This window comes from Helianthus annuus, chromosome 17 (genome assembly GCF_002127325.2).
Source record: "Helianthus annuus cultivar XRQ/B chromosome 17, HanXRQr2.0-SUNRISE, whole genome shotgun sequence".
Lineage (NCBI taxonomy): Eukaryota > Viridiplantae > Streptophyta > Magnoliopsida > Asterales > Asteraceae > Helianthus > Helianthus annuus.
Window position 1 is genome coordinate 194,194,526 of NC_035449.2, and position 72,089 is coordinate 194,266,614.

Sequence of the window (72,089 nt, forward strand, 5' to 3'; positions counted from 1 at the left end):
TGAGACAAATTAAAAAAAGTACCCAAATGAAACAAATGAACAAAATAGTTGATAATAATGTAAACGCACAGCCGGGTGACGGAAGCGTATTACATTAGGATAATGAGCCCGAGAGAAGGGACAAGGATTAATGTAAATGATGATATAAATGAATGATCAAAAGAAAATTCACGAAAATAAGTCATCTTGGACGAAAGGGCCATGGTGAACAAAATGGGCAAGTAAAACCAAAGTATAGATGATCCGCCGGGTCATAAAAACAAAGGTGTTGCCCACACGAAAAAGATAATCAAGGTTGTTAACTTTAGTCATAGTAAAGAAAGGATAACTATGATAAACATCACTCATAATTAATAAGGCCGCCAATGGTGGTCACGTAAAGAATAAAAGATATGGTCGAATAAAAGCGACGGATTTCGCTACGATGACCAAGTAAATCGAAATGAAGTCTTAATGCATACCGGAAGGGGTGCAATGATAACAATTTCGGTAAAACACCCGGTTGATGGGTAAGGAATTAAACGCATGCGTAGACTGAGAAACAGGAACGCGTATGGAAAGTAAAAAAGACTCGGGTTTTGAGTCATGACTAAAGGACGATAAGATACTGCAAATAGAAATTTTGATAAATTACGTTCAACTATTTCAAAGCTGAACGGGTCGAACAAAGACTGAAGTTTGACATTCATAAGTGATGGATTTTCACACGAACAAGTCAAACAAATTTAATAAAGGATGACACTTGCTTAAGTAAGTAAGCGCGAATCGAATAAATAAAAGTGTGAAATATTAATAAACCTATATAAAAGATTTATAGGCGTTAAAAACATTAAAATAAAAGAACCCGGGTAATGGGACGTAAACAAGTATAGGTAAGAACCGGGTAACGGTAAGTGTAGGGCAAACTGACGCGTAAGCAATGTCAGAAGACATAAGTCGGAAGGTTAGTTCGGAAGTAAATGAATGAAGCCTTAGACTACGGTCAAGGCCAACTAAAGTTCAAAAAGCGAAAACAAATGATTCCAAACATAACAAGGGATGCCTTGAAGCTATATGAGCATATATACATTTGAATATAAATACGAATAAAAGATGATCTACGGGATCATCATAACCTACGGGATTAAACGTAGTGTTAAGGTCTACGGGACCAAGAAGACTCTTGGGTCATAAGTAGAAAGAAACGAACCGCTAACATCTCACCTTAAAGAGGTGAAAAATCCAAAGAAATAGCCTACGAGGCTAAGTAAAAGAACCTACGGGTCAGTTGAGTTAAGTGTGGGAACTAATTTTAATTCCACGAATTAAATAATATCGGAAAGGAATAAATCCTCGGATTTAAAATTCCTAAAAGTAATAAAAGGATATAAGACAAGGTGAAGAGAAAACGTTAAACTAAAATTTAGTTTTAGTAAGAAATAATGTTTTTACAAATATAAATTCTGATAGGAATTTAAATAGTAAACATGAAGGATACAAGTCTTGACGCTAATAGGCGCAAGACGATATATTCGAAAAAGTGATGTTTTCAAAAATGAAAGGTTGATATGAATTAAACATGATGTGACACGATCACGGTCAAGAACTGTAATGTGAGGTAGAATAACATTATAACCAAGCGAGCGGTAAGAGTAACTGGACTAATAAGCCTAGTTAGTGAGACCGATTAAGGTCAGCAATTCGAATCAAGAAATTTAGTTTGCTTGTAAGCGGTAGATTCGGTATAACTGAACCGAATAAATAAATTTGAAAACAAAAGAATTTGTTGCTAAAAGTGAAAGATTTCACTAAAGTCATTTAAACGGGTCAAAGTAACGGATTCATAGGGAATTCGATAATATATGAAAGCGATGGATATCGCTAAGTTAACTAAACCAGTGAAAATAACGAGATTACATTATTCCAAGTTGCACTATATCGTATGAAATACGTAGACAATAAGTGACCAAAAAGATGTTACCATACTTATCTGGTAATACTAACAATTGGTTAAAAGTATAAGTAATGTTTAAAAGATTTCTCAGATCAAATGCATTGAGATTAAACTCAATGAATTATGTAAGAAAAGGTTTCGAGGACGAAACCTCTTTAAGGGGGTAGACTTGTAACATCCCAAAAACGAGTTTGGTAATCAAACCACGTTAATAGTAAAGACGGGTAAAATACCGTTAGTAGTAAAAATTAACCCAGTAAATATTAGCATTTAAATAAATAAATCTAATATTAATTACAAGAAGGATAAATACTTTGAGAAAAACAAAGTATATAAAAGGCCCGAGTTAACGGGACTTAAAGTAGAAACAGGATGTGATTTCCCCGAACCCGCCAAGTAACTAGAAATATCAACCTAGTTAATTAAATGTTGTTAAAATGCCAATAGAACTTGGTTAATAATACTCTATATAAAAAGTTGAACAAGTGAGGGGACTCAACTTGACAAAATTGAAAATAGTTTTATTTAATTAAAACAAAACACCAAAACACACACTTCAGTGTGTGTTTGGTCGACATTTCCCAGGAGCCAAAAGGGGTTCTACCAAGTGAACCCTAAATCCACAAAATTGATCAAAATCAAGGAGAAATCAAGCCAAGAATTTGGGGCTTTTCAAAAAATCGTGATCACCAAGCTTAAGGGATCACAAGGTATGTTGAATTTTGATGTTTAGTAATATTTCGAATTTATGATGAACATGCATGAACGAAATTCTTGCATGAATGTTCAATGATTATAGTGATATTAGTGTGAGTACAAGTCTAGCAACAAACCCTAGATGCAAACTTGTAGAATTGTGCCATAAACTAGTGATTAATCAAATAACCAAGTATGAGTTAAGTGGGTTTTGTTGATTTGATGAAATTGATGTTGTATTGATGCGTATAAACATCATATTAATTCATATGAATGAACTACTTGAACAAGTTAGAGATTTTTGTTAAGAGTTCATAAGTGATTTGAAGTGGGTTTTGACACAAGAGTTAAACCCATGATTATGATGGTCAAAGTGTATATGTGCATACGATGACTAAAATTACATGTTGATTTATGGTTACTTGAGGTATGAATTAGATAACATGTCAGTAGATGTAGCATATCAAAAGATGACGCTCACTAAGTGGTTGATAATGTGCCTAAATCGAGTCATGTGAACTTGTTAGTGCATCCATATTTGTAAATTGGTGGTTTAACTTTTAAAAATCAAACCGACCTATGATAAGGTTCATTAAAAATAGTGGTAAAAGATTCATAAATGTAACACCTCGAATTTTTGTGTCCAATGATGTGTTAACACGTGTCATTTGTTTACACGTGGCATCTATAATAAATAAAGGACAAATTTTGACAAACCTTGAAAGTATATAAATTCGAGGGTTATAAATGTCAACAAGGGTAAATATATTGTATAGTAACCCTAAATAAATGCTTAAACCTTCAAACGAATAAATCATAAATCGTACCGGAGCGAAACGCGGAAGAAAGTGAGAGATTACGAACTACAGGGGTTAACTGTGTCAACATGTTTAATTATACCTCTGAGTGATCCTTTAATGTTCCCAAGACTTCGTAACAGTATTATACGCTCACTAGAATATACTGTATAAATTCCGCGAAGTTCCGTTTTAAAACGAAAGAGTTATACTCAAATTCGTATGAGAAGGGTTAAAAGCGTCAATAAAGAAAGTTAAGGCTTTCCAAATAATTTATAAATAAACCGGGGACTTTATAACGCGGGTGAATAACAAGAGGCCCCTATCGGTAAATAACCGAGGGCCAAACCGCAAAGTTACCCCTTCAAACCCAAAAGGTCAGGTAAATCATTACGAAAGATTTCGTTATTAATTACCAGATTCTGTAATCATGACAAAAGATTTAAAATTTCTGAAATCTTAACCTCACGCGACCCGCATTGCATTATGGTTAAGTTGAGGCGGGCCGCGAGCCTCCCCTTTTACGCGTCTGATATTTAGATCCCAGGCGGCCCGCATTATAAACACATGGAACTTCCATGAGGGCCGCATTAGACGCCCAGATGCAGAAAGTTGATGTTTTCTTGACTTTTGAGCATAGTGAACGATCAATCTCCAATAAATGAGGCATGGGTGCCCCCTACTCGACCCATACACCTCTGGGACACCTACCCATCATCCCTGGACTGTTGTGGGTGGTTGTAATGATTATTGGTGCTTGGCATTGGCTATAAATAGCCACATTCTTGCACATAACATTCACACAACTTAAACATACACCTCTGGTCATTCTAAGGAGCTCCCAAGCACTTTTCTCTGCTCCATAAGCAAGAACACAACTTCTGTAAGTGATCTAACCCTTTGTGGTTTCACATTTCCTTAGTAAATGGCTAAGAACCAAACCGTCGTAACTACGGTTTGACTTTACAATAAATCAGTAATGGTTCAGTCTTATGACGAATCAAAAGTGGTTATGAGTTGGTATTTATGTGGGTAATAAACCTCTAAAATGGTTCCCCCTGATCGCCACTCTAACTATGTCAAATATCGAGTCAAACGTGCGGTTAAAAAGTCAACAGAAAGCTATTTTAGCGATTTATGCATAATCTGTACTATATATGTTATGGAACCTGTTTTGACAATCATAAAACATGATAATAAGTATATAAACTTGTTTGCGCTCGTTTGAATCGATCATTTGCTATATTGAACCGGTTCGGAGCCGAATGTCGCAAAAGTTTGACTTTTGCTTTGACTTCAGTTCTGACCCGTTTTAGTGAGGTATAAATATACCTTAGGACTCTCTTAGGACCAGGTCACATGTTGGTATAAACCTCTGTGGTCGGTTCATGAGTTATCCGAGTCTTTTACGTATTTCCGTCATTAGCCTAAAAGTTGACCGTAACGGCCTTTTAAAATTAAAACAAGTATTTCGGACACGTGAACGGACCAAAACCTTGCTTATTAAATTATAAGCATGTCCTTAAAGTTTCGCGTCAATCCGAGGTCTAGAATGAGAGTTATGCTAAAAAGCGCAACTAAAGTAAACTTTAGTAATTAACGGCGCAATTAGCATAACACCTATCTAAACCAAGATTTCGTCACCAAAACTTTTACCCACTGTATTAAAATAATATTTTGGGAATTTTAAAGATTTTTAATAATTTTTACCTTGCTCATAACCTGCGGTTATGGCTACGGTTCGGTTAATACCGAATATGCCCTTTTCGGCCAAAACATGAGTTCTACAAGGTCTTTTGACCCGATTCCAGTTGCTACTGGTTTTAAAATAATAAATAAAGTATTTTAAGCTTTATAAGCTGTTCGGGAAACTTAGATTTCCTGTAGAACTCGAAAAGCTCTTTAAAAGTCTTTAAAATGACCGAAAAGCCCCTACGGGGCATAATATTAACTTAAACTCGTTACGGGCATCACGGAAGGTATCCTACTGATACCACGACTCATTTAAGGCATATTGACTTAGGAAATAAGCGTACGACTCTCATGGTTAACCGTTTCGCCTATTGCGCGCACGGTTCGTCTTATGAAACTAGTTTTCATAAATTAGCCGATACGGGTCAAATTATATTATTTGAACCCCAAAATCCAGAGTGTGAACCATTAACCCATGTAAAACAAGTCTCTGAACTTGTTGGGTCAGAATCACACTCCATTCTCGGTTTTCGCCTTTTCGCGCGATTAAACCATATCTATATATATCAGAACCAACCGGTCTAGGCTACGGCCATTATAACGACCCGTTAGGATTCTAAGAGGTTAATTAAAACCTTCGTTCCAGATTAGGAGCCCCAGTAAAAGCTATCGGTGATTTAATCCAAAATAAGGAAATATACTTGCAAAGGTAAATACTTTAACTTATTTCCCCTATATGGGCTTGGGTTACGGTATATTAATACCGCTTGATTGAGCATTATATAATTCCATCGCTTAGGTGGTTAATTGATTGAATATGATCGGCTCATTTAAACAGTTTTGTTGCTTATAAGCCTTTGGGGGGTTTAATGACCGTTGTCCCGGATATCCTTGGCATCATTTTACGAAATGGCCACGACCATCGACATCCCGGTGTAGGCGTACACCCGGTATAAAGTGTCGACATTAAAATTAAAAGACGTAGCCGTTGGTTTTTATACTACGGTTTTACGCAACGTGGTGTGTCTATAAATCTTTAACCCGGCACGACCCGGGCTACTGAACGCATAAAAGAACATGTAAAACGTTCACAAGATTTTATTATAATTTTCCCAAGTTATAAAAGAGTTTGTGCCTTGTGCATTCAAATCAATTTTAATAAACATTTTCAAATGTGTCAGTTGAATGTATTTACCAGTGTAAACTGACGTATTTTCCCCAAAAAGATTAAGTGCAGGTACCTAAACGTAAATTGGCTGGTATTAGCTCCCTAGCGTCGGGATAAGTCTCGCAAGCTTGATTGCAGTATCTGATGGAACAATACTTTATGTTTATTTACGATCCATTATGGATATATTCAACCCCTGTAATACATTTTGATATTAAAATCAGAGGTTGAAGTTTATATATTTATCTTATGCTTCCGCTGTGCATTATATAATTGTGTGGTTTGACTATATTGTTGCCAACATCGTCACGGTAATCCCCCACCGGGCCCACCGGTGAGACACGTGGAAATCGGGGTGTGACAGGTTGGTATCAGAGCCAACATTGAGTGAATTAAACACCATCCTATTGTGTTTAATCTCAATGACACAATTGCACATACTTGAGTCTAGACAAGAACTTAGGACAAATTCGGATTAATACTCCTTTTTGTCTTTAATTTTCGATTCGATTTTTAATAAGTTTTAAGCAGGAAAATGCCACCTGTTATATTCCGAGGAAGAGGAAGGGGACGAAGAGGCAGAGGAGAAATCGTGACACGTCACGATAACGAAGCTGGACCATCTGCTACCAGACATCCTTCGATGACAAGGAGCGAAGAACCACAACGACGAAGAGATCTTTACGAACCAGCGAGGCATTCCACTTCGCACAGCTCGACGCCATCCTACCGGCACTCCTTTGGGCCAGACTCAGAAAATGATCCCAACAACCCACAACCTTCCTTCATACCTCTACAACGTTCGGTATCGCACCGAAATTACGACGACCCTACTCCATACTACATAGGTCAGTTTAATCCGGCTGACTACATACAGGAACCTTCAGGATTTGTTCCGCTTGGTCCACAAGACCACTTTTCTGAAGATCCCATGGAGGAAGATGAGGATCCTACTGAACCAGCTCGTGGTACGCCCACGCATCCGATAGAAGTTTCTGATGGGTCATCCTTCCATGGAACGCCCTATCAAGGACCAGACAGTTTCCAAGCGTTGTTTGACCGACATGAGTGGTACTACACACCACCTCAACAGACATCTCAACAACCGAGACATCCACAGGATCCCTCTGAGGATTCACGCTTTGTGGCAGTTACGCCACCACCTCCGCCACCGGCACAACCAGTAATACCTGATCCGCCAAGGCGTAGGAGGACAAATGCTCGTATGTCTACACGAGGAGGAGGGGGTATCCACTTCAGCACTCCTCGACATTCTAGTAGTAGCCACTATCCGCCGCTACAAGAAGAAGGACCTTCAAGTCCTATACAGGAGGCGAACTCCGCACCAGCTGCACGAAATTCGCCACCATTCGGGTATGACCAACCCATACCTGCTTATACGGGTCCAACGGCTTACAATCCGTTCGAACCGTCACAAGCACAATACAACTACGGCTATGAGCGCGACCCCTATGTGGTGTCGGCAAGATATAATGCGCGCTACCCTGACGGAGCACATGGAAACATGGGACCACCGGACTACTCAGCTCATGGGTATCCAATACCGCCCAGACCTCCAGTTCCGCATCAAGCGCCACAACCACGTTTCTCTCCTCCTGAACAGGAAGAAATACTCCATCGACTAGATCGTGTGGAGAGAGAGTTCGAGGAAGAGAAGAAAAGCCACCGAGGATTTCTCAAAGGCTTGGCGAACCTACTAAAGGGCAAAAAGAAGAAACGTGACCACTAGCCCTTAATAGTTGTACGAATGTAATTTCTGCTTTAAAATAAGTCCCTGTGTGGACAACTTATCGTATTTCAGTCCCTACGTGGACTTATCTTTAGTCCTTGCATGGACATCTATCTTGTATTAGTCCCTGCGTGGACTTGTCACTTATTTTTAAACCTCTATGGAGGTATGTACTATTTGAAAAGACCCGTTTAGGGCAATATGTAATTGTATTTGAGATTTTGGAATGTATGTTATAAGTTTTGTTTTAATATGTATAAAATAAATCAAAACCATTCCTTTTATATTGATCTGCCTAAATAAAGAATCTTAAAAGGTGAAACCTAGCTTGGTGTCTTTTAAGATCCAGCCAAGATGGTACGACCTAATTGAAAAGATTCTGATTCCCTGTTAACCTCTGTACGCATGTTAACATTCATGGCAGATGTGATTCGTTAAAATCACGCACGTCATCCTTATACAATAATCCTTTAAGGATTTCAAACCCCACTAAATGATTTATAAATCGTGGGTTAAATCACCAATGAAGGTGATCAATATTATTAAAACATCCGTTAGCGATGTAGTGCCTACGGGCCAATATTATAAAGACATCCATTAGTGATGCAGTGCCTACGGGCCAGTATTATTAAAATATCCATTAGTGATGTAGTGCCTACGGGCCAGTATTATAAAGACATCCATTAGTGATGCAGTGCCTACGGGCCAGTATTATTAAAACATCCATTAGTGATGTAGTGCCTACGGGCCAATATTATTAAAACATCCGTTAGTGATGCAGTGCCTACGGGCCAACCTTATTAAACACATCCATTTGAGATGTAGTGCCTACGGGCCAATATTATTAAAACATCCATTAGAGATGTAGTGCCTACGGGCCAACCATATAGAAACATCCATTAGAGATGTAGTGCCTATGGGCCATAATAATTGTCTTATAAAGACAAAAGGCAGTGGTAGTCTATGACTCTCTGTCAAAAAGAGATAAAAGAACCACGGTTCAAATCTCTATGCCTTTGATTCTCTGAAATCTCGGCTGATATTATAAAACATCATCATGATTAGGCTTTATGCCGCCAATACTATTTATATAGTTGAAATAGGATATATTCAAATCCTAATATTTAATGAAATAATAAGTTAACCAAATATGGTCTCTGTACCATGGTTGACAAATTGTCATAAAAAGACAATTATATAATAATCTCCTGAATAAAATTTTGTTATCTTCTGTAACAGATTCAAGTTACAATGGCGGATCCCAATGGAGAGAACAGCCACACAAATGAAGATGACTATGACAATGCGTCAGTGCATTTGACAGGCGCACAGCTAAAGGCTCTAATTGACACTGCTGTTCAGGCAGCTATTGATCGTCAAAATACTGAGTCCCAAGGCAGAACTGTGTCAAAACCACCCTCTAAACCAAAGACACACTCCAAACCACCCTCTGAACCCAAGAAAGATGACGACAAACACTCGTCCACTGAGCACAGCGTTCATCGCGATAGAGAATATACTGATGCATCCAGTGCTAAGGGTTGCACCTACAAATACTTTGTATCATGTAAGCCCCGGGAATTTACAGGGGAGAAAGGTGCTGTTGACTGTATCACCTGGCTAGATGAGATGGACACTATTGTGGACATCAACGGGTGTGCAGCGAGGGATGTGGTGAAGTATGTGTCCCAGTCTTTTAAGGGCGAGGCCCTGGCATGGTGGAGGGCATTGGTGCAGGCATCTGGTAAGTCTGCTTTGTACAAGATGACATGGGAGGAATTCATTGCCCTCATAAAAGAAAACTACTGCCCTCAGCACGAGGTTGAGAAGATTGAGGCGGATTTTGTCTCACTAGTGATGACAAACCTGGATTGTCAAGCATATCTGACAAACTTTAACACCATGTCACGCCTGGTGCCATATCTTGTGACACCAGAACCTAGAAGGATTGCCCGCTTCATTGGGGGCTTAGAGCCGGCGATCAAGGCCAGTGTGAAGGCCTCTAGGCCGACGACCTTCAGGTCAGTTACTGACCTCTCCTTGTCTCTTACACTTGATGCTGTCCGTCTGAGGGCACAAAGGAGCAAGGAGGCTGAAAAGCGAAAACGTGAGGATGATACCTCACGAAAGTCTGGGAAAAAGCACCGTGGAAACGGTGAGAGCAAGAAAGGGTCGGAAGCAAAGAAGGAGGGGCAAGCTGATGGAAGACCTCACTGCAAGGTCTGCAAGAAACCTCACTCCGGGAAGTGTAGGTTTGCGTCTGGTTCACAGTCGCAACAAAAGACTCCATCCTGTGGGCTATGCAAGTCCAAGGATCACAAGACCGTGGAGTGCAAAAAGATAAAGGATGCAACCTGCTATGGTTGTAACGAAAAGGGGCACATAAAGAGTAATTGCCCGAAGTATGCCAAGAAGGCGGAAGAGACTAAGAAGTCAAATGCGAGAGTTTTTCGCATGGATGCAAAGGAAGCGGTTAAGGACGACAATGTGCTTACAGGTACTTTTCTCGTAAATAATATATTTGCAAGAGTACTATTCGATTCTGGCGCTGATAAATCCTTTGTAGACCAGAAATTTTGCCAACTACTAAATATGCCAATCAAAACCCTTGACGTGAAATACGAAGTAGAGTTAGCAGACGGCACGATCGAAACCGTCTCTACTGTTCTAGAAGGATGTGAAATGTCCATTAGGAACCATTCTTTTCCTTTATCTCTACTTCCTTTCAAATTAGCGGGTTTTGACATTGTGCTAGGCATGGACTGGTTATCCCGTAATCAGGCCCAAATCATTTGCGGCAAAAGGCAGATAGTCTTAAAGACTCCGAGTGGTGAATCTCTTACCATTCGAGGGGATACGCACTACGGATTGCCCGAAGACGTATCTATGCTGAAAGCTTCAAGGTGTTTGAACAGAGGCTGTGTAATTTACATGGCTCAAGTGATAATAGAAGAACCAAAGCCGAAGATCGAGGATCTTCCCGTCATTTCTGAATACCCCGAGGTTTTTCCTGAAGAACTACCTGGTTTGCCACCAGATAGACAAGTGGAGTTCAGAATTGACATCATTCCTGGAGCAGCTCCGATAGCAAGAGCACCTTACATATTAGCTCCGACGGAAATGAAAGAACTGAGGACCCAGTTGGATGAACTGCTGACGAAAGGTTTTATCAGACCTAGTTCATCTCCCTGGGGAGCACCAGTCCTGTTTGTAAAGAAGAAGGACGGATCGATGCGGTTGTGCATCGACTATAGAGAACTAAATAAAGTTACCATAAAGAATAGATATCCTTTACCAAGGATCGATGATCTGTTCGATCAGCTGCAAGGAGCGAGCTACTTCTCAAAGATCGACTTAAGGTCGGGTTATCATCAACTAAAGGTCAGAGATGAAGATGTACACAAGACTGCATTTAGGACTCGCTACGGTCATTACGAGTTCCTAGTGACGCCTTTTGGGCTCACAAATGCACCGGCTGCGTTCATGGATCTCATGAACCGCGTTTGCAAGCCGTACTTGGACAAATTCGTCATAGTCTTCATCGACGATATCCTTATCTATTCCAAGAATCAAGCTGACCACGAGAAGCACCTCCGTTGCATTCTCGAATTACTACAGCGTGAGAAACTCTACGCCAAATTCTCGAAATGTGAATTCTGGCTACGAGAAGTTCAGTTTTTAGGACACGTTGTGAGTGAGCGTGGTATCCAAGTGGATCCCGCTAAGGTAGAGGCAGTCATGAACTGGCAAGAGCCAAAGACGCCTACCGAAATTCGTAGTTTCCTGGGATTGGCAGGATACTACCGAAGGTTTATTGAGAATTTTTCGAGGATTGCTGCGCCCTTGACTTCCTTGACCAAGAAGAAAGAAAAGTACATTTGGGGTCCAAAGCAGCAAGAGTCCTTTGAAATACTGAAGCAGAAGCTAAGCAACGCACCTGTGTTGACCTTACCTGAGGGTACAGATGAATTCGTAGTTTACTGCGATGCATCACACACGGGCATGGGGTGTGTGCTTATGCAGAAGGGCAAGGTGATTGCCTATGCTTCAAGGCAATTAAAGGTGCATGAAAAGAATTACACCACCCATGATTTGGAGTTGGGTGCCGTTGTATTTGCACTGAAGTTGTGGAGGCATTACCTTTATGGTATTAAATTTGTGATTTATTCTGATCACAAAAGCCTCCAGCACCTGTTCAACCAGAAGGAGTTGAACATGAGGCAACGCCGTTGGATGGAAACCCTGAATGATTATGACTGTGAAATCAGGTACCATCCCGGCAAGGCGAATGTGGTCGCCGATGCCTTGAGCAGGAAGGAAAGGGTAAAACCCATTCGAATCAATGCCAAGAGCATTGAGGTTAAGAATAATTTGATGGAAAGGATATTAGCTGCGCAGCGTGAGGCTGTGTTGGAAGCTAATTATCCTAACGAAAAGCTGGGAGTAACTGAGGAGCAGTTGACTCTTAGCAAGGATGGAATTCTTAGACTGAACGGACGTATATGGGTTCCGATTTATGGAGGACTACGAGATGTTGTTCTCCAGGAAGCCCATAGTTCCAAATACTCAGTCCATCCTGGTGCTGACAAAATGTACCAAGACTTAAAGGCAAATTATTGGTGGATAGGCTTGAAAAAGTCTGTAGCCGCCCATGTAGCAAAGGGCTTGACTTGTGCTCAAGTCAAAGCCGAGCACCAAAAGCCATCTGGCTTGCTACAACAGCCTGAACTTCCCGAGTGGAAGTGGGAATGCGTAACTATGGACTTCATAACCAAGTTACCCAAAACCAGGAAAGGAAACGATACAATATGGGTCATAGTCGATAGGCTGACTAAATCAGCTCATTTTCTACCCATCAAGGAGACATATAGCTCCGATATGTTAGCCCAACTTTATGTTGATAAGATTGTAGCCTTACACGGCATACCTGTGTCTATTATCTCCGACAGGGATACTAGATACACATCTCATTTCTGGAAAAGTTTCCAGCAATCTTTGGGCACGCGTTTAAACTTTAGTACGGCTTACCATCCACAGACGGACGGTCAAAGTGAGCGTACTATCCAAACGCTAGAAGACATGCTTCGTGCATGTGCGATCGATTTAGGTGGTAACTGGGATAAAAACCTACCCCTGATCGAATTCTCCTACAATAATAGCTACCACACCAGCATAAAGGCTGCGCCTTTTGAGGCATTATATGGTAGGAAATGCAGATCGCCTGTTTGTTGGGCGGAAGTAGGGGAGGTCCAACTGTCAGGACCAGAGATTGTTTTCCAGACAACGGATAAGATTGTCCAGATCCGGGAACGTCTCAAGGCTGCCCGCGATAGGCAGAAGAGCTACGCTGATCCAAAGCGTAAGGATTTTCACTTCGAAGTGGGTGAAAAGGTATTACTTAAGGTATCACCCTGGAAGGGGGTGATGCGTTTCGGCAAGAAGGGCAAGCTGAGTCCGAGATACATAGGGCCTTTTGAGGTCATTGAACGAGTCGGATCAGTTGCCTATAAACTGAACTTGCCTGAAGAGCTCAATGGAATTCACAATGTGTTCCACATCTGCAATCTCAAAAAGTGCTTCGCCGACGAATCATTGGTGATTCCACACACAGATGTGCATATAGATGAGAGCTTAAAGTTTATAGAAAAACCTTTGTCGATTGAGGATCGACAGGTGAAGAAGCTTCGCAGAAAGCACGTACCGATTGTAAAAGTCAAATGGGATGCTCGTAGAGGTCCTGAATATACGTGGGAAGTCGAAGCTACAATGAAAGAAAAGTACCCCTATTTGTTTGAGTAAATCTCGGGTCGAGATTTATTTTAAGGGGGTGAGGATGTAACACCTCGAATTTTTGTGTCCAATGATGTGTTAACACGTGTCATTTGTTTACACGTGGCATCTATAATAAATAAAGGACAAATTTTGACAAACCTTGAAAGTATATAAATTCGAGGGTTATAAATGTCAACAAGGGTAAATATACTGTATAGTAACCCTAAATAAATGCTTAAACCTTCAAACGAATAAATCATAAATCGTACGGGAGCGAAACGCGGAAGAAAGTGAGAGATTACGAACTACAGGGGTTAACTGTGTCAACATGTTTAATTATACCTCTGAGTGATCCTTTAACGTTCCCAAGACTTCGTAACAGTATTATACGCTCACTAGAATATACTGTATAAATTCCGCGAAGTTCCGTTTTAAAACGAAAGAGTTATACTCAAATTCGTATGAGAAGGGTTAAAAGCGTCAATAAAGAAAGTTAAGGCTTTCCAAATAATTTATAAATAAACCGGGGACTTTATAACGCGGGTGAATAACAAGAGGCCCCTATCGGTAAATAACCGAGGGCCAAACCGCAAAGTTACCCCTTCAAACCCGAAAGGTCAGGTAAATCATTACGAAAGATTTCGTTATTAATTACCAGATTCTGTAATCATGACAAAAGATTTAAAATTTCTGAAATCTTAACCTCACGCGACCCGCATTGCATTATGGTTAAGTTGAGGCGGGCCGCGAGCCTCCCCTTTTACGCGTCTGATATTTAGATCCCAGGCGGCCCGCATTATAAACACATGGAACTTCCATGCGGGCCGCATTAGACGCCCAGATGCAGAAAGTTGATGTTTTCTTGACTTTTGAGCATAGTGAACGATCAATCTCCAATAAATGAGGCATGGGTGCCCCCTACTCGACCCATACACCTCTGGGACACCTACCCATCATCCCTGGACTGTTGTGGGTGGTTGTAATGATTATTGGTGCTTGGCATTGGCTATAAATAGCCACATTCTTGCACATAACATTCACACAACTTAAACATACACCTCTGGTCATTCTAAGGAGCTCCCAAGCACTTTTCTCTGCTCCATAAGCAAGAACACAACTTCTGTAAGTGATCTAACCCTTTGTGGTTTCACATTTCCTTAGTAAATGGCTAAGAACCAAACCGTCGTAACTACGGTTTGACTTTACAATAAATCAGTAATGGTTCAGTCTTATGACGAATCAAAAGTGGTTATGAGTTGGTATTTATGTGGGTAATAAACCTCTAAAATGGTTCCCCCTGATCGCCACTCTAACTATGTCAAATATCGAGTCAAACGTGCGGTTAAAAAGTCAACAGAAAGCTATTTTAGCGATTTATGCATAATCTGTACTATATATGTTATGGAACCTGTTTTGACAATCATAAAACATGATAATAAGTATATAAACTTGTTTGCGCTCGTTTGAATCGATCATTTGCTATATTGAACCGGTTCGGAGCCGAATGTCGCAAAAGTTTGACTTTTGCTTTGACTTCAGTTCTGACCCGTTTTAGTGAGGTATAAATATACCTTAGGACTCTCTTAGGACCAGGTCACATGTTGGTATAAACCTCTGTGGTCGGTTCATGAGTTATCCGAGTCTTTTACGTATTTCCGTCATTAGCCTAAAAGTTGACCGTAACGGCCTTTTAAAATTAAAACAAGTATTTCGGACACGTGAACGGACCAAAACCTTGCTTATTAAATTATAAGCATGTCCTTAAAGTTTCGCGTCAATCCGAGGTCTAGAATGAGAGTTATGCTAAAAAGCGCAACTAAAGTAAACTTTAGTAATTAACGGCGCAATTAGCATAACACCTATCTAAACCAAGATTTCGTCACCAAAACTTTTACCCACTGTATTAAAATAATATTTTGGGAATTTTAAAGATTTTTAATAATTTTTACCTTGCTCATAACCTGCGGTTATGGCTACGGTTCGGTTAATACCGAATATGCCCTTTTCGGCCAAAACATGAGTTCTACAAGGTCTTTTGACCCGATTCCAGTTGCTACTGGTTTTAAAATAATAAATAAAGTATTTTAAGCTTTATAAGCTGTTCGGGAAACTTAGATTTCCTGTAGAACTCGAAAAGCTCTTTAAAAGTCTTTAAAATGACCGAAAAGCCCCTACGGGGCATAATATTAACTTAAACTCGTTACGGGCATCACGGAAGGTATCCTACTGATACCACGACTCATTTAAGGCATATTGACTTAGGAAATAAGCGTACGACTCTCATGGTTAACCGTTTCGCCTATTGCGCGCACGGTTCGGCTTATGAAACTAGTTTTCATAAATTAGCCGATACGGGTCAAATTATATTATTTGAACCCCAAAATCCAGAGTGTGAACCATTAACCCATGTAAAACAAGTCTCTGAACTTGTTGGGTCAGAATCACACTCCATTCTTGGTTTTCGCCTTTTCGCGCGATTAAACCATATCTATATATATCAGAACCAACCGGTCTAGGCTACGGCCATTATAACGACCCGTTAGGATTCTAAGAGGTTAATTAAAACCTTCGTTCCAGATTAGGAGCCCCAGTAAAAGCTATCGGTGATTTAATCCAAAATAAGGAAATATACTTGCAAAGGTAAATACTTTAACTTATTTCCCCTATATGGGCTTGGGTTACGGTATATTAATACCGCTTGATTGAGCATTATATAATTCCATCGCTTAGGTGGTTAATTGATTGAATATGATCGGCTCATTTAAACAGTTTTGTTGCTTATAAGCCTTTGGGGGGTTTAATGACCGTTGTCCCGGATATCCTTGGCATCATTTTACGAAATGGCCACGACCATCGACATCCCGGTGTAGGCGTACACCCGGTATAAAGTGTCGACATTAAAATTAAAAGACGTAGCCGTTGGTTTTTATACTACGGTTTTACGCAACGTGGTGTGTCTATAAATCTTTAACCCGGCACGACCCGGGCTACTGAACGCATAAAAGAACATGTAAAACGTTCACAAGATTTTATTATAATTTTCCCAAGTTATAAAAGAGTTTGTGCCTTGTGCATTCAAATCAATTTTAATAAACATTTTCAAATGTGTCAGTTGAATGTATTTACCAGTGTAAACTGACGTATTTTCCCCAAAAAGATTAAGTGCAGGTACCTAAACGTAAATTGGCTGGTATTAGCTCCCTAGCGTCGGGATAAGTCTCGCAAGCTTGATTGCAGTATCTGATGGAACAATACTTTATGTTTATTTACGATCCACTGTGGATATATTCAACCCCTGTAATACATTTTGATATTAAAATCAGAGGTTGAAGTTTATATATTTATCTTATGCTTCCGCTGTGCATTATATAATTGTGTGGTTTGACTATATTGTTGCCAACATCGTCACGGTAATCCCCCACCGGGCCCACCGGTGAGACACGTGGAAATCGGGGTGTGACAATAAAGTGTGAAGGTCATTATCTTGAATGACTAAACTAACCACCTTGAAAACGATGATGATAGTTTGACGCGTAACAAGCTAGGTGGAAGCTTGATGAGGGAGCGGGTCAAACGGAGCAAGCACGGAAAGAAAAGCGTGGCGTGGATGCGAGGTAAGTGCAATTTACACACTTATGTAGAATACTCGTTTATTCGATACGTTGTAAACGGTATAATGATAATATCGGAAATATGGGTTTTCGTTAAGATTACCTTGTAGCGTAATCTAATAATGAGGGAAAAAGGGCAAAAAAGGAAATTGGTCAAGTGTCGACTAATGTAAATCAAGGTTAAAAAGGAAACCCATAGCGTGAGCCGAAATGGGTTGAATTTGTAAGAAAAGAGTTTAAAAGAAAAAGGGTATGGTAATAAAATCCGGGATGGGATGGATGTATGAATTGGAAATCAAAAACGATTTTTTTGATTAAATAGATAACGCTGGACATATATTCCAAACGGGTCGAATGGTGGTGAGAACACCATTTGACAATATCGACTAATGTGGTTGTCAAGTCTTACATTAACAGGACCGATTAGCAAATCGGATAATTGCGTCAACATTGATAGTGTGATAATGAAAACGAGGTATAAATCGGGTCTATTTGTTGATCCGGGCCAGGTACGCATAATTATGTTGTAGTTAAAAGTGCTATTTTGGTCGAATAATTGGGGAGAGAGTCCTTCGTCGTAAAAGGACCAAAATTGACCAATACGCCCTTGTAGGCTAAATTGAACAAACAACCCTTAGAGGTTGTTTGGAAACGAGTTTCATGATTAAATAAATACTTAGAATAAGATGCTAGAAATGAATGAAAGCGATCTCAAGCTTTAAAGTGCTTAAAATACCCTTAACGGGTTAAAACAAGCATTTAAGCGTAAACGGGATTTTACTATGTAAAGAAACCCGTGATCTGAGATTAATACGATAGGAGATATTGAAGTAATGAATTTCATGAGTTTAAGGGTCAATTAAACATGTCGGGTGATAAAATCATGAACGGGTCAATATTTTGGTTAAAAGGGTAGTAAGCCGAAGATTTAAAAGTCTGAAATTATGTTAATCCGAATGTCGGAATTTGACTCCATAAGATGGAGAATTAAATTACGGACGCGTAGGAAAAAGAATTGCGTAAAACGGAGCAATAACGACGAAGTTATGGCCATTTCCGTAAAATCTAGTGTTGCTGAAAATGCAGGACCCAGCTCTGAACTTGCTGGAAAACGGCATCCCTCGCACCACGCGAAGGGTCACCTGTTTGTTGTCGCGCCACGCGACGGGATGTCGCGGCCCGCGACAGTTGTTGAGTAAGTTCTCGCGGCCCGCGAGGACTGTTAATCCTGGAAATTTTGTTTTATTTCGCTGTATGATGCTAGGAACTTGTTTAAACCAGTATTTAAGTTATCAAGACTAACTTTTAAGTTGGTTTTGATCACAGGTTAATATCAAGAGTTCCCGGATGAAGATCAAGCTCAAAGAAAAACCGAACACGAACAAGAAACAAGCTTCCGCACTTTATTACGTCGTCATTTATACTTTGAATGTCGTACTCATTTACATTATGCTGTAAAGTTTTAATAAACTCGCATTTTTTTATAAGTTTGAGTAGTCATAATTACATATTTATTTATTGAGATTTTTACGGAAATCTTTAAATATAGTAAGGGTGTTACAGTTGGAAACAGTTGTAGCACGTTCTGGAAGGATTAGGACACCTATAGTATGGATGTCCCTCTTGACCACAATTGTAACAGCCCTTCTTCCCTTTCAAGCACTCCCCCGTATGTAACTTTCCACAAGTTTTGCACTTTGGAATGCTACCCTTCGCTTTAACCTTCTTGCCCTGATCTTGAAATTTCTGTTTCTTTGACGGACTCGTGCTGGAAGCATTCTCAGACACTCTTTTCTCACCTCTCTCCGCCTGTTTTCTTAGCTCAATCTCCCTATCTCGGGCCAAGTTGATGAGTTCATTCAAGGTTTCACATTTAGCGGGAATTATGAACTCCCGATACTCCGCCTTCAACATACCATGATAGCGGTTTATCTTCATTCTTTCTGTTCCCGCTATCTCCTTACAGAATTTCAGCCTGTCGAGAAAAATGTTGGTGATTTCATCAATGGTTTCGTCTTTCTGTCGGAGATGTAGGAAATCTTCTTGGATTCTGTCAATGGCAGATTGCGGACAGTGGTATTTTAGAAAAGGTTCCTTAAACTCTTGCCACGTCAAGACTTGAACTTTGTCTTCCCCAGTCTCTTTACTATAAGCATCCCACCAGTCTTTAGCTTGGAATTGTAACAACCCAGTGGCAAACATCACTTGATCCTCTTTTTCACAATGACTCCTTACAAACATCGCCTCAGTACTTGCAATCGACCTTTGACATGCTATAGGATCAATTTCTCTTTTGAAAGGTAATGGGTTGCACGCCATAAATTCTTTGTAAGTGCATTTGCGAGTTCCTTTCTTTCCTTGCATTTCTCCGATCATTCCCTTCAACTCGTCCATCTTACTCGCCATCATCTTCCACCACTTCCAACACATGACCTTCCACTTCTTAGGCTAAATGGGGAATACTTGCCTGCATTGCCTTTCCAATTTCTTCAGAAATCATAGTTTTTCAGTTGTTCTTGTTGTGTTGCTTCATTCTCATTCGTATCCGCCATCTACACATAAACATCATTCTTTATTTCGAGTATTCATTCATCCTTTCCATCATTTAATCATGCTAATAATACATAACTTTCTTTGGAAACACAACATCCATACATATTATCATTCTTTAGAGTCTTGTTATAATGTTTTCAATGCTTCCCGTATGATAGAAAACATCAAACAGAACATTACAATTGAAATAGGCTGAAAATGGTCTCCACCGTAAGTTACGGTGGCTACTTTTCTTTACGGTCCAAACCTACTGTCTTACGGTGGTCAAGTATCCCAGGGGCTACCGTAAGCTACGGTAGCCACCGTAGCTTATGGTGACGCCCAGCATGCTATGGTCGATTTTTATATTTTTGCAACCATTTTTTTCGTCCCGTTTTAACCCAAACTGATCTGTTTCATCCCACACCTTTCTACATCATCCCGAAACAATTTCATATCATTCCATAATTAAATTATTCGTAATGCAAAAAATTTAATTTTTAAAGATACTTACTTGGTTCGCGCCGCGGAACGAACACACACTTCGTACGAGCTTTCGGTTTGAGTTCAAACATTTGATGCTTGAATCCCTCAAACCTAGGCTCTGATACCAACTTGTAACGCCCAGAATTTTTCTTTTAATTTACTCAATTAACTACATATTTTTTCTAACGAAATTTGGGCATGACCCATTCGTAATAGGAGTGGTCCCCTGTTTTTCACGTTCAAAATATATGTTTAACACGACACTTTTAAAAGGACATATTATGTACCATCAAACATCTTGACACGCATACGAAATTCGATAAGTTCAAAATACATAACAAGTACTAAGTTTTAACTACTAGACTTAGACATGTGACCAAAATATTAAGCGTTGTCTTCTTTACAAAAGTAGCGGAACATAGGACGGGTCTTGAAGTGTGTTCGAACCGGGCGAAGCTTGAAAGCTAAACTTGAGATTTACCTACATGGCCACAACAATGAAAACTCACTAGAACTAAATTTCTTTCTTTAAACTCAAGAATCCAACTCACGGACTTGTAACCATTATGATATCCGCAAATTATACTTTACTACATACTTTCATTCTTGCACGGTAGTATGTTCCAAATGGAACTCCATGCCATCCCTTCTAATCTTACAATTTCATCATTCGACCCGTTCATAAAAGGGTCCATACATAAACCTTTTTCATACTAGATTCAATTTGACACATTTAATGTTAAACACATCATTATAATAAAAACCATGAATTGTACAAGTAGCGTACCTCGATCTTGATTCCCTTGTTGCTTTGCTTGACTTGAACTTTCTTCCTTTATACCTAAACAATACCATTCATACTTAGAATTTATATCTCATACTCGTCTATACACCCTAGTTGGCAAGACATCATGAAATCTACATCTATATCATAAACACATTCAAAACACATAGCGTTTATGACTAACATGGCTGAAATTTTTATTAAGGCATTTCATCATACACTTGGTGTGCACAACATCAACAAAGCATAAGGTACAAGTATTCATAGCATAATTCTACTTGTTCACCTTCTACCCTAACAAGAATCAACCAAGTTCATAGTTTTCTTTCATCCTACATCATCTTAACAAATTTCTCTATCTCAATTCAAGATCATGTAGTAAATTTTCATCTACTAGCTTTTCATTAAATCATCATGTTCATCATACTTTCATAACAATTGGGTATAAAGCTTAAATCATTCAAACAATCAAAAATCAAGCCACATTTTCGAACCATTATGAAACCCTAACTCTCAACTACAAAAGATTTCCACATAATTTCATGATTAGGTTAAAACCCACTTTCTCCAAATCACTAAAATCAGAAATTTCTACTTACCAGTCGATGAGCAAGCTTAGATTATTCGATTTTCGAGTTCATGCATCCATTTAGGCTCTTAATTCCCTTTTGATTTTGAGAATTTCATGAAGTTAGGGTTCTTCCCTTTTGTTTCCTTGCTCTGGTCGATCCACACAAACACACCAGAGTGTGTGTTTGTGTTTTCCTTTTTCTTTTATTAGTTTATAATTAAAACTTCCATCCTTTTTAACAAGTTTAGTCCCCCTAATTTCTTATATTGTTTATTTGTCATATAACCTTCCTTCTAATCAAGTTACTAACATATGTACTTAACTAGGTTAAATATAACATGACTAGACATTTTAGGTAACATAAATAAATTGCATCTTTTGGGGTGTTACAAGTCTACCCCAAGAAATGTATAACACTAAAACATCCATCATATAACACTATACATCCATCATATAACACTATATAACATCATATAACACCATATAACACTATGTTACACTATATAACACTATATAACAACTAGTTAAATTCTCCTGCTCGTTGCGGCGGGAAATCAGGTAGTCTCGGTTTGATTTATTATGGTATCGGTAGGACATTAGCACTCGATATAACAATTGAAAGACAAGACCCAACAATAAAGTCATTGTATGTCAAAAAGGACATGGACACATATTTTACATCAATCAAAAACATAAAACGAATTTTAGTAATGGTTTCCGAAACGAATATCAATATTGATTCCAATGGTACCGATGCCTGTACCAATGTTGTTCGATTGGAATTGACGTGTTACCGATACTCGCTATATATTACGATATAAGAAAATACTTTATATTACTATCGAAGTTGTTCACAGGGTGTTAGTTCAATTCGTCATGGTAAAGAACAAACGGTATAAGTTAGGTTCATCACAGTACCAATATGGTATTTATACTCATTGTAGTTTACTATATAAAAAAGATACGATATATGTTACTGAAGTTTCGCATGATATCGGTTCAGTTAATCATGGTAAAGAACAAGCAAAATCAATTATATTGATCCGTTTGATTTTGAACAAAACTTTTAGCGGAACGAAGACCAAAAAACACGTCGCATGTATTCAGAACTTTATAAAGCATTACAGTATATTATTAGAATAATGAAAATGGTAACGTCAATTTATATATAAAAACTAAATGTGAGTTAGCCTTAATAACATGTACTTTTTTATTTCGATTACCTTTGTTTTACCATTGACAACTCGATTTCGAAAAAAAAATTGTATCGAGATAGAGATAAATATAGGCAAGTCATAACAAGATACTCAAAATTATATAAATTATCGTATCTTAATAGTTATAAAAGAAAAAAAAAACATGCAAAATCACTATGAAAAACTAATGTGAGTTAGATTTGATAACATGTACGTTTATACTTCGGATTACTTATGCTTTACCACTCACAACTCGGTTTCAAAATAGAAAATGTATTGAGACAAAGATGAACATAGGCACGTCGCAATAACATACTCAACATTATATAAACATACGTGTCTTAATAATTAGAACAGGGAAAAACATGCAAAATCAATAAAAAATATATGGGTAAATTACTTTTTGAGTCCCTGTGTTTTAGTGGTTTTAACTAGTTGAGTCCAAAAGCAAAAAGTTTAACGGCCTGAGTCCCTATAAACATTTTCTTTAACCATTTGAGTCCTTTTGAGTCCAAATTTTAACCTTTTGAGTCCAATTTTTTGGACTCAAATCGTTATAAAATGAACAAAATTGGATTCAAATGGTTAAAGAAAATGCTTATAGGGACTCAGGTCGTTAAACTTTTTGATTTTGGACTCAAATGGTTAAAATCACTAAAACACAGGGACTCAAAAAGTAATTTACTCAAAATATATTAATAAAATAATGAAAAATTAAAAAACAAACAATATTGAAAAAATCTTAAAACACTATTCATGGGGACTTTGTATTAATATATATAATAATAAAATGGTAAATAAAATATTATTTTAAAATAAATGAATGCTTGAAAATAGGATTAAAAAAATAAAACACTTTAAAATAAAATATTAAAACACTGTTCATCAAAAGTTTCAATTAATATGTATAATATATAACACTATTCATCCATAATAGACATGCTATCGGAAAAATATAACACTATATAACACTATGCATTCATCATATAACACTATATAAACCAAAGAATACTATATAACACCATATAAAAATATATAACACTATACAGTTCTGAATGGTGGTTGTACTACAGAATTATATAACACTACAGAACTAATAACCGGTGAACGAGATGACACAAATTCATAGATTAATTCTTAAATTCGAATTCCTACAATAAAGGGTGACGGTTATTTTTGGCAGTTATCTTTTAATCATTTAATTGAAAGAAATAGAAAATTATTAATTCACCGTTTTGAATTAATTTAGATATAGAACACTTGTAAATCACATTTAAATAATATAACTTTCATCAAGTATTATTTAACACAGTTAAAATTATTTAAGGTCAAAGTTTATAAATAGAAACTTTGAAAATTCAAAATAGGACACTTTTAATGGTACGGAGAGAGTATTAATGTACAGGATTCTCAACCATATTTAGATAGCATGAGAAATTACCATGTCCCATTTGTTGGAGTGGTTTATTAGAGTTTAGATTAGATTAGATAATACTAGGTTAGAACCCCGTGTATTACACGGGTTGAATAATTTTGTATACTATATAATAAAACTTTTATATACTAAATAATAAAACAATATATCTTTAAAAATCTTGTTTATTACACGGGTTGAATAAATGTAATTTTATATATTAATAAAAATATATTTTTAAGGACCCCGTGTATTGTACGCGTTAAATAAATTTATATAAAATAAAATATTAATAAACTTAATACATAAACCGAAGGGTAATAATAAACCCGACCGTTAAATCAAACTAATGACTATCGGCTTCACGGTTTTAAATCAAGTTGTGAACACCCTTAGTAATAATGAATATGGTCAATTTGTGTTTTTTTAGGGTTATTTGATTTAAATAAGCTCAACTTTCACCAATTGGCCGATAATACTCTCAATTTTCGATTTGTACACCAGCACTCCCAATTTTCAACTTGTTGGCCGATAACACTTCCTAATTAACTGAACCCAATTTGTTTCAAACTTAAACTTCAAAGATTGTTGAAATACTTTTCGTTATTGAAATACTGATTTATAGCGACATTAATTTAAATATTGTATTATTTATTTATTTTATTTGTTTGGATAAGATATTAGACATTGTTCGTCAACTTTGATTTGGTTTCATTTTCTAAATTAAAATATATAATTTGTAATATCAATTAATGATTGAGATAATAAACAACGGATAGTTATGAATAAAGTAAAATTTACTTTTAACAAAATACTTTAAATGCTGATTTATTATTATGTTATTAAGATAAACAAATAAATTCAAATATAAATAAATGTCCTATATAATAGCTATCTTTAGTTAAAAAGATAACTATACATAATTAATTAAGTAGTAAAAAATGCGGGAAAACAAAACGTAAATGCCTTGAATGAATGACATGTGTCCATCAATGGTTTCTTTTATTATATGTATAGATTAAAATTAAAACTGAGAGAATTTATAATAAATAATAATAATAATAATAATAAGGAGAACAAAAATATTTTTAAATAAAATAAAAGTTAAATTATAATTTTGAAGGAGAGATTACCATGTAATATTAATTGTAGTCTTTTATTAATATTAAGATGTTAAATAATTTTGAATAAAAATAAATCAATTAGTAATTTAAATTTCTAACTCTATTGTTCAAGTTCGGGTTTGGGTTTGGGTTTGGGTTTGGGTTTACACAATAATCTATTTTATTTTAACTTCAGTACGTCTCCCAACCTTTTTCCCAATAATTAAGCGATAACGTGATTTAATAAAAAATAGCATTATTCTATATATTAAATTTCCAATGTTCTATATATATATTAATATATATATATATATATTAAATTAAATTATTATTATTATTATTATTATTATTATTATTATTAAATTAAATTAAATTTCTAATGTTTTGAACAGTAAATAATAAGGAAAAGTTATAATGATATATATGATTTTTTTAATAGTTTTATTATCTTCTTTATTTTTTAAGTTAGATAAGCTTTTGTCAATAAAGGTAAAAACCGATACCAGTCTGGTATAGAAAACACCAAAAGTCGGTATCGAATTGATTTTGAAAATCGTTTAGTTCAGGAAAATTCGGTACTGCTACCCGGTACCATTTGCTCATCCCTAATCACGGCTGTCGTACGAACAACGGTATCGTGCAACTTTTTTTGTTGATTTCTTCAACTATTAATGATTTTTTTTAGTTTCAGGAGCTCGGTGCCAACCAATACCAAATCGATATTGGTACCGAAAATACCAATTACGGGTACATGTATATGAAGGTAAAAAACGGTAGCAAACCGGTACCAGGAATGCCAAAAGTCCTACCGAATTGGTACTTGAGATCTTTCGGTTCGGGAAATTCGGTACCGGTACCCAGTATCATTTGCTCATCTCTGACCACGGGTTTCATATGAACAACATCGTTACCATACAACTTTTTTGGTTGATTTTCTTTTGGTTATCTTTTACTGCTTTTTTCTATATTTTCTTTTTATTCTTATCAGCGGTTTCCGTGCACAACGCGCTCGTAATGATTTCAAAACACATGTAAATACAGACTAAACAACAAAAGACGTTCGCCGCAACGCAGCGATAGTAAAAAACTAGTATTCTTTAAATTAATATAATAAATAATAATAAGGATAACAAAAATATTTTAAAATAAATAAAAGATAAATTATAAGATTGAATGTGGCATTGAGAGAATTTATAGCGGGGATAATAAAAATATTTTTAAAATAAAATAAAAGTTAATGTGTTAACTGGCATTTTCGTTCATGTGTTTTGGTTGAAAATGTCACTTTAATTCAAAAAATAAATTGCGTCAGTTTCATGCTCAACATTTTTTAAACGTGCTACTTCAGTCCAAAAAGATAACGCGTCGTTAAAAACGGCGAGGACGGAATTGGCGCAAGTCGTTATCTTTTTGGACTGAAGTGACACGTTTCAAAAATGTTGAGGACGGAACTGACGCATTTTTTTTACTGAAGTGACATTTTTCACCAAACCAAAGGGACGAAAATGATAGTTAACTCAAAATTAAATTATAGAGTAAATTACTTTTTGAGTCCCTGTATTTTAGTGGTTTTAACTACTTGAATCCAAAATCAAAAAGTTTAACGCCCTGAGTCCCTAACCACTCATTTTATAACGTTTTGAGTCCATTTTTAACACTTGTATTTTTTATTTTAGACTCGAGTTGTTAAAACTACTAAAACACAAGGACTCAAAACGTTATAGAATGAGCGGTTAGGGACTCAAGTCGATAAACTTTTTAACATTGGACTTAAGTGGTTAAAACCATTAAAACACAAGTAATTATACATTATACATATTAAACAAAACTCTTCATGAATAGTGTTTTAGATTTTTTAAGCATTTATTTATATTTTAATAGTTTCTTAAGTATTTTTCGATTTATTTTTATTCTAATTTTAAGCATTTATTTATATTTTAATAGTACATTACTCCTTTCTGTGACGATAATTGAATTAGGTACCAGTATTTTCATGATCTAAATAGATCGATATCGTTCAAATAAAATCGATGCTAGTACCGATATTCGTTTTTTATTGTTTTATGTCGAGGTAAAACATGTGTTAATTTTTCTATCGAACTATGTGGATGTAAAAGAGGTGTTGCTTTCTATATCGAACATGAGTGGTGGTGTCGATGTTCACTTTAATCATTTTCTGTCTATGTAAAATAGGTGCTGATTTCTATACCAAGTGCATGTATCGTTCAAGTAATATAACGACCCGACCCAAAACGATAACGATCCAATACTCACGGTATGTACCGCCGCAACGCGCGGACTATTATTCTAGTTAAAAATAATTTACTCTAAATTATAAGATTTGTAACACGACGTCGTCTCTTGAAAAAGAAAGGCTGATTGAAAAGAAGACAGAATTGCCCTTGCATGATGGCGCGAAGAGAGAAGTTGAGGAAGTTGACAGAAATTCGTAACGAAATAATCGCTACTCCTTTCGATCTTTTCATGTTTATGAAACCCTAAAAACCCTAATTTTCTCCTCTTTCCAATTTGCCCCTTTTTCGACACAATAAAAAGGGGGAAACATACATCATCCACCTCCACTTGAGGTAACAATCACATTCATTTCATTATTAATTGCATATCCGTTTGTTTCAAATTCAAGTTTCTGTATACGATTCATTGATTTCTGTTTGCTTTCCGTAATGAAATTTAGGGTTTCTTTAGACTTTAGATTGTGTGTGATTGTTTATACTTGAAAAATAATGAGTTGACATATTTTAAAGGGTGGCGTTGTGGTAAGTGTTTGATTCGAATCCAGCTTTCACTGGTTTCCACCTTAGAGCATGTGTTGTGGTTTGGGTGAACGAACGGGACCGCCTCGATGGGGCGCTAAAGGGGCAAGGTGGTTTAATTTAGTTTTTTTAATTAATAGAGTTAACTGTCGTTTTCGTCCCTGTAGTATGTCACTTCAATTATCTGAGTCTAGGCTACGTTTCAAATTTGTATCATTTCCGTCCCTAACATTCTTGAAACATGTCAGTTCTGTCAGAAAAAACTAATGTTTGTTATGCCAGTCTCGTCCGTATGGTTTGTCCAATTATGCCAGGTTTTGACAGACTTTAGATCTTTTGGACAGAACTAGCATGTTTCAAGAATGTCAGGGACTGAAATGGTACAATTTTTGAAATTTGGCCTGGACGGGCATAATTGGACAAGCCACAGGGACGAAAATAGCAGTTAACTCTAGTTAATAATACAACCAATCATTTAGCTCTACCTCACCATTTCTTTTTTTAGTTTTTTATTACTCCCCCCGCCACAACGTACCTAGGTGAGAGGGGAAACCATCCTTGCGCAAGTGGCGCCTACGCGGCTAAACTTTTTTTTCACCTTTAACCCCACCAGAACACGTAGCCTTAACCACACCTGCCCAACTAGGTTTTAGCTGGTCCCATTGGTTAGCAGGGTATTGGTGGGGTCCTGTGAGTTTTCTGTGATGGGTTCTCAAAGTTACAAAAAGAAGTCATAATAATTTCTCAAGATGTGGGAGAGAATAAACCTATAGTTGTATTTATAGCTAGGGAGAGAATATTGATTAAGCATATGTTTAGGAAGTTGCAGTTTAGAAGTGTTGTTTGGTGGTTTCTAACTAGACTAAGGGGCTGTTTGGCAACATCTGAATGGTTAAGTGCTGAACCAGTAAGAGGTCTAAACCATTAAGAGCCTGTATAATGCTTAACCATTCAGAGGCAAATGTCTGACCAATTCAGATTAGAGGTCTTAACCATTCAGACTCTGTATAATGCTTAACCATTCAGAGGCAAATGTCTGAACCATTCAGACATCTGCTCGTGAAACAAACAGTCTGAATCATTAAGTGCTGAACCAGTAAGAGGTCTGAACCATTAAGAGTCTCATTAAGAGGTAAACAAAAACCCCTAATTTCTGAACACTTGTGGAAATATCAATAACATCTATCTATGCACAAATCTGTTTCTAATTTAGAACTAACACATGGGTTGTAATTCGTTGTTCACTAGATGAGATTCTATGCGTGTGTTCTTAGTATAGTATTTCTTACTGTTTTTACATCATAAGATAGAGATAAACATTATATCTTACGTATAACTTGTGATGTTTTTAGACGGGATCCTGGGCGTGTTTGTGGAAAAGGAAGAATTTCAGATCGGTGATTTAAACGATGAGAATCTTTGCGCAAGAAATTCTATAAACCATCCTTTTCCACATCAGAAAACAAAAACCAGCCGAAAGCTGAGTAGATTTAAACCAAATGGATCCAAAACCGCCATCCGGGCCCACCTCCCCTAAACATCAATCTTCTATCACAGATGAAACCGTTAACAATCGTTCATCTGATGCCATACCATTATCAGTTTCAGACAGCACGTACCGTAGTTTGTCACTCACACAATCACCGCCCGTTCAAGTAATGGAACGAAATGAAGATTTCGATATCTCTAGTAGATTCTCGTCACCATCATCATCATGGAGTGATGATTCCAACGAGTCGCTTTTTAGCATTCATCTTAACAATAGTAACAAACATGATCAAGTGCATTTATCGGCTGCTGACGCTGTGGAACATTCTAGTGAAAGTGATGCGGGAAGTTTAAGAGCGGAAACGTTAAATAAGTTAGATGTTGACGTGTCTGATTTAGATGAGCCGCAAAAGGTTGTTAGGTGGAAAACTCAAGTCGAACGACTTGCGGATGAAGGAGTGAGTTCTCAAGGTCAACAGCTGGAATCGTCTCCTCTAACGGATCATAAAGCTAGTGAACCAAAGTAAGTTATATATGTTACCACTTTGAAATTATTCAAAAGTTTATTAACTTGTTGAACTGTACTTTCTTTTGCAATCAGACCGAGACCGTCTCTTAGTTTTTTTAAAAATAAAGGCTAGACTGACCGCATGAATAACCAATAATATTTATATGAATAATGGCATTAGGAGAACAAATGTTGTAAGAAATTATATAATATCATAAAGTCTTATCTTTTTATTAGGAGAACAAGTGTTCCCGATCGGGCCACCCAAAACGGGTCATATTTCAAGTGCAGACAATGGTCGTGTCGGGTCGTGTTGACATGCCATTACCTTTTTTTGTCCTTTTCAAAGTAAATATGGTTATAGCTAATGTGGTAGTTATAATTACAAAAAAACATATTTATCACGGTAAATTATCTAAATCTTTTATTTTTAACGATTTAGGTGTTGTATGGGTTGTTGCTATGATTCATGGGTTTTGGTCGATAACAGCAGTGGCAAGATAGTCGTGTCGGGTTGTGTTGACATGCAAATACTTTTCTTGTCTTTTAAAAAGAATATATATATAGTTAATGTGGTAGTTATAATTACAAAAATAATACTTGTCACGGTAAGTTATCTGAATCTTTTACTTTAACGATTTAGGAGGTTGTATGCATAAGATTCGACTTTGGGACACTTTAACTAGTTCGGTGTATTTAGTTTGTTCCCTTTTTAAGCTAATATCTTAAATTGTGCGTACGATTCAAGCTTTTAATATGTGATATATATTTTAGCCCTTAAGTATGCTGCGGATATGAAGTATATCTACTTTGTGTTGCAGAAAGAAGTTTTGTTGGTCAACATGCGACTGTGGGTCCTGTAAACTGCCAAAGTGGATGAGTTGTTCTAACTGTAAACCAAAGAAAAAATCTTCATCACAACCGTAAGTTTTCCATTTTTACTTATTTATTTATTAACGGGTTATATTAAAAAAACTAAATCGTTTTATTTTTAAAACATTAGATTATTATTGTAAGGGTAGATGCCTGGTAATTCTGATTTTTTTGTTTTGCACCCATATCTAGTTGTTCTCTTTTTACGCTATAATTACCAAATTAGCCCAATCCAAAACTTATAATTACCGTAATGGCCAACTTTGTTCTTACCAAAAACAACGGGTTTCAACCCGACCCAGTTTTGGCCCGTCACCCTTGGTTTAAAAAAGCGAGCCTTAAGCGCGCTTAAGCGCAAAGCGACCCTAGGCGCAAAGAGTTGCGCCTTGTGTGACATAAAGCGAGCTCTGTACAAAAAGCGCACAAAAAGCGAGCTTTTTTGGAAAAAAATCCCACTGAGGCGCGCACTTTTTGTACAGAAGGTGTTTTTGTACTTTAAAGTGTTATACATGCAGCTAAAATGGTTGTACATTATATGATTTATACATTAAATAACCTTATTTATCACTACATTTTGGGTAAGGGATGCTAAAGGCCTATAGGATATATATAAAAAAATACATAAGCACCTTGCGCCTCACGTACGAAAAGCCCACCGCTTTTGCGATTTGCGATTTGCGCTTCGCGCTTTGATTTTAGACCTTGTCGCTTTTGTGCGCTTCACGCTTTTTTACACCAAGCTGTCACCCAACTGTTCATTTTGGCCACTTGTGCATGTAACCATTTTTTGCTTTCATTTCCTTGTTCACTTGTCTATACTAGAACAATTTAATTGACTTTGATTTCTTTGCAGCAAGGAAGCAAATTCACATACACCAAAAAAGTCCGATCAAAAGGCGGGTTCAAAAAAACGGTGTTGCTCTGGTCCATGGTCAGTTTCTTGCCATTGCTGCTTTGGTGAATTTACCGGCGCTTGAACGTCACACGTTAGCCGTTTCTCCGTTTCATCTAGTAGTAACAGGTCGGGTTGAAAACGGTCATTTTTAGTACGGGTTGGTATGGAGCACGTTGGATCAGGTGACCGCCGAACTTTTCTTTAAAGAAAATGGAAAAATGAACAACTTGATCCAGTTGACATGTTCCCCTTTAGGCCTGTTTTATTAAACCGACCCGTTTGAGATAAAACTTAACTTGACCCATTCATAAGAAAACGTGTCAAAAAGCCCAACAACGCTACGATTGTCGGTGCTGTTTGGGACCGCGATTAAGACGGGCTGGAAAACAAAATTGGGGGAGTAGAGGTTAATGGTGTATAACTGTAACAGGTAATTATTCTTAGTTTTCATGAGTTTTATCTGTAGGACCTGCAAATAAATTTTCATTCATCCTTGCATAATAATAATAAGAGGTCTTATGAGAATGACATTATTCATATCTTTATCACCTTCTTAACTTCTTTCATATGCACCTCAACCCACATTGAATCCGGTCCAAAGATGGTAGCATCGGCCCCGCATTGAGTCCTGTCCAAAGATGGTGACATCTCCATATTTTTTTTTCACAAATTCAATATATGACGCGTGTCTCTAAAAGTTCCATTTTTGTTCGTCGTATTAAAGTTTTTATTTTAGATGTTAGTAGGGTCCGGGGGGATCGAAAAATATGAATTATAACATTATTAGTAACGCCTTTTGGAGCCCGGTTGGGCATTAGGTTTTCAAATCATAACATTTTTTTTATGGAAGGTAAGCTTTTAAGGTTGGTTACATAAAAAGGTGAACTTTAGAGTCCAACACATGCATCTTATAGAAGAAAATCCATTTAAGAGCTATAGGTGGTTGATGGCAATGAGCTTTTTACTGGATCGAAAATACCCGCTGACCAAAAAACACAGAATTACAACGCCTCTACGAGCTACAAACGCACCACTCGAGAGCTTCGTTGGGCAGATTTTCTAACCCGAAATTCTCGATACAGTCACACCACGAGATCTGGATTAGACTTCCAAGATCACCTTCTAATTTCCTGCCAGAAAATTAGAATAGCAAGGAATAAAAATATCCTCTAAGTGCAGAGAATGTTCTTTAGGAAAAATCGTAAAAACTCCCATTCATTTGCAATTTTTCCAGTACATATTTGTGAAAAAAAAAAGAAACTGACAATAGCACTACCACCCCACGTTTCCTACACTTGTGGAATCTCAAAAACTACTTGACAACTTTAAATAAAACAAAATAACTAAATGGAAAGTAATAAAACTAGATAATCAAAACATGATGTGATAAAAACGTGGGGTATATGACTGGTGGTATGGACTAAGTGTCTGGATACTTCAGCTGGGTCAAATTGATCCAATTTAGACTTGGGCTGGAGTTTGTTGGGCTGTGAGACGTCTCCCTATCAGTGGTGTTTGTTTTTTCAGATGCAAAAGGTCTGCAGTCTGCGGACCACATCTGCAGGCACATGTGAATATACGAATCAAGTGATCCTTGTCGAACCTAAATTGAAAAATGAAAGGTCAAGATTTAAGTAGGCACAAGTGAATATACGAATCAAGTGATCCTTGTCGAACCTAAATTCTTTGAACCAACACGAAGTATATAATGGCCATACGCTTAAAGATTCGACCAAAACCGAACTAAAATTGAATGAAAAGAAATGACATCTAAAATCCTTACTAAATACAAAGCATAGTGCATATTTGATAAACATATTCATCCCAAAAAGAACCAACAAAAAGAAAGACCAGAAAATAGTCAACCTCCCTCTCTTAAATGAGCTAATGTTTAAGTTCTTAAACTTTCTCAAATGGATGATGACAGAACACACACACACCATTGCAACCACCACCACTGCCACCATTACAAGTAAGAAGAAGAATTAGGGTTTACAACTATGTGCTTCAACGGATGGACGACATCTGTCCCACCGGCGTGCCTCACAAACTCCGCCGGTGTAAGAAAACTCCCATGACAAACACACATTATTTTCACTTCTTCGCCTTTCCCATATTTATAAAGAATCCCTTCAATTCTCCTGCCACTTGGTCCGTCCCCTTGCGTGAACACACATGGCATGTCGATTGCATTTGACCGGATTTCTTTCCCTTTGTTGTTATTGCCTGCCTTTTCGGTTTTTGGTCTTGACGGTTGGACCGTGGGGTCCACTGATTTTGACCGGGATGAACTCGTGCCATCCTGATTCGTTCGTTCTTGGCTTGACTGTATGCTCGAGGGGCTAGCTTCACTTTCGGCTCCTGATCCTGAAACAATAATGGTAACATTAAGCTTTTGATTATTTGGAATGTTTAGAAGGGATAATTAGGTAAATTGTAGTACCATAAATTGCTATAAAATCTAAAGGGCGAACCGCAATAAGTAATTTCTTGCATCAAATGCTAAAAAAGATAGCAAGCATGTTATACATTAAATGGTTACAGATTGCATACATCAGAACTTAAAGTTTGACTTTTTTTCCCAGATTTTGTTTTGACCTTTTCATCTAATTACTAGATGAAAAGCATAGGATGCATCCATCTTATGCATATACATATTATTATTAAATTTTGTGTCATTATGAGAAATTCGGTTCCATGTGAACGCAAAACACCTTAACAATGGCATCCATCGTCGAAACCTCTAAAACAACTGTCATGACGTCGTAATCTCCGTTTTGCTTGCTAAACCGAGAAGTTCTTCGTTCAGGCGATGTAACAACGGCCACATCATCGTCTTTTCCTTTTCCGGTATTCCTGTGACGTTTAGAGCTGCGGTGTTCAGTTGTGGTGGTGTCAGCAGCAGCGTTTAAAAAGGTACTACGAGTTTCTCTAATGGAATTTTTGTTTTTGGAATCTTTAACTTCGGAAGAAGGTAGATATATATATAAAAAAAAAACGTGCGTGAGCGTGCGTAGTGGCAACGGTGGTAGAGGAGCCTCTCCTAGCCCTAATTTTGGGTATGTTTTTCTTTTGACTTTCTATGCGCAATTGTAAAAACACGTTTGTTTAAACCTGCTATGCATATTATGACGTTCTTGCGAATTGCGATTGCATCTTGTTGCAATATTAGGGTTGTTGATATGTATATGTATGTTATCAATCATTAGATTATTAGAAGTTAATAATTAATGATTAATAACATATAAATACATACCATTAACCCTAATATTGCAACAAAGATGCAATCGCAAGAACGTCATAATATGTAGGAAAATTGGTATTTAATAAACCAACCTTTAACCAGTTGGTAAATAATAATCCAACCTTCAAAATTGGTAAATAATAATCCCACCTATCAACATGTTGGTACTCAATGAACTTCCGTTAGTTTTTTTTTAACTGAAGTTAGTTTTTATGTTTTATTTATTACACAAACAGTCCCTATAGTTATAAATTTACTAGTTTTAACTATTTTATGAAACAAAAAAACCACTCGAAAATCCTCCTTTTCCTCGATTTGAGGTTTATAAAATAGTTAAAACTAGTAAATTACAACTACAGGGACTGTTTGTGTAATAAATAAAACTTAAAAACTAACTTCAGTTAAAAAAATTAACGGAAGTTCATTGAGTACCAACATGTTGATAGGTAGGATTATTATATACCAATTCTGTAGGTTGGATTATTATTTACCAACTGGTTAAAGGTTGGTTTATTAAATACCAATTTTCCTAATATGTATAGTAAGGTTTAGACAAATGTGTTTTTACAATTGAACATCGAAAACCAAAAGAAGAACAGCATACCCAAAATTAGGGCAAGGCTAGTCTCCTCTACCACCGTCAACGCCACACACACAGTTTCTTTCTTGATATCTACCTCCACCCGAAGTTAAAGATAACAGAAAGACAACAACAACAACCATACCCAGTATAATCCCACCTATAGCGAAGCTATTGATAGGGTCTGGGAAGGATAGGATGTAGGCAAGCCTTACCTTTATCCCAGGGGATAGAGAGGCTGCTTCCAGTGAGACCCCCAGCTCCAAATTCCATTATGAGAAACCCAGCTTCAAATTCCATTAATGTTCTAAGAAGACCATTACAGACGAAACTTAGAGCGATCTACCAACCCCGACTTTGTGAATTACCATGTATCCTCCTCCATCACCTCCTATCCTCCTCTACCACCAGCACCAGCTCTCTCTCTCTTTCTCTCCCTCCTCCCCCCCCCCCCTCCCCTCCTCTCTCTACACTTGTCCCATAAGACCCGTCTCCTTCGTGATCGTAATCAGACATCGTTGTTAGGGTTTCGGTTTATGTGTTTTAGTATAGAAATAGAGTGAAAACGGAAAGAGCCCATGGGAATATAACCATACTTGGTAAGTAACAAAAGTACAACATGCATTACCTATTGTAAGAATATGAACAAAAAAACAATAAATTTTGTCCTAATTCTAGAGAATTCTTTACAAGTATCAACATACACCTTTTCTATAATTCGTCAACGGAAATAGGTCCTTCGAACGATGATTTAACGGAATCTATCAATCATCACAAACATGATCAAAAAATATCGATCTTAGTAAGATTGCGCGCCTCACTAAAGCATAATAACTCCATCACATATTGACATTAGGGTTTGGATATAATTACCAACAAGAAATTAGGGCTTCTAAACATATCATAAGCCTCTAAACCACTAAAATAATTTACACTAAACTCCAAAAAACACAACAATGCACATGTTTTTTTTTTCGAACGGGGAAACTTCTATATAAGAATAACAAGAATAACAACAATGCACATGTTATATTACCTTGTGAATCCACCGATCCGGGCAACGATGATGGCGGAGTGACACCGCCACCGCTACCATCCGACGTGGCAACGGCGGTCCCCTCGGGCCCACCAAACTCCCAATTACCCGATCCAAACAAGGGCCCAACGGACGAGCCGACCCGGCCCATAGCTACAACATACTCCTCCCTTTCAACCCTAGTCAAACTCTTTTGTTTCTCCGAACGACGTCGTTTGGCAGCCAACCTCCTCAAACTCTGAAGCTCCTTCCTCTTCCTCCACTCCTCCTCCGTCTCCACCGGCAACGACGCCGTTCTGACCAAACCCGAATAAGATCCATCATGACCCGTTTTCAACTTATTATTGTTCAAAACGTCGTCGTCGTCGTCTTTAACAACAGGTAAGATTGCAGCAATTGAAGATGATCTTACTAACTTACTCTTATCCACACCAAATCTTCCACCTAACGATAACCCGAGATTCAGCTCCAGATCCTCTTCCGGGTCGGATCCTCTCGGATCTTTTGACCCGGTGAATCTCTGCAACAAATCCCTCGATCTTTCACCCATTTTGAACCAAATAAACTCAATCGAAGTGTTTTGTGACCCGATTTGGAGATAATCGGAGTGGGAAAGTGGGTGTGATCCGCATATTGGTTTGCTATTGCTCTGATTTTGAGCTTGAAAAGTGGGTTTTCTTCGTAATTGAAGAATTGGGGCAACAGAGAAAGAACCAATTAGGAGAAACAGGGGAGGTTTTTAGATAATATGATTGGAGGATGAAGAAATTTGAGAGGAAATGAAATGAAGAAGAGAATTGTTCGAAAGGGGAAAAGGAAACAGTATGAGTGGAGAAGACAGATGTTTTAGTTTCGACCCTTTAAGTTTATTGATTGGGATACTTGAGATTTTCTTTTACATATTTACTTATTACTCCAACTACTTGTTCGGTTCTGGTTCTTGTTCGGTTCGTTGGTTAAATTGATCGGGGTCATAATTGATTAACTTAACGTGTTCGGTTCTTGTTCGTTCACGGGTATTTTGATCGGGGTCATAATTGTAAAAGTATGTGGTTCAAGTGTATTTAACTGGACTGGTTGTGTATATGGTGTTTGGATTTACTAATCTGGTTAAATGATTGTGGTTTAAGTAGATTTAGTTGACTAGTTGTGTATGCGGTTTTTGATCTGGGTGGTTGGTACGATCTGATTGTAAGAACATTGTATTTACTTGCTCTGACTACTTGTTCGGGCCGTGGGTTAAATTGATCAGGGTTATAATTGATTAACTTTAATGAATGTGGTTCGAGTGTATTCGATTGGAGTGGTTGTGTATATGGTTTTTGGTTTGACAAGTCTGGTTAAATGATTGTGGTTTAAGTGGATTTAGTTGACTAGTTGTGTATGCGGTTTTTGATCTAGCTGGTTGGTACGATCTGATTGTAAGAACATTGTATTTAAGTGAGGATTGGTTTTTTAGATTATTACTTGTTTAAGTGAGGATAGGTTACCGGTCTAGTCAAATGATCGTGGTTTTAGATCTAGCTGATCAGATTTTAAGAATATTGTTTTTAAGTGAGTATTAGTGTTTTAGATAATTACTTGTTTAAAAGTTTTTATATAATTGGATTTGTAGATAATTATATGCTTAACATGTTATGGTGGGGTTCGGCTACAATGTCTAAATTTCCTAAAAAAAGTATAAAAAAAAAGATAAAACACATCTAAACCCACAAATAACAAAATGAAGACTACTAAAACACCATATTCAAACCATAAATGTCCATAAAAACTTCAAACACACAATCGTAGAACTATGAGTATAAAACACAAAATGCTAATCAACATAAAACATAATAAGGTTTGTCATTCAATAATCAGAGTCTTATCATTCAAAACACAAAACACAACCAACATATATGGTGTTTTAATAATCTTCATTTTGTTATTTGTGAGTTTTGGATGTATTTTATGGTTGATATGTTGGTGTTTTATGACTTTCTACACTTTTTAAGAAATTTGAATTTTATAAGCAAACTTCTAGCCTAACATGTTAATATTAATTAAATAATCTAGATTACAAAATTTAATGTTAGAAAGACTATTGGTGAAAATCTAATTTGTTTTATAATGTTTTGTATATAATCTAACAAAATGTAATAAGATGGCAGCCTATTTTGTTGTATATGATGGTTATTTAGTATTTAATTTTTTAATTCAAAATGTCATTTATATATTGTAAATATTTAATTATTGGATCATGTTTCTTGCTTATTTTATACCAACACATCACGTTGAATCATCCTCTATACTTATAGATTAATATAAGGATACTTTTGTCTTTCAAGAATTTCAAAGTTTTTTTTTCTTTTTGTTTTAAGACATATTTTTCATGTTAATTGTTGAATAAAGTCCGGATGTATTTGAATTACCTTTATAACAATTTTAATATACGATCAAATACTGGTTAACACTAGGTTATCCAGCTGGGTTGTTTCTTGAATAAGGGTTCAATCTCTTCCTCCACTCGTTGATCGCTGGATTCTGCAAAACAGAACACCGGTGACTCGCCACAGAAGGGGAATAGGGGGGTTATTCTTGTGACCACCCTCCAACGTGAGAATAAGTATTGTTCTGAGGAGAATAGTGTGTGTTATAGGTGAAATAAAGAGAGAGCAAAATGTTAAACCTGAAGGAGGTGTCCTCTATTTATAGCCGAAGGATGAAGGAGGGAAGGAGGGCCTTGCCAGCTGCCGTCGAGTGCCAGCTGTCCGACTAAGAGGAATATACTCTTGGTCTCCTCTTTCATTCCCAGGGTAATGGATGACGTGGCACATCTTTACTCGTCCAGTTAGGAGAATTCTAGCAGTGGTTGTTGGCCTGTCTTAGGAATATCTAGCAGGTCCAGCTGGCGTCCGTCTGCTGGTGACACGTGTTGTCCTTTTTTGTCTGGGAGAGCATCTTTGGTGTCACCTACGATTTCTTTCAGAAGCTTCTAAAAATTTCTGGATGTGATTTGCTGATGTAGACGCCATACTGGATAAAAGTGATGTAGTCCTGTCATATGTGTATGTACTTGATACCATACCTCTTCAATATATATAGCTTTATTGGGAACAAATTCATAGTATTGTTAACTTAATGTTTTCTAATAAAATAATATGTTTTTTCCAGTTTTACACTATATACCTCAAATTTTGTCGTAATTAGGTCCTAAAAAATAATGAAAAAGTATTGCTTAAAAATTTTACCATCTGTTGTTTCCTTTTGTTTTTGTTGTTTCTTGCACAAATTTGACAAATAAAACTAGGATATAATGGTATCTTTTGGTATGGGTCAAGTTATTCTACAAAGGCTTCTAATTGTAAGAAGTGTAAGAAGATTTATAGAGTAACAAGTGTCCAATGACCTAAAACTAAACACACTACATCACCACCAAAAACCTAAACACCCACCCCCACCCCACCCCACCCCACCACCACCCAAAAACCTACCCCCCCCCCCCCCCGGCAAAAAAAAAAAAAAAAAAAAAAAAAAAAAAACTATACCTCACCAAAAACCCTCAAAAAACCTAAACCCCCCCCACCCCCACCCCCCAAAACCTAAAAAAAACCTAACCCCCCCTCCCCCCACCCCCCAAAAACCTAAAAAAACCTAACCCCCCCCCCCCAAAAAAAAAAAACCTAAAAAAAAACTAAACACCCACCCCCACCCCCACCCCCACCCCCTCGGCAAAAAAAAAAAAAATTTTTTTTTTTTTTAGGGTGGGTGATGTGGGGGGGGGGGGGTTTAGGTTTTTGGTGGTGGTGGATGTTTAAGGGTTTTTTTTTTTTTTGTAGTGGGGTTTTTTTGTGTAGTGGGTTTTTTTAGGTTATTGGACACTTGTCACTCTATAAATCCTTCTTACACTTCTTACAATTAGGATCCTTTGTATTTGATCCTAATCCCTTTTGGTATATTTACAAATTTTAGTTCCTCAATCTTGCCCTTATTTGCATGATGAGGGGTAGGGATGAGCAAATGGTATCCGGTATCGAATTTACTGAACCGGGTACATTTTCGGTACCGGTACGGTATCGAACCGTACCATACCGGGTATATTCGGTACCAGTACCTACTTTTTTGGATTTTCGGTACCGGTGCTTTCGGTTCCGGTACCGGTCGATACCGAGCTCATTCCTATGAGGGGGTATTTTGGAAACATGTAAAAGTGGATGGGTCTGTTATACATTTCCTATCCAAAAGGGTATTTATAATAGAACTACAAAACAAAGGATAAAAGACGAAATTGCCCTTGGAGACGTGTAAGGAAAGTACCTAGGACAAAGACAAAAGAGGGGCAGACACGTAAGTTTATTTTTTATATTAATTGGGGAAAAAGGTTGTTGATGTACAGTGAGGTAATGCAACGTGTCAAAAGATTACAGGATGATAAAAAAACTGGGCACGTGTCAGAATGTTATGCTGGCATCACTTTTATATTGTGCCACGTAAGGCCACAAGTACATTGTTTCAAAATCAACACATGGATCTGTTTGTTGATTTAAATCATTTAATAATGTAAATTTATATCTGGTTGATTTAAATCATTTAATAATGTAAATTTATAGAGGTCCCGAATTTCCTGGAAGCCTCTTAAAACATTTTATAGTTTATCATCTTCTTAAAATACATTATAAAAATAAGGAGAAAAATATCACTTAAAAAAAAGAAAAAATATCATCTTTAAAACATCTTATAGTATAATCTTGATAGAGTTAACTACCATTTTCGTCTACATCGTTCTAAATCAAATTTTAAATTTGTACTGTTTTCGTTCCTGACACTTTTAAAACGTGCTATTTCAGTCCAAAAAGTTAACGTCCGTTAATTTTGTCTATTTAATGAGGACTAAAAAGGTCATTGTACATTTTTACCATTTATTTTTATTACATGGACAAAAATGACAGTTAACTTAAATAAAAATGTACAAGTACCTTTTTACCCTCAGTGGCGGACCCAAAAATTTTTTTTTCATTAGGGCGGAAGTTTTGGAAGTCGGTTGTCTATCGTTAAATATAAAAAAGAATGGTTCTGTTCAATTCGGGTCGGGTAAAACTTGGTGTGTCGGCCAAAACAAATGTTTAATTCAATAATCTAATAATTAATCTAGCAACAAGTTTTGAGAAATCGTTCCATGCTATTCGTATTCCTTGAAGTACATGTTAATGGTCGGTTTAAAAGTTCAAGGGGTGCGATTGCAAAATTTTATAGAGAGTGCTCGGAATTTTAACGCGTATACTACACTGATTTTTTTTCTAAGGGGTGCGCCCGCCCGCCCACCTCGGGCTATAGGTCCGCCCCTGTTGTTAAACAAACAAAATTAATGGACGTTAACTTTTAGGACGTTTCAAAATTGTTAGAGACAGAAATGGTACAAATTTAAAAATTAGCTAGGACTGACATAATTGATAAACCATATGAAATGAAAATGAGAGTTAACCCATCTTTATAATTTTATGGTACACAAAAAACATGATGTAATGATAAAATATGTCTTTTCTATTCAAAAGAGGAAGATACAAAAGTATTTAGGAGTAAGACTTTTCTTTTTCCCCATCAAAATAAAATGATACATGATTTAAATCATACATTAAAGTTGAAAGAAACTCAACGTTGTCACTAAATTTTTAGAGTTGTCGCCTTGTTTTTCACCAAAGGAATGATTGAATGTTGATATTTTCGATCATGTTTGCCATTAAAAGTAGTGATGATAAACAGATTAGCCAAATCAAAACGTAATTAGTTTTTTTATCAGGTTTGTATTGTGTCGTAAGTTTTTCACCTCATCCCTATCCGCAACGCGGGTGTTGAGACTAAGGCCATATGTAATGGGGCTTTATAAGAGCATGAAAGATTTTGATAATGCTCTTCTACCATTCCTTATGGGCATTATAGGGGTGTGAAGAGAGATGGACATTTCTAGAATAATGCCCAATAAGGAGGAAAAATAAGGAAACTAATAAATGAAAGAGCATTATGAAGCCTTAAGCATTAGGGTATAAGGAGTGGTTAAACACTTTAAAGTGGCAAACCAAAAAACCGACCAATCAGAGTGTGCCATGTCAATTAGGCAAAAGTGTTTAAACTTTGCTGAAAATTGTTGGCAGTGGTTTAAACACTTGCTGAGTGGCAAACTTTTTTTTTATTTTATGTTTTTTTATATTTAAGATAAAATGGAAAAAACATAAACTTTTAAAAATAAAAATAAAGCATTACATTTTAATTAAAAATAAACCATTACATCTTAAATAAAAATAAAACATTACATTTTTAATAAAATCTAACTTAAAAAAAAACTAAAAATCACAAGGCCATCCATATTTTTTTGCGATCTCACGTTTTCTAGCGAGTGCGACTTCCAACATCTTCGGGTTAAGGTCGTCGGTAGGCCGATTATACCACTCAAAGTCCTTCTCGTACATTGTTTGTCGCAACGCCTCTCGTTGCTCATCCGCCAAGGTCAAATATTTTTCTTCTCGTACACGTTTAATTTCCATTATCTCTTTTTTCATGGCCTTGTACTCTTCGAATTTGCGTGTTATATCTCTTGGATCTTCGTTTTTTGAAGACGGCCCTTTGTCCTTTTTCTCCTTTCTCGTTTGTCGTCTTGGTGGTGGTGGTGAAGGATCCTCGTTTATGTCGGGAATAGTGAATCCGCTTGAGATTTCGACATTCGGTGATCCTCGGGCATAATTTCCCGAATCCGAAGACTTTCTTTTTAGACCCGAACCGGAGCTTTCTTCATTCAACAAAGGTACCGGCGACCACTTTTGACTTGTTCTAACAACCTCCCAAGCCGCAACATGAGCGAACTCAATATTTTCTTTGCTTTTGTAATCCTTTAACGCTTGTTTCATTACATATGCGTCGTCACTCCCGCTAGGACGTAAACGATCCTATAAACCGTATAAAAAAAATAAACCATATAAAAAAATTACCGTATAAAAAAAATAAACCGTATAAAAAAATAAACCGTATAAAAAAATAAACCGTATAAAAAATAAACCGTATAAAAAAATAAACCGTATAAAAAAATAAACCGTATAAAAAAATTACCGCTTGATGATATAGACCGTTGAATGTGTTAATTTTTGTTTGCATCGTCACCCATTTTGATCGAACTTGGTGGTGGGTTCGATTACTTCCGCCGACCGTTTCGTTAAAGTGGTTTAGAACTTTCTTCCAAAAGCTATCCTTCTTTTGTTGATTGCCTTTTCTTTTATTCAAAGTGCAATGAACAAAAGCCTTTGCCAACGCCTCTTCTTGTCTAGGCGACCAATTTTCCCGTTTGGCTTTTGCTTTTTTTTCCGGTTCATCCGCAACATCTTCATCATCCGCAACATCTTCATCAATATCATCTAACTCATGTTCTTGTGTTTCCGGCACGAACTCCTCATCGGCGTCATCTTGTTCGTCTTGGGTTGGTGATTGTGACATTGGGTTTTGAAAAGCAAACGGGTCAAAAGCATTTTGCGCTTCTTGGGAGTAATCATAATAACCGGCTTGAGTCATCCTCGGACCGTATTGCATCCAATTTTGGGTGGGTTGGGTATCATAACCGAAAGGTTGATGCATGGGTTGGTTAAAATAAAATGGAGGTTGGGTGTGACTCGCAAACCCAAGTTGCGGATTAAACGGGACACTACTACCACCCGAACCACGTTTATCTTGAGGCTTCGACTTTGAACCGGACCCTACCATTTTCTTCTTGCCTTCACCCTTCTTTGAGCCTTTCATATTTTTCAAAGTGTAGAATAGATTGAGAGAGTATAGAGAGAAAGGTGTATTTTTTTAAAATGTGTGAGTGGTATGTATATAGGGTGAAAAAAAATTTAAAAAACAATTTTTTTTTTTTTACATCAAACGGTAATATTACCGTTATAGGGGTAATAAATATGGCAGCCCTCTTCTTTCTCGCTTCGGTAATCCATCACCGCCTTTAATCTTTTGCCGCGACCTATGTTGGTCGGCGGCGGTGTTTGCCGCGCGGCAAACGTCTTTGCCGCTTGGTTGCCGCACCCACACCGTATCCCCTTACATGAACCATTTTGATGATAATGTGTCAAAAAAATGTCTCTTAAAGGACATTAACCATTACCCTGGGTCTAATTTTAAGATTTCTTTTCAACTTTAGATCATTTATTATTCATTCATATCATTTATATACGTGTCGGTCAGTGCCGTTGATTCAGTCGAACCTTTTCGGACAATGTTTCATTTTTTTCTTTTTTCTTTTTTTTTTTATAAAGTAGAGACATCACGTTTGTCTTTTATAGCTAGTAGATGCCCCACCCGTGTTGCGGAGCGATGACCAAATAATTCTCAATCAATTAAAAAAAGACTACTATAATTTTGATAGGAAAAAAAAACAAAAACAATGATAAGGCAGTAATTTTTGGTTCAGGGCAAAAATGTAATTTTTCAGGACTAATGAGCTAGTGTTAGGCACCTCCATGACACGAAAAAAAAATAAATCAAGTAAACCAATTAAAACAAAAACCTTTATAGTTTTGGTAAAAAAAAAAACTAAAATGATGGGCAAAACGTAATTTTTAATTGAGGGCCAAATCATAATTTTAATTCGGGGATAAATTGTAAACTAAATAGACCAACGGGGGAGTGCCAGGAAGCTGGCGGCACGACTGTAATTTTACACTGGGGACAAACTTGTAATTTCACCAGGAAAACAAACAAAAACGATGGGGAAAATGTAAATTAAAGTTGCGGGCAAAATCGTAACTTGGCTGTGAGAAAAAAACTAATGACAAATTATAAATTTATACGAGGCAAAATCGTAATTTTGAACCGAGGGCAAAATTGGAATTTTTAGCTGGGAGCGAAAGCGTAAATTTATTTTTAAGTGGGGGTAAAAACATAATTTTGAACTGATGGGGAAATCGTATTTTTAAGGGAAAAAAACTAATGGCAAAACTGTAAATTGAAACGGGGCAAAATCATAATTTTTAATCGGGTGCAAAATTGAAATATTTAGCTGGGAGCATAAGCGTAAATTTATTTTTAAGTGGGGGCAAAAACATAATTTTGAACTGATGGCAAAATCGTAATTTTAAAAGGGGATAAAATCATAAATTTGTTAGGCCAATAGGGAAGTGCCAGGCAGCTAGTTGCCGCCCATTTAGCCCAATTAAGGGCCACAGCTATTCCCTGTCGATGCCGTCACCTAGTTTTGTAGTTGTTGATAATGATAATGGTTGTTAATTTTTCACTTATCTTCGTTTTATTTATATACTTTCTGTTTATTTTTTACTCTCAAATTCGTTATGAAGTAGTCCGGTTCGATAAGTGAACCAGCAGAACAATCGACTGAGTGACAGTTTTTTAAAAACATTGTTAAAACTGTCTCGTGATTAAAAAAAAAACGTGTTAGGTGGAACACCTTTTTTTACTTGAGATCATGGTTGTAAAAGTCGTTAGACGCTAGTTGGTCGGTAAGGTACTAACTAGCGATTAATTGGATTGGGATTTTTATATCTAATTTTTATTTTTTATAAATATATACACAAATTTATAAGTAAATATTTTAAGTAGATAAGTTTTAACCTGTCCTCAACCCTTTTTTTAAGTATATCAAATTAATCGCCATAATCTACATGATTAGGTTGGAAACTGACGTAAATTTACAGGTTTTTGCCGGAATCACCGACTTTTGGTTGGAATTTGACCGGGATAGCTGATTAGGGCTGAGTACCGATTAACTGACCGATTAAAAAGAAGTTAATCAGTACTTGACCGACTAGTGATTAATCACCGACTAATCCTGATTTTTACTAACACTGGTTGAAACATGTTGAATGATGAGTGCATTAGAGTAGCATGTGTTATGTAATCTTCGTATATGCTCGAAGGAAGGATGAGAAGATAAGGGAACAAATATCTAAAAACTTTTAAGTTTTCATAATCCAATCATGCGAAGCCGTTTTAATCATAGTTTTTAAAATTGTGAAAGTTCAATTGTTTCACAGTATAAATCTATACTATATAATAAAAGAAATTAATTTTGGGACACGTGTCATTCATTGTAGCCATCTATTTTTTAGTTTTCTCATCTTTATCTCCTACTTAAATATAGATAATTAATATTAATTAAAAGATAATTATAAAATTAGATTTTAACAATTTGTATAGGAGATAATATAATCTTTTGAAATATTTATTAGATTTCAAAATTATTTATCTTGACATTAACAAAAGACGTACACTAAATATAAATTAATATAATGTAAAGAGTTAAATACCATTTTAGTCCCTGTGTTTTGGGTCATTTTGTCAGTTTAGTCCAAACTTTTATAATACATATCGTATAGGAGATAATATAATCTTTTGAAATATTTATTAGATTTCAAAATTATTTATCTTGACTTTAATAAAAGACATACACTAAATATAAATTAATATAATGTAAAGAGTTAAATGTCATTTTAGTCCCTGTGTTTTGGGTTATTTTGTCAGTTTAGTCCAAAGTTTTATAATACATAGGGTTTATAAAGATAGTGGAGGGTTCAAATGAGAAGAAAAATTTTGTAAGAATAAAAAGAATAAGTTTTAAACCAATAGAAATGCTCTATTACTTCATTTAATATGTGTATTTAATGTTATGGAAAAGGGTATATAGGTAAATTTATAATTATTCCATATATAAATAAGCAAACTTTTTGTGCATAACAACTTGTAACATGTGCTTTATGAGTTTTTCAAAAAAAAAACTTCCTTTTTTAATTTTAATCCAAAGGTTTTTAACTTTTACAATTTTAACCCTACATAATTTGTTTTTTTAACTTTAACCCAAACTTTTCATTATTTTTAACCTAAAAGTTTTTACCTTTTGCAATTTTAACACTACATAATTTGTTTTTTTAACTTTAACCCAAAACTTTTCATTATTTGCAATTTAACTTCACAACTTTTGTCACTTATACTTTTCATCTTTGGCAAATTTTCGTTTTACGTATAGTTCTTAATTTTTCGAGTTAATACGACGCAACGTACAAGTGTGGTTCAACTTTTTTATGTTTTGTTTCAAATTTTGCAAGTTAATACGACGCAACGTACATGTGTGATTCAACGTTTTTACCTCTATTTTTCCATGTTTGACAGGTTTGTCGCAACACGCAAACCCTAGGTCGAGTCAGTGTTGGTGGTCGATAATGGTTGTGTGACATTAGTAATATTTGACACTGTTTTACGCCCCATCGCAACGCGGCGTGTGCTTTGGGGGTTTTCCAAAGAAAAAATCGTTATGCATCTGGGTGTCGTAACCTTGGCTTTGGGGGTTTCAAAAAAAAATTGATTTTTTTGATTTTTCACCCAAAAGTATTTCATAAATTACTTTTAACCTGAAACTATTTGTTTTTTTACTTTTAACCCAAAACTTTTTATCTTTTGCAATCTATCCTCACAAATTTTTTTACTTTCAACTTTGGTCCTTTACAGTTTTCATTTTCCACAAATTTTTCGCTTTATGCTTGGTTCTAAATTTTGTGCCTTAACACATCGCAATGTGCGTCTTTTGTTTAAACTTTTTTACGTTTCGTTCTAAATTTTGCGAGTTAACATGACGCAACATGCGTGTGTGGGTGAATGTTTTTACATCGTCTATTTTTCCCGTTTGACAGGTTTAACATAATGTGTGAGTCCTAGATCGACTTAATCATAGCTAAAGAATCCCCGCCGCATTGCGGCGGGTCTCAATTCTAGTGATATAATATAACACATCTCAAATTAATGATAAGCTAGGCAAACATCTAATGTTTTGATAATACATGATATAAAATTTGTTTGAAAGTGTCTCAAAAATATCATTATAGAATTTTAACCCTTAACTTTAATATAGTTATCACTAATAAGCGATTTACGTTTCAACCCCCAAACTTTAATAGAATTGTTATACGACCCTTAAAGTTTAATAAAGTTAATTTTCTTATTTTTTTAACAAATATCTTTTTTATAAGTTTAATTCTTTTTATACTAATTATTATTTATTTAACTTGTTACAATTAAAATTAACTTTTACTTAATTGTGTTGCTTGCTTATTTTTACGGTCATTTAGATTAAAGTCTATATGGTGTATACTAACCCTTCAATGTACCAAGTAACAATTTTAATTAATTTTTATTAACCTTACTAAAGTTAAAAGGTATCTTTTAATTGTTGCTTTATGGTAGTGGCTACTCACTATTTTATGACTGCAACAATAATCAAACCAATCATCTTATCGGTATATTGGTTGGACTGGTTCAAAAATACCAAATTACATCACAAGTATTAAGGCCGGTTTATTAGGTTTATCAACCTAAACTAAACTAAGGCCTAGGCTACCTAAAGATAAGGACCTCCATTTTTTTTCTATTTACTAGATTTGTTTTAGGCTCGTTTAAACAATGTTTGTAGGCCTAAGATTTAGGATTTTACTCCAGGAGTCCACACTATTCGCGCATGGTTCATTTCAGAATCCAAAAGCAGTGCCGCAACACACCAACCCTCGTTACTTGTGACATCTTTTGAGTAACCAATGTGAAACGGATTGCAGATTGGGCGAAATTAGGGTTGGGATTAGGAAAAATCATCGTTGTCGTCATTCAATGTCTCAAAATCTCAATCTCAATCTCAAATTCTCAATTGTTGATTTTTTTTATATGTCAATTTAATAGGGCCACGACTTTATAGTTCGCTTAGGACTTTCAAAAACGTAGGAATGACCCTGATAAATAGTTTATCTATAAAACAGAGCTACATATTTTTATGTGCGGATTGACAATATTAACAAAATATGAAGTTTGAATAGTAGATATTTTATAAATGTCCAACCACTTATCTAGCTGGCATCCTAATTGATCAATACAAACTTGCGACCTCCCCCTTGCAGGTTTTAAGATGGGTGTCGGTGGCCACTGGGCTGACACCCAGTGGTTAATGGGACACACATATATCATACTGCAAATGCAAACTCTTACCATTTGCATATGTATGCTTTATTGCTTTTTTTTTTCTTTTAAATTTCATTATTTGATGCATATACATGTATACCAAACACCCTTGTTAATTTAATTCATTTTCTTTTACTATTTCACTCTAAATTTCATTATTTAATGGCTTGATGCATATGCATATATGCATGCATGTATACCAAACACCCTTGTTAAATTAATTCATTTTCTTTCCTTGAAAGCATAGTTGATGGCTACATGTCACCAATGTTGCATGATCTAATGATTTTATTGTTGTCAAAATTGAGGCCACATAAATCGAATTTTCGGGATAGCGATTAGCAATGAAAGCTGTAGTTATTTGATACATTGAATGGTTAAAAGGACTGTAGCCTAGATAGGTGGTCACAACTCACAACTTGATAGGTGCTTAGCTTATATGATAAGTAATTGGTTGATTGAATCCTCTTATTTCTAAGAGATGGAAACGGCTTTTGTAGTGTGCGATGAGGTTTTGTGACTAATGCAATGACCGCGATTGTCGTTGATGACTAAGGTAATGATAGTGATTGTTGTTGGTGCTGTAGGGAAGTTTAATTTAACTTTATATAGGCGATTCATTGTTTTTGTGAACATTGCGTTTAGACTAGAGTTAACTAGATTCGTAAGATATGATTCTATCGTTACATATACTCAAATCGGAGTAAATGATCGACTAGGTGCATTCGTCATGTATGATATTATTCTATCTTTATATTATACACAAATTATTTGTTTTGCATACCTCCTTGCCAATTCTTGTATGTTATATTGAGTTGATTTTCCATTGTATTTTATACTCTTCAAATGAGTTATGGTTAAATTAAAAACCAAGTTGAACATAATATGAACTAGTAATATTCTTCCGCGCGTTGCGGCGGTTATCCGGTCGTTATCAGTTCGATTCATTATGGTATTGGTACGTTATGAGCACTCGGTGTATCAACTAAAAAAATAAATTCTGACCAAAATGATATCGACACGTATTTTACGTCGGTCGAAGACCATGAGAACGAATATCAGTAATGTTTTCGATAGTACCTATACCGATGTTGATCGATTGATATGGACAAAGCATCGATGTTCCTAGGGTGATATCACATTTGTTCGTCCTGATACCGGTATGGTACCGACACCATAGCATACAATATATAAAATATACTCTATAGTGCTACTGAGGTTGTAGCGGTATAATTAGTTCGGTTCGTTAAAATAAAAACAGAAAAATCAATTATATTTTACCAGTTCGATTTTGAACAAAACTTTTATCAAAACATAGATAAAAATAAGCACATCATAATGGTATATTATGAATTTTATAAAACATTACATTGTATTATTAGAATTACGAAAATGTAACCTTTGATAAGATGTACGTTTGTACTTAGATTCCATGTATATTAACTCAGTTTCCATTTTTATATCAAGATGTAGATAAAAATATACATTTCTTAACAACATACTTGAAATTTTATAAATCATCGTATCTTAAAAGTTATAACAGAAAACAAAATATGTTTAAAATTAATTAAATATAATAAAATAACAAAAAAAATTAAAACCTAGAAAACTTATAATAATAAATAAAGAATATATTACTATTCATCGTCACCTAGCTTTAATATATATAGTGAAATTTCCTAGCACTTCGCGGCGGGAATTTAGTCATTATCAATTTGCTTACTTATAGTAATCGAAAGAGAAAACATTACATTGATTGAAAACATTAAAAATGAATATCGAAACCGATACCGATGTTGTTTAGTTGATATTGGTTCGGTTCCTTTATATTTAATGTTTATTTTAGTTCATTGCGATATTTTTTTCGAAAACGGATATTGTACTGATATAGTACCAAACCAAATCGAAACCGATTGGACAACATCTGTATCTGTATCGGTGTTTATTTTTATTGTTTTTGCTTTCTATAAATACCTTACCGAACTAAACCAAACAACCTTGATACCAGTTCGCATTCATTCCTATGGTTTCTTGTTTGAAAACGAATATTTTGATAATATGTTAAAAGTTATATGAGAAAAAAATATGTTTAAAATTAATTAGCGTAATAAAACAATAAAATAATGAAAACATAGAAAAACAATATTGAAAAAGGAAAAATAAAAGTACTGTTCATCACAACTTTGTATTAATATAGATAATATTGGATTTTAATAATCTCAATTATTCGCCGTTGGCCGCTAACAGTCTCAACTTTAAAAATAACCATTGATAGTCTTAGTTATTAACATATTAGCCTCCAATGGATCCTGACTAACAGAACCCTAAAGCCATTAGTCTCTGGTCTCCGGAAAACTCAACATTTTCGTCCCAAACCTTATTACGGACCTTTAGGCAGTGGCGAAGCTTGAGATTTCCGACCGGGGGTCGAAAACGTATATACCTAAAAAAAATTATAAAACCGGGGGGCCGAAAACATATATACCTACAAAATTCTATACGAAAACTATATATCGTGCACTACTGAGCAAAAAGTTCGGGGGGTCGGGCACCCCCTCCGGCCCCCACAAAGCTACGCCCCTGCCTTTAGGAACCTTTTTCTAGTAAAAAAAACCCCAATTATTGAAGCTGCCGGAAAACTTCTTTTTTGCCGGAAAACTCAACATTTTTGTCCCAAACCTCTTTGTAACCTTAGATCGGACCTTTAGAAACTTTTTTCTTGCCAAAAACGGTTTTCCGGCGTCCAGAGACTAACGACATTAGGGTTTTGTTAATCAGGGTCCATTGGTGGCCAATATGTTAATAGTTGGGACTGCCAGTGGTTATTTTCGAAATTTGAACTATTAGCGGCTAACGGCGAATACGATTATTAAAATCCAATATTCCAAATGTTACACGGATGAAAATCGCTAGAGGTGGTTTCAGATGTTTACAATCTTATATTGGTATATAAAAAACTATCATTATGTTAATATTTAGTACATCTGTTTGTTTTATCTATTGCTTATATTTTTTGTAAGTACATTGTATAGTGTTTTATCTATGGGGGTTTAAATTACAAAAACTAGCAATGTTATATTCTATTACTTTTTTGGTCCTTAATGACGACATGTGCTGCATTCATTTTTTTATATTTATGATGAATTATAATATCAATCTACACCTTATAAATAAGCATATTTAGTTTTTATATTTATGACGAATCATAACATCAATCTATACCTGATAAATAAGCAAGTGATTATGTCACGCGTCATAACTTTGCGACTTCATTCTTTTTTTTTTCCGCTTTTTTATTTTTATCACCCTTCATATTCTATTTCTTAATTTATACTGTCACACCCTCAAAATACCACTTGCGGAAACACCGCGGGACGTACCAGGATCTAGTCACCAATCACATTGAACTCATAACAATATTTAAAATAAAAACTTTCATTAATTAACATAAAGTGTTACAAAACGTTAAATGTAATTCATTGTATACAGCGGAAGCATAAATCATTTGTTAAATGTTTCATAAACCACATGTACGATTAGACTTGTTTTGCGATTCCATGTATCTCGACCCATGACCACTCCAGCTTCCCAGACAACAAGTTCCAATGATATAACCCACAGACCTGCAAGCATGCAGACAAGTGTGTCAGACGACGCTGGTGAGTTCAAAGTTTGTTAACACATTTAGTTACAAGATATGAGTTTAAAACATTTCAGTGATTTGATGTTGTTATTAACTCAATTACCGCAGATGGCTCCAGATTAAAACATTTCATACACGTTTACATCACAAATTCATGTTCCCAACAATGGTTACCAATAACATCAATCTTACAATCAATCAAGTTATCGATCTTTACATAGTTTACATCTGTCACGAGATCACAGTATAGCAGGTAGCAAATACACATTTCTAACACAATATCACATCTCATGTGAATGTCACAAAGTATCACATAACCTCACAGGTGAGTTTGCTATACATACTAATCGAACCAAGTTTCTTATTCTCATTGACATGCAACAAGGATCGTATACACACAAGTATCTATCATCCTCATCAATATAGGTACCTACTGTTCAACTCATTTTCTTTCTCGACGAATTACCTCTTTGCGACGGAATATCTAGGTGACGAAACACCTATTTTTCGTCGGGTTACAGGTGACGAATTACACCTTCTTCGTCGTGACCAACAGTGACGAAATATCTATATTTCGTCGAGATCATTTTTCGTCGGGTGATGATCCTTCGTCGGAGTGCATCACAGATAAGCCACCGCATAACCCTACTTGCCGTCATACGTCTAATCACAAACAACCACAACAGTTTCATCGATTCACATAATTTTAATCATACACAAATCATGCGATCCTCGAACTAACCCATCAGTGGTCATTTAGCCGAATACAATCATTATCATAAACACATTATGCAGTCACAGTTCATCGATCATGTTACCCTATTACCCTACCAAGTCTACCCATTTGTTAACACAAGAAAACCACCGAAGATTCTCTTCGTCATACATTCCAATTCATTAGTCAGTATTTACACAACACAGTCGATTCAATATCATTGCAACTTAAACCTCAACATCACTTGATTATACAATCAATCATATTTACAGGACTATAACAAACCCTAGATCTATAACAAAACTCATAACCATCAATAATAACTGATCAATTATTGTTTACATACTAACCGAGAGATGAAGAGGGGGTACTCAAAAGGAGAGAGAGCTTCGAAGAGGGTTTGCCGTCGAACTTGAGGGAGGAAGATAATGCTAGGGTTTTTAGTTTCCAATTGAAGGTTACCTATCACAAGTTTACGTTTTAAAAGTAACATGCTGGGCCGCAACTATTTAAGCTGAAGGCCCTTACGGCGAAAGACCTTCTTTCGTCGAGATGGGTTGGCGAAGAACCCTATTATTCGTTGAGGTTAGGTTGTGACGAAGGACATTATTAATAAACTTTAAATAAATATATTTAACACTTCACATATAAAGATCAAGCATTAAACATTAATCATTCATTCAGATAAACTGCACAGACACCACGTAAACCAAACACGTAAACCAAATTGCAAAAACAGGATTGTGTAGTCAGTGATGTGTAAAGTAAAAACCTTGAATTCTCGGGTTGTCACATATACAATCTAAATTTTCATTGCTAACTGTTTAATATTTCTTCTATTTAACTCATGTAATACACGATTTCTAACACGATGTTATTAAAACAATATTAGGAATATAAATACACACAGATATAGAAAGATATTACATTTCTCTATAGTTGAATTTATCGTAATGATAGTGTGTATAACAACCCTCGGTAAAACCGACATCCTCATAATAATTTTAACGCCCTAATATATCTTGAAATAGCCCAATGTGTCTTTATATGTACCCCGTATGTGAAAACCGAGCCCCAAAATATATTATATTATATAAAATAAATAAAAGTTAAGTTGAGGCGGGCCGCATGGACCTCACCTCAACCTAACGCGGGCCGCGCGAGTAGGAGAACCAGACATGGCCAAAACCTCAAGCCCAAGCGGGCCGCGTACATAGTTGGATAAGTGAAGGCGGGCCGCGAGTGTCCTGGTTTGTGGCACAACCCGGAAAAGCCACGTGTCCAACTCGTGTCGAAGCTATACGCTGACCGGACCAAGCTACGTGTTGACCGCCTGTTGACGCGGGCCGCGTAGACTTGGCCCAAACTCCACGCGGGCCGCGTGGGAGTCCAATTTCAGCAATATAAATAGGAGGCATCGGGCCTTCAGTCTGCTCGCTCAAATCTTTTCTTTCTTTCTTAAATTCTGAGTAGTGTACACTATACCCGGGTATTATACCCCCTAAAATAGCGAGGTTCTGCTACGATGTAAGTATTATAACCCCTGGAGACGTATTAGATACGCTGCCCGATTGATCTAGGGTTCCGTAACGGCTGTCGTGGTTCTGCCCGACGTAGTCGTTGGAATGCCGTCTCGGGAAGGGTATTACTAATGTTAAATTGGGTTATTATACTAACACACGTGCATTTGTGTAAATTATAGATATTCACCAGGAAATCATAAAGGAAAACCCTAAAATAGCAATGTGAGTAATCTCCTTTTTGTTAACAGTTTTTACAAAACCTTAATCTTTTTACAATGCAATTTAGCAGTGATTGAGTCTTTGTAATTCTACAATTACTGCCGGTAAGTTGGGGTTTTGTATACAAAATTTGAGTAACGTTACCATTGGACGAAGAGTTAGCCAATGCGTAATATGACCCTCTAGTCAGACTTGACACTACTGAATGAGTAATTGGGTAGATATAAACATTGTAATCGCCCTCAATACTGTTTCAATTGAATTCATTAAATTGAGATTATTCACCAGTATTTTCCACTGACAAAATGTTTTTAAAACGCGTTTTAGGTAATAAAATGTGAAAGCCAAATAGAAGCCAGCTGGACAGCACTGAAGGCTTGGAAAAGTGGCAATAAAAGTTACCTAAATAAAAGAAAGCGTTTTATTTCAATAAAGTGGGATTTATCCCTGTAATTTAGTTTGTAATAAAAACTTGGGTTTTACCCATTTGTTTAATATTATAAAACGAGGTGGTTTACTCTGATTTAAATATTTCCTAACTACGGTCCTGATGAAAATTTCCGCTGCCAAATGAAATAATAACGTGATACCACCGCAACTGGCTCACGGCCGCCCGTTCCTGGGAAATAGGGATCGGGGGTTGTGACAGGAGGTGGTATCAGAGCTATGCCACTGATTCAGCCACAGAAGTGTTCTGCTGACATCAAAATTCAAAGTGTTAGGAAATAAATTATGGAAATACGTATATAATTGTATTTCTGGCTCTGTGTTATCTGACTATTTGTTAGTTTACAGTATGAGTGACCAAGGACCTTCTGACGCCTATCGTCAACTGTCTGGTTCGCCTAGGAGCGAAGGCACCTCCTCTTCTCAGCCTGCCCTCTCAGGGTATTCTGCTGACACAGAAGAAGGAATCTTTGTGTTTAAGGCTCAGTCTGAAGAGCCATTTCCTCAGAAAAAGAGGGGATGGTTCAGTAGGGGAGCGCACGAGCGTAGGAAAAGAATGAAAAAGTTGCAGGAACAGCGAGTGTTAGCCGCAGCAAAAAGAGAAACTGATGCTTATAATCAGGATATGCTCAATAGGGGTATCGCTAATATCCATATTTTAGCAACCACTGCTGCTAATCCAAACCTGGAACAAATGCTAGCACCCCAACCACAAAATCCTGATCAACCCATGGAAATAGAAAACCAGATAGAAATGCCTGATTTCAACCCGGAGGAAATACCTAGGGTACCTGCACCTGATCCTCTAGACCCAAACAACTACGACCCCTGGTGGGACGATGTTAGGGACTATGTGCAACAAAACCCAATTCAGGAAAATGTGCCGATGCCAAATTTAGGAGCTTACCCAGGGTTAGATCCACAAGATCCCTACAATATTACTGATGCTTATGTTAGGGAAATCTTAGAAAACCCATACCCTTACCAGGCCCCATATCAGGCACCCGCACCACAAATTCCACACCCAATCCTAGAACCTGCACCCCCAATGAGTGCAGAAAATGTTCAGGAACTTAGGACTTTTGGGGAGGAAATTTTAGAAAGCAGTGATCGTATGCGACAGGTGGGAGAACGCCTCGTATGGAAATACGATGAGCGTAATATGGATTTTTGGATGAATCCATATCAGTGAAGGTGATGGTAAAAATGGTAGTAATAATAATAATAAATATAATAATAATATAATAATATATTTGTGTATGTGTGAAAAAAAAAAAAACTACGGATGCATACTAATAGTATTGTAGCTTTACATTTCAGTCGGTACTGTAATTTTAAATTTCTGTACTGTTGTGTATCGATGCATAGTATATAAAAAGAGTAAAAGTCGCAATGCTCGACGTTTTTGGTTAAACGTGCGTGTTATGTGATTGGTTATATACAAATATTATTTGTGATATTAATATCTGGTAAATGTCTAAAAATTCAGATGGCCGACGCGGGAAATCAAGAAAATCTGAATAACGATAACCAGAGTAACAATAACGTGGTTAACGAAATTCTGAACAACGATAACAACGGAAACCAAATGGATAATAGTGCCATTCAGCATATTGTGGCACAGGGAATTATAGATGCAATGCCCTTTATTATTCAAACTGTTCAAGAAGCGAATAATAAAAGTAAGCATAGCAGTAAGCGACCAACTGAACCAGAACACAGCGTGAATAATGAACTTATACTTCAAGCGCCCATTCCCAAAAGAAGAAGAACCATGCCAACTGGTTGTTCTTACAAAGAATTCTGGTCCTGCAAACCAATAGAATTCTCGGGCAATGAAGGACCTATTGCAGCTTTACGCTGGATAGAGAAAACTGAGGCTGTTCTGAAAATAAGCAAGTGTGCTGAAGAAGATAAAATAATGTTTGCCTCAAATCTGTTTAAGAATGCAGCCCTAGAATGGTGGAACACTATTCTCCAAACTAGAGGAAGTGATAGGGTTTATAACATGGAGTGGGAGGAATTTAAGAACATGGTAGAAAGGAAATTCTGCCCTCCCAATGAAAAAGAACAAATAGCAAATAAGTTTCTAAATCTTAGAATGACTGGGGTAGACAGTAAAGGTTACACTACCACATTCTTTGAATATGCTAGGATAGTACCAAGCCTTGCATCACCTGAACCGGTGTTAATTTCCCGTTACATCTGGGGATTAATTGGAGAAATTAGACATGTAGTCAAGGCAGCTAGACCTCAAACCATAGAAGAAGCTGTAGAACTAGCCAATACCTTGACAGATGAACTAATCCGTACTAGGGAAGAAGATCAGAGGAAAAATTTATCCCAACGGCTTACCCAAGAATTCCGTTCTAGGAATTTCAACCGTAAGAATGTAGGTTCTACATCTGCACCTTATTGCAAGTATTGCAAAAGGAAGCATTCTGGAAAATGCCCCATATACTGCAATTTCTGCAAATTCTCAGGTCACAAGGAAGAAGATTGCAGGAGGAAAGCTAATAGCAGGGTCTGCTTCAACTGTGGGGAACCAGGTCATATTAAGACAAACTGCCCAAAGTTGACTTCAGCTGCAAACAACAAGAATCCTAGAAATTCTAGAGCATTTGTTTTGACTGCAGACGAAGCCAAGATGATCCCAGACGTCATTGCTGGTACGTTTTTAGTTAATGATATTTTTGCTAAAGTATTATTTGACTCTGGTGCCAACCAAAGTTTTATTAATACTTCATTTTGCAAACTCCTAAATAAATCATTAACTAAACTACCACAAGAATGTCTAGTAGAAACCGCAAATGGAGAAACTGTTAGGATTTCTGAAATCTTGCAGGGGGCAAGAATAGAAATTTTTAATCAAAAATTTATGGCAAACCTTTACCCAATGAATCTGGCTGGATTTGATGTTGTGTTAGGAATGGATTGGTTAATAGCCAATAAAGCCAGTATTTTATGTGATCAAAAGACAATTCAATTAAAGTCACCCAGAGGTGAAAAGATTTCAATTAAAGGAGATAAACCCTTTAGATCCACAAAATTCATCTCTGTGATGAAAACTGCAAGTTGTATAAGAAAAGGATCTATAGTATATTTGATTTCTATAATCACTAACACTAAAGGAAAAGAATTAAAAGATATTCCAGTAGTATCCCAATTTTCAGATGTCTTTCCAGAAGAATTGCCAGGATTACCGCCAGACAGGGAAGTTGAATTTAGAATCCATCTGCTACCAGGAACAGCACCAATTGCCAAAGCACCTTACCGTTTAGCACCCGCTGAAATGCAAGAACTGAAGAAACAATTAGATGAATTGTTAGAAAAAGGATTTATACAGCCAAGTTCATCGCCATGGGGAGCACCGATATTATTTGTCAAAAAGAAGGACGGATCAATGCGTATGTGCATTGACTACCGTGAATTGAACAAAGTCACGATTAAGAATCGGTACCCATTACCAAGAATCGATGATTTGTTTGATCAACTTCAAGGAGCTCGATTTTTCTCTAAAATTGATTTAAGATCAGGATATCATCAATTAAAGGTACAGGAAGAGGATATTCCTAAAACCGCATTCAGAACAAGGTACGGTCATTATGAATTTACTGTCATGCCATTTGGTTTAACCAATGCCCCAGCCGCATTTATGGACATGATGAACCGAATATGTAAGCCATATTTGGATAAATTCATAATTGTCTTCATAGATGATATTCTAATTTACTCTAAAAGTAAAGAAGAGCATGCTAAGCACTTACACTTACTTTTAAGCTTGTTAAGAAAAGAAAAGCTTTATGCTAAGTTTTCAAAGTGTGAGTTTTGGTTAGAACAGGTACAATTTCTCGGACATTTAGTGAATCATGAAGGAATTCATGTAGACCCAGCAAAGATAGAGGCAATCACTAAATGGAAAACTCCTGAATCATCAACTAAGGTTAGAAGTTTCTTAGGATTGGCCGGTTATTATAGAAGATTTATTCGAGATTTTTCTAGGATAGCCATTCCTTTGACTAAGTTAACCTGTAAATCTGTTAAGTTTGAATGGGGACCAAAACAAGAAGAAGCCTTTAGAATTCTTAAGCAAAGATTAACCCATGCACCTATATTAGCATTACCAGAAGGAAATGAAGATTTTGTAATTTATTGTGATGCTTCTAAATTAGGTTATGGATGTGTATTGATGCAACGTCAAAAGGTTATAGCTTATGCCTCTAGACAACTTAAGAGTCATGAAGGAAATTATTCAACCCATGATTTGGAATTAGGAGCTATAATTTTTGCCCTTAAGATTTGGAGACATTATCTTTATGGCAGTAAGTTTACCATATTTACAGATCATAAAAGTTTAAGGTATGTCTTCGGGCAAAAAGAGTTGAATATGAGACAACGACGCTGGATGGAATTGCTTAGCGATTATAACTGTGATATCCAGTATCATGCAGGAAAAGCTAATGTGGTGGCTGACGCTTTAAGTCGAAAATATTATGAAAAGCCAAGAAGGGTACGTTCTCTTAAATTAAATCTGCAAGTAGATTTAAATGAACAAATTAGAAAAGCACAAGATTCAGTAATCAAGGAAGATACTGAAAAATTAAAAGGAATGATTAAGGAATTAGAACAAGGAACGGATGGAATTTGGAGATTCCATAAGAAAAGAGTCTGGATACCTAAATTAGGAAACTTACGTCACCGTATATTAGAAGAAGCCCATAAATCTAAATATACGATGCATCCAGGAAGTGATAAAATGTACCAGGATTTAAGGAAAAATTTCTGGTGGATAGGAATGAAAAAGGATGTAGCAGCATATGTTTCTAAATGTTTAACTTGCTCACAAGTTAAAGCTGAACATCAGAAACCCTCAGGTTTGTTACAACAATTAGAAATGCCAGTGTGGAAATGGGAATTGATAACAATGGATTTTGTTACCAAATTACCCAAAACAAGAAAAGGTAATGATACAATCTGGGTGATTGTAGATAGGTTAACCAAATCAGCTCATTTCTTACCAATGAAAGAAACCTCTAGTATGGAACAGTTAGCCAAATTATATGTAAATAAAATCGTTTCTTTACATGGCATTCCTTTATCAATTGTTTCTGATAGGGATAGTCGTTTTACTTCTCACTTTTGGTCAAGTTTTCAAAAAACAATGGGAACCAGGCTAAACCTAAGCACCGCTTATCATCCTCAAACAGACGGACAAAGTGAAAGAACAATTCAGACGATGGAAGATATGCTTAGAGCTTGTGTAATTGACTTCGGAGGTAACTGGGACGAACACTTACCTTTGATAGAATTTTCTTATAATAACAGTTATCATACAAGTATCAATACTGCACCATTCGAAGCACTATATGGAAGAAAGTGCAGAACCCCAGTCTGTTGGGCGGAAATTGGAGAAAAGCAACTATCTGGACCCGAGATAGTACAAGAAACAACCGACAAAATTATTCAAGTTAAAGAACGACTGAAAGCCGCACGTGATCGTCAGAAGAGCTACGCTGACAATAGACGCAAACCGTTAGAATTTCAAGTAGGAGATAAAGTATTATTAAAAGTTTCACCCTGGAAAGGAGTGGTAAGATTCATTAAAAGAGGAAAGCTAAGTCCCAGGTATATTGGACCTTTTGAAATCATCAGAAGAATAGGACCTGTAGCCTATCAGCTACGACTGCCAGAGGAAATGGCAGGAATACATGATGTGTTTCATGTATCTAATCTTAAAAAGTGTCTAGCTGACGAATCACTCGTAGTTCCTCTTAAGGATATAGAGGTTAATGAACAACTCAAGTTTGTAGAAAAGCCTCTACAGATTGAAGATAGGAAAATTAAGAACCTCAAGCATAAAAGACTAGTGTTGGTCAAAGTGAAGTGGGACTCCAAAAGAGGACCCGAATACACGTGGGAACTTGAGTCAGAAATGAAAAAGAAATACCCACACTTGTTCCAGTAGATCTCGAGGACGAGCTCTAAAACAAGGTGGGGAGGATATAACAACCCTCGGTAAAACCGACATCCTCATAATAATTTTAACGCCCTAATATATCTTGAAATAGCCCAATGTGTCTTTATATGTACCCCGTATGTGAAAACCGAGCCCCAAAATATATTATATTATATAAAATAAATAAAAGTTAAGTTGAGGCGGGCCGCATGGACCTCACCTCAACCTAACGCGGGCCGCGCGAGTAGGAGAACCAGACATGGCCAAAACCTCAAGCCCAAGCGGGCCGCGTACATAGTTGGATAAGTGAAGGCGGGCCGCGAGTGTCCTGGTTTGTGGCACAACCCGGAAAAGCCACGTGTCCAACTCGTGTCGAAGCTATACGCTGACCGGACCAAGCTACGTGTTGACCGCCTGTTGACGCGGGCCGCGTAGACTTGGCCCAAACTCCACGCGGGCCGCGTGGGAGTCCAATTTCAGCAATATAAATAGGAGGCATCGGGCCTTCAGTCTGCTCGCTCAAATCTTTTCTTTCTTTCTTAAATTCTGAGTAGTGTACACTATACCCGGGTATTATACCCCCTAAAATAGCGAGGTTCTGCTACGATGTAAGTATTATAACCCCTGGAGACGTATTAGATACGCTGCCCGATTGATCTAGGGTTCCGTAACGGCTGTCGTGGTTCTGCCCGACGTAGTCGTTGGAATGCCGTCTCGGGAAGGGTATTACTAATGTTAAATTGGGTTATTATACTAACACACGTGCATTTGTGTAAATTATAGATATTCACCAGGAAATCATAAAGGAAAACCCTAAAATAGCAATGTGAGTAATCTCCTTTTTGTTAACAGTTTTTACAAAACCTTAATCTTTTTACAATGCAATTTAGCAGTGATTGAGTCTTTGTAATTCTACAATTACTGCCGGTAAGTTGGGGTTTTGTATACAAAATTTGAGTAACGTTACCATTGGACGAAGAGTTAGCCAATGCGTAATATGACCCTCTAGTCAGACTTGACACTACTGAATGAGTAATTGGGTAGATATAAACATTGTAATCGCCCTCAATACTGTTTCAATTGAATTCATTAAATTGAGATTATTCACCAGTATTTTCCACTGACAAAATGTTTTTAAAACGCGTTTTAGGTAATAAAATGTGAAAGCCAAATAGAAGCCAGCTGGACAGCACTGAAGGCTTGGAAAAGTGGCAATAAAAGTTACCTAAATAAAAGAAAGCGTTTTATTTCAATAAAGTGGGATTTATCCCTGTAATTTAGTTTGTAATAAAAACTTGGGTTTTACCCATTTGTTTAATATTATAAAACGAGGTGGTTTACTCTGATTTAAATATTTCCTAACTACGGTCCTGATGAAAATTTCCGCTGCCAAATGAAATAATAACGTGATACCACCGCAACTGGCTCACGGCCGCCCGTTCCTGGGAAATAGGGATCGGGGGTTGTGACAGTGTGTTTGTAAGCATATATCACATATAATTAAGCATTCAAATGTACAAAAAGTGTTTACAAGTGTGTTTAACCCGGCTCATTTCAACTTACTAAAATATACCTTATTGTATATTTTGACAGACATTATTGGTTTCGTCATTTACCAGTTTATTGGTTAGACCAGTTTAAAAACTAGTAACATTATAGAAAATTTAATTACAAAAAATATACATAACTAATTTAAAATAGGAAAAATTACAAGTTTTGTCATTTATCTTTATACCACTTTTCAGGCGGTGTCCTTTTTAACGAATGTTGACAGGCGGTGTCCTTTACTAGGTATTTTGTTGCAAGTTTAGTCCTTTACACCCAACCCAGTTAAAAAACCATGTTAATTGTTGAGTGTAAAGCACTAAACTTGTAACAAAATACCTAGGTAAAGGACTAAACTTGCAACAAAATACCTAGTAAAGGACACCGCCTGTCAACAACTAACGGGGTTTTTTAACTGGGTTGGGTGTAAAGAACTAAACTTGCAACAAAATACCTAGTAAAGGGCACCGCCCGTCAACATTTGTAAAAAGGACAACACCTGAAAAGTGGTATAAAGATAAAAAACAAAGCTTGAATTTTTCCTTTAAAATAAGAGTTAATTACATAGTTAGTCCCCGTGGTTTACACAAATTAACATACTTAGGTACTAAGGTAGCGTTCGTTTCATGGAATGGAATGGAATGGAATTAGGAAGTTTTTCTTCGTAAAATTGATCTTGGTTGGGGGAGGGAGGAATTTGAAATCCCATGAATTTCTTTAATCAATGAAATTTGTGACTATTTCAACATTCCATTCCATTCCTTCGTTAGAGTGGAGGATTTCTAAGGAATGTTGAAATAGTCACAAATTTCATTGATTAAAGAAATTCATGGGATTTCAAATTCCTCCCTCCCCCAACCAAGATCAATTTTACAAAGAAAAACTTCCTAATTCCATTCCATTCTATTCCATGAAACGAACGCTACCTAATAGTTTACAATCACATTCTAGGGTATTAACTTTTCATTTTGTAACGTTTGGAGTTATTAATGTTATTTGTAGGTTTAAAATCATATTCTTTTAGTACCTAAGTATGTTATTTTGTGCAAACCACAGGGACTAACTATGGTAATACCCTAGAAATTAACACCTCTAAACGTTACAAAATGAAATAGTTAATACCTTAGAAGGTGACTTTAAACTATTAATACTTAAGTATGTTATTTTGTGCAAACCACATGGACTAACTAGGTAATTAACTCTTAAAATAATATACAAAAATATTTTGTTTTTTTTTGTGGGTTTGTAATGTTTAAAAAATACGAAGGCTATAACAAACTATTTATAGAATAGCTTGTAGTAAAAAACTTGAAAATCCGGCCGAACTACCTATCCGGTTCAACCAGTCCGACCCATAACCGGCCAGCCCAAATGAAGGCTATTAAAGAGCGGTCAATTGGACCGCTATGTTGGTTGTTCCTAGTCAGACCGGCCACCTTGGTTGTGACAGTAGAGCTAAAATTAAACTCCCTTAAAAAAAGTAAACTAACACCATAAAATCCTTAAACAAACCGAAGGCTCCAAAGTTTCTCCAGTATCATTGTAAACTATTCAGAAAAAAAAAAAAAAAAAAAAAGAGGGGGGGGGGGGGGGGGGTCTATGTATAACCATAAAAGATTCTTTGGTTCGAAACCAAACTAAAAAGTCGAAAACAGCAGAAAACTTTCCCAAGTATTTTTTTAAAGTTTTACCGGTCTTTAATCCATTTTGTTGGATCCATTAAAAGCGTTGATCACTGGCGATCCTGAAAATAACGGTTGCGCCTCTGGTTATACTCTCGAGCTTGACCGGAATGTTGACCAACGTTCTCATGGTCAATGTGCTTATTTCCCCAGCTACCGCTGCCACGCCCTTCACCATCACGGCGCCAGGAACTTTCGGGCTTGAATCCTCCACGACCATACGATGGCCTCCCCATGTTGTTATGTCCTCCTGTGAGGGCAATTTGGTATAATCAAATTCATAGCATAGGTTGGAATATGCTACAAATGTTTATGGTTTCAAGTTTTCCCAGCGGGTTCGGGTTTATTACGCTAACCTTGATTGGGAATTATCTTGTACTGGATTTCCGATACTCTGTCCTCAAACCGGATGTAGCGAGCCTAAAACAATGTGATGAAAAAAAAAAGTTCAAAAAAATTAATAAAACAACTTTTTTTTCAAACAGTGCCAAAATTTTAATGTATTTTATAAATAGAACAAACAAATTTTAAAATCCAAAAGTACTTTATTGTACCTCTACTGCAGTTTGAGCAGATTTGGGGTTATCAAATTCAACGAAAGCATAACGATATCCGTCCTGAAAACATCACAAGAATTAGAAAATTACTAAGTTGACCACAGGTCAAATGTCAAAACATAGTAATTTTTAGAACGGGTCAAAACAGACGATCAAATTACCAAATTTGCCCGTTTAAAAAAAAAAAAGTATATTTACCAAGTCACGACACTATCAAGTATAATCAACAAAATGAACCACCAACCTAAGTATGTTGTTATTCATTGACACTTTAGCCCGATCCATTAGAGCCAAGACAATAATGTACCAATAATAATCAAAATCGTAAAATACAAACGGCTTACAAAGTTGTATGCATTAAAATATACTTTAGACAACTTTCAACCAACTTTTCTAATTCAACTGGTTTGAGTTGAAACGCAGCCGGTCGACCCATTTATAAGTGAATGGGTCAACATTGTCACCTCTGCTCTGAATATAACTAGTATAATGACCTGCCGCGTGTTGCGGCAGCGTCAATTGACCCGACTCGTTTCCGAAAAAAATACTTCAAAACGTAGACCAACTGAAAACGCACATAAAACGTACAATATTTGACCTGACTCATTATCGAGAAAATCGAACAAAATTTACGTCAAAACGTAGACCAATGGAAAGTGCACATAAAAAGAAGCACGAAAACGTGTTATATTTGACCTGACTCATTATCGAGAAAATCAAAATCGAACAAAATTTACGTCAAAACGTAGACCAACGGAAAGTGCACATAAAAAGAAGCACGAAAACGTGTTATATTTGTGCTGATTCATTACCGAGAAAAATTTACGTCGAAACGCAGGCCAGCTTGAATTTGTACTGAAGTGTACTTAAAAATAAGCACATAAGAAAATAGTGTTTTTTCATGTTGAAGAATGGTACCATACGATGCGGCGGCGGCGAAACGTAAAGTAACCGAATTTATATCGCTTAGTGAAAAGGTATATATTTGATCCAACATGTTTTCGAACAAAAAATATGTCAAAATATAGACCAATCAGAAACGTATATAAAAATAAGTACGAAAACGTATTATATTTGACCCACGTACATAAAAATAAGCACTTAAAAGTTAAAACTCAAGAGGGTCAAATGATATCTTACAAAGTTCTTAGAAAACTGAGGGGTGTAAGTGTCAATGCTAAAAGTTGAGGGTTCAAGATTAAAAAAAAAACTAAAACACAAAAACACTGAAATGTTATATGTATATAATAAGTATGATTACGAACCTGTGAGTATTCTTTAATCTGGATATTTTTCTCCTTGACGGGTCCAAACTGCCTTACCGCCTCTAGTAGTGACTCCTGCGTCAATTTTGGCGGCAGATCTTTGACCCGAATAGATTTGACTGTGACAATTGTGGGAAATAACTTGTTACTGAGAAATGAAACAGGTTAATGATGACTGCAAGTAAATGATCTTACCATCATAGATACCATCTGAAGGGCCGTTGTTAGGAATAATAGACGGTTTTGGTACGACGGAAGACGTGCTTGCACGCTTCTCGGTTTTTGGCATAGTTTTGACCGCGGCACTTGGAGACGTTTGTGTAGTGGATGGTCCAGCGCCTTCTTTTGCCAGCTATAACCAAACGCAATAACAAATAGGTAAACATTTGGGATAAAAATATAAAAACATTGTAAAAAATACAATATAATATAAATGGGTTAAACGGGTCAACCCGCTAACCCGACCGGGTTGACCCGTACCCGACACACTTTAGCTAAACGGGTTTGCGGGTTCAACCTGAATATGACCCGAACACATTTGGACTAACCCAAACCCGTGAGTTTCATGTTTAGCCAAACGGGTGATTTGGGTCAACAAGGTCGGGTTGGCGGGTTGACCCATTTATGATTTAACGCATTTATATTATATTTTTTTTTTACAATTTACAATACGTTTTGTGTCATAAATTAAATTGGGTGGTTATCATATGCCATAATTATAACTTAAAAAGAGAATAACATAAGATTTTATAATTAAAATGTAACTATATTATATACATTTGTGTTTTTTTTTAGTAAACATTTAAATTTAATATACTAATTTGCAGAAAAAAGAAATTATAAAAACGGGTTGAACAGGTTGTGTTTGGGTCAACCCACGAATATTCGGGTCATGTCCAGGTTCATACGTATGACACGATTTTCGGGTTTGGGTCGGAGCCGGGTTCGTCTAAAATTTTCAGGTTCGGGTCGGGTTGGACCCGCCAACCCACGAACACGGCCCGTTTAGCACCCCTACCCCTATTATGGACTAGCACAACCCAAACCTGGTTTAAGTTTTTACCCGTTATACAACCCACCCATCAATATAAATTTATCTAAAAAATTAAGCTCACAATTGATGCGTAAGACACTTTTTTCGAATCTTCTTGGATGTTTGGAGGTTGCTCCCAAACAGAAGGTTGACTTTTCTTCTTTGGTTCAGCTGGAAGTGGTTTCTTTCCTTCTGATGACTCGGAAACCTTAACTTTAGTATCACTGTCCTCCTTTGTAGATGTAGACTTTTCAGTTTGATCCTTGTTGGCAGCATGCGCGGTCTCCATTGAGGAGTCTTTTGCTAAACAAACGAATAACTGGAATTATAAAATATAGGAGTGAAGTACACCTATAGTCCACGTGGTTTTCCAAAATTTTGGATTTGGTCCCTAGCTTTCAAAAGTACATGGATAGTCCTGGTGATTTGCACCTTGTAACGCATTTAGTCCCCAACTGTTGCCAAAAGTACATGGATGGTCCCTGTGGTTTGCACTTGGTAATGCATTTGCAAACCATAGAAACCATCCGTGTACCTTTGGAAAGTTAGGGATCAAATCCAAAATTTTAAAAAACCACAGGGACTATCCGTGTACTTTACTCTAAAAGATAGTGATAATGAGACGGTGTTTGGTTGTGTGTTTTGAAAGTTATTATGTTGTCAAAAATGTATTTGGATTTGATTCCGTTGTTAAACGTTGATATAATTAAGCGATAAACATAAACTATTTCAGTTTTGGAATGTTCTGATTATTTAGAAAGAAAAAAAAAAGATAACATTAAAATCAAATAATCAGTTCTCGAACACGATCAAAGTACCTGTATCATCAGCTTGTTGCGCAGCCAGAGGATTTGCCACATCATCAAGGGAAGGTGAGCTTTCCGAAATGTTCTTGATTTCTATAAACTGAAGAAAATCATTGTGCACATAAAAGCCGCCGCCTTCTTGTGGGGCCAAGAAAAAAGTTTGAGCAAAGTTTCTTGACACGTGATCTTTGTCGATCAAATAGCCCGTTACTCCAACGATCACCGAATCCATTAATGAATCCTGAGCATGCAACGTGCTCAGATCGGGATTCCATTCCTTCACATTGGAAGCCATGATCTCATCATCAATACCCTGCTCCAAAACGTTCAATGGATAACTTTTGTATTATAACGTGCAATATTAAGTCAAATATGTTGTTGACCAAAGTTTTTTTTACCTGCTGTGTTGTTACTGATTTCATTGAACCATCGAGACATGGATGGGCTCGTACGCTTTGATCCTTGTAAAAGTTATGAGCCTCTTTAGGATTTCCTTGCAGAATTTTATAATATTGTGTCACGAAAGCATCGGCGACATCATGTGCAGAGTAGCGTTGATTCGCAACAGTTTCGGTTTCATGGGAGGACAAAGTTTGAGATTCCATAAAGTTATCTTTTTCCGTCTCTACAAAAAAAAAAAAAAAGAAAAGATAAAACTAAGATTTAAGGAATATGTATTTTAAAATTTTCTAGTCCTTTTATAATCCAAATAAATCAAAAATCCCAGCAAGATGGGAAAGTAAAACCACATGCCAAATAATGAATGTAGTACGTCACGAGAAAAGCGACAATGCTAAACGTCACATACGAGTAAAACCACATGCCAAATAATATAAGTACGTCACGAGAAAAGCGACAATGCTAAACGTCACATACGTGGACAACAAAAATCATACGATACATCATTGTCGGCCGCCTACTAACATACTACCATATAAGTTCAAAAACATTACAAGTTGGTAGAGCTTCCAAAATGCATCCATCTAGTACAACATTAACCAACACTGAACATACACGTTGATAACTCATAACTCTCCATAATAGAATCAATCATGTAATACCGAAATTTTATATCTTGAAAAAAATTATAAAATTTGGGAAAAATAAACATCTGAATTAACAATCTTACTCAACCAACATATTACTCATTCTCTATAAAATCAATCATGTAAAACCAAAATTCATATCTTGAACAAAAATACAAAAATTTAGGGGAAAAAAACCTTTACCAATCTTACTCAACCAACATACGAAATAAAAATTACACTTGAAATTTAACATCTTTATATAACTGATTAAAAAATTAAACCCTGATTATAAAATCTAGCCACATAAACCATACAACAAAATTAGTAAAACCATTTCTAAACCACCCAAAATCAAACCCCTAAATAATTTATTACGTATATCTCTCACACCATTAGAAAATTTACAGCAGAGTGACAGGTAAACAGGCAACAAGTTGCACCGCAATCCCCTTTTGTATAGCAAACAAAAATCAACAAAAAAATTATCCAAACAATCATTTTACACCAAACCAAAGTGTAAACAAACCACTTAACCAAACACTCCAAAACACCAAACAAAAACCACTCACCATCCCAAAACATCCAACACAAATCATAAAATCAACAAAAAAAAATATCCAAACAATCAATTTATACATAACCGAAGCATAAACACCTTAGCCAAACACACCAAAACTCCAAACAACAACAAATCACCATCCCAAAACATCCAACACAAATCATAAAATCAACCTAAAAAAAATAAAGAGTAAATTACTTTTTGAGTCCTTGTGTTTTAGTGGTTTTAACCATTTGAGTCCACAATCAAAATGTTTAATGTTCTGAGTCCCTAAACGCTTTTTTTATAACCATTTGAGTCCTTTTGAGTCCAAATTTTAACCTTTTGAGACCAATTTTTTAATAAAACTGGACTCAAAAAGTTATAAAATGAAGAAAATTGAACTCAAAACGTTATAAAATGAACGGTTAGGGACTCAGGACGTTAAACTTTTTGATTTTGGACTCAAGTGGTTAAAATCACTAAAACACTTGGACTCAAAAAGTAATTTACTCAAAAATAAAATCCAAACAATCAATTTATACAAAACCGAAGCGTAAACACCTTAACCAAACACTCCAAAAACATCCAACACAAATCATAAAATCAACAAAACACCACTGCATGCCTTTACCTAACGATCAATCCAAACAATCACAAAACAAACCCTAACTTACACCTTACACACACCAACAATAATCAACAAACAAACATATACAACTACTTCTCACGAACAAAAGCCCTAATTTAAACCACGTATACATCAAACAAACAGACAATCGGTGCATAAAACCTCAATGCATGCCGATTTTCAACGATAAGTCTCACCAACTTTTTTCACAAAATCATAAACAAGTAAACAAATAATAATCGATTGAAGCTAGCAAGCAAAAACATCGATCGAATAGCATTAATCGATTATTATTTGATTTGTTTCAATCGACTGATTAAATAAATAATAATAATTATAATAATCGGATTGAATATTTGAATATAAATGTATAAATGTACCTCCGGTGAACCCTGATTTGAGACCACCGATTAGACAGCAGAGATTATTATTATAATGTATATGCGATATTCACTCTATATATTCTGTATTTAATATTATTCGGGGGGTATGATTCAGTGTTATTCGGGGTAGGGAAAAGGGGTTGAAGATGGACGAACGGACGGTGTGGATTAGTGACGTGTGGTAAGGGGAGTGAAGTAAGGGTGGGGTGCGATGTAGGGGAGTGGGGCTTGTGAGGGGGTGGGATCGGG

The 72,089-nt window shown here is 36.3% G+C and overlaps 5 protein-coding genes and 1 long non-coding RNA gene across 6 annotated transcripts; 1 reads left to right on the forward strand and 5 right to left on the reverse strand.

Moving 5' to 3' along the window:
* Positions 1 to 18,976: 18,976 nt before the first annotated feature.
* On the reverse strand, positions 18,977 to 19,825 carry LOC110924360. Its single transcript, XM_022168377.1, has one exon. The coding sequence runs from the start codon at positions 19,823 to 19,825 to the stop codon at positions 18,977 to 18,979; it is 849 nt and encodes a 282-aa protein (XP_022024069.1).
* An 885-nt stretch (positions 19,826 to 20,710) lies between these two features.
* On the reverse strand, positions 20,711 to 21,938 carry LOC110920731. Its single transcript, XR_002581875.1, has 3 exons — positions 21,821 to 21,938; positions 21,225 to 21,278; positions 20,711 to 20,918 (listed from the first exon to the last, which is right to left on the reverse strand). It is a non-coding gene; the product is annotated as an uncharacterized LOC110920731 (long non-coding RNA).
* Positions 21,939 to 27,908: 5,970 nt separating this feature from the next.
* LOC110925559 lies at positions 27,909 to 32,588 on the forward strand. Its single transcript, XM_022169487.2, has 4 exons — positions 27,909 to 28,093; positions 29,632 to 30,290; positions 31,097 to 31,198; positions 32,002 to 32,588. Exons 2-4 carry the CDS (start codon positions 29,779 to 29,781, stop codon positions 32,123 to 32,125), a joined length of 738 nt encoding a protein of 245 aa, XP_022025179.1. The 5' UTR covers positions 27,909 to 28,093; positions 29,632 to 29,778; the 3' UTR covers positions 32,126 to 32,588.
* A 1,204-nt stretch (positions 32,589 to 33,792) lies between these two features.
* Positions 33,793 to 38,064, reverse strand: LOC110920831 (ninja-family protein AFP1). The gene is made up of 2 exons (XM_022165030.2): positions 36,904 to 38,064; positions 33,793 to 34,410 (listed from the first exon to the last, which is right to left on the reverse strand). Exons 1-2 carry the CDS (start codon positions 37,451 to 37,453, stop codon positions 34,010 to 34,012), a joined length of 951 nt encoding a protein of 316 aa, XP_022020722.1. The 5' UTR covers positions 37,454 to 38,064; the 3' UTR covers positions 33,793 to 34,009.
* Positions 38,065 to 43,205: 5,141 nt separating this feature from the next.
* On the reverse strand, positions 43,206 to 44,641 carry LOC110926047. The gene is made up of 2 exons (XM_022169808.2): positions 43,981 to 44,641; positions 43,206 to 43,820 (listed from the first exon to the last, which is right to left on the reverse strand). Exons 1-2 carry the CDS (start codon positions 44,623 to 44,625, stop codon positions 43,221 to 43,223), a joined length of 1,245 nt encoding a protein of 414 aa, XP_022025500.1. The 5' UTR covers positions 44,626 to 44,641; the 3' UTR covers positions 43,206 to 43,220.
* A 20,754-nt stretch (positions 44,642 to 65,395) lies between these two features.
* Positions 65,396 to 71,937, reverse strand: LOC110923042 (nuclear transport factor 2). Its single transcript, XM_022167229.2, has 9 exons — positions 71,838 to 71,937; positions 69,659 to 69,885; positions 69,273 to 69,573; positions 68,537 to 68,757; positions 67,617 to 67,773; positions 67,422 to 67,540; positions 66,154 to 66,216; positions 65,956 to 66,019; positions 65,396 to 65,849 (listed from the first exon to the last, which is right to left on the reverse strand). Exons 2-9 carry the CDS (start codon positions 69,863 to 69,865, stop codon positions 65,650 to 65,652), a joined length of 1,332 nt encoding a protein of 443 aa, XP_022022921.1. The 5' UTR covers positions 69,866 to 69,885; positions 71,838 to 71,937; the 3' UTR covers positions 65,396 to 65,649.
* Positions 71,938 to 72,089: the final 152 nt, after the last annotated feature.

Excerpts from the sequence above, each read along its gene's own strand:
- LOC110924360 (XM_022168377.1), bottom strand. The coding sequence starts at position 19,825 with ATGGCGAGTAAGATGGACGAGTTGAAGGGAATGATCGGAGAAATGCAA.
- LOC110925559 (XM_022169487.2), top strand. The coding sequence starts at position 29,779 with ATGGATCCAAAACCGCCATCCGGGCCCACCTCCCCTAAACATCAATCT. Across the intron at positions 30,291-31,096 it reads CATAAAGCTAGTGAACCAAA|AAAGAAGTTTTGTTGGTCAA; the intron begins GTAAGTTATATA and ends TTTGTGTTGCAG. Across the intron at positions 31,199-32,001 it reads AAAAAATCTTCATCACAACC|CAAGGAAGCAAATTCACATA; the intron begins GTAAGTTTTCCA and ends ATTTCTTTGCAG.
- LOC110920831 (XM_022165030.2), bottom strand. The coding sequence starts at position 37,453 with ATGGGTGAAAGATCGAGGGATTTGTTGCAGAGATTCACCGGGTCAAAA. Across the intron at positions 34,411-36,903 it reads CGGATCGGTGGATTCACAAG|GATCAGGAGCCGAAAGTGAA; the intron begins GTAATATAACAT and ends TTATTGTTTCAG.
- LOC110926047 (XM_022169808.2), bottom strand. The coding sequence starts at position 44,625 with ATGGTAGGGTCCGGTTCAAAGTCGAAGCCTCAAGATAAACGTGGTTCG. Across the intron at positions 43,821-43,980 it reads ACGGTCTATATCATCAAGCG|GATCGTTTACGTCCTAGCGG; the intron begins GTAATTTTTTTA and ends TACGGTTTATAG.
- LOC110923042 (XM_022167229.2), bottom strand. The coding sequence starts at position 69,865 with ATGGAATCTCAAACTTTGTCCTCCCATGAAACCGAAACTGTTGCGAAT. Across the intron at positions 66,217-67,421 it reads AGATTAAAGAATACTCACAG|GACGGATATCGTTATGCTTT; the intron begins GTTCGTAATCAT and ends TGATGTTTTCAG. Across the intron at positions 66,020-66,153 it reads CTGCTCAAACTGCAGTAGAG|GCTCGCTACATCCGGTTTGA; the intron begins GTACAATAAAGT and ends ACATTGTTTTAG.